This window comes from Pygocentrus nattereri, chromosome 10 (genome assembly GCF_015220715.1).
Source record: "Pygocentrus nattereri isolate fPygNat1 chromosome 10, fPygNat1.pri, whole genome shotgun sequence".
Lineage (NCBI taxonomy): Eukaryota > Metazoa > Chordata > Actinopteri > Characiformes > Serrasalmidae > Pygocentrus > Pygocentrus nattereri.
Genome location: NC_051220.1, coordinates 24913653 through 24985741, shown reverse-complemented (window position 1 = coordinate 24985741; position 72089 = coordinate 24913653). Strand labels below are relative to the sequence as shown.

General features: G+C 39.5%; 1 protein-coding gene across 3 annotated transcripts; it reads left to right on the top strand.

Moving 5' to 3' along the window:
- The first annotated feature begins 27092 nt into the window (after positions 1-27092).
- slc35f4 (solute carrier family 35 member F4) lies at positions 27093-61409 on the top strand. Of its 3 annotated transcripts, none has more exons than XM_017711818.2 (7): positions 27094-27479; positions 50963-51263; positions 52435-52654; positions 54460-54585; positions 54849-55041; positions 56099-56188; positions 60509-61409. In XM_017711818.2, the coding sequence occupies exons 1-7, from the start codon at positions 27260-27262 to the stop codon at positions 60748-60750; spliced, it is 1392 nt and encodes a 463-aa protein (XP_017567307.1). In that variant the 5' UTR covers positions 27094-27259; the 3' UTR covers positions 60751-61409. The 3 variants fall into 3 exon arrangements, with proteins under 3 accessions (XP_017567308.1, XP_017567307.1, XP_037397606.1); XM_037541709.1 differs by lacking the exon at positions 27094-27479 and adding an exon at positions 44365-44807; XM_017711819.2 differs by lacking the exon at positions 56099-56188 and having other exon boundaries at positions 27093-27479.
- Positions 61410-72089: the final 10680 nt, after the last annotated feature.

The following is a 72089-nucleotide window of genomic DNA, read 5'->3' as shown; positions in this document are numbered from 1 at the left end:
TGTGGACGTGTTTTTACCTCTTCTAAGACTCATACAAGCTTTAATCTCTAAAGCCCTATGGGCCTGTATGTGAGCCCACACTTCAATTCCTAAAAGTGATAACTTGCATATTAGTTGCTGAATAATTCATAGTAATTACAGAATAACAAATCTTATGATTAATAGCTGCATAATCATCTTAGGCCACAAATGCCTGGGAGAAAATATAACCACTGCTATGAAATAACTAATGCCTGCATAATGCATACTTAAAAAAAAAAGTTATAGCTGAACACTCCCTCAATGTTTGTATTTAAAGGAGATTTCCCCCGATTTTCAAAATGTCTGTATGATTCATTTCAGTCTTTTAGAATGATTTGATAAGAAATGGTGCATTGTAGAGAAACGTACTGATTCTGATTTCTTTACAGTCATTATGATAAGAACCATGGGTCATGATGTCTACAACACAAATATAGCCATTTTATTTACTTTCAAAAAACCACCAGTGAACCTACACATCTTCTAAGTTATATTATGTAGTGTTGATGGCGGTATCACAGTGTCAAAACCCCAAAAATATGTTTTTGGGCTACTGTATTGCCTTTCAATACCCTGCATCTACCTCTCCATCATGAATGCATTTTAAAAACATATTTTAGGGCAAAGTTTAATCTCAAAACTACTGTACAATAATATATCAAGCATTAGGCAACATTCATAACCATTTTGTGTAATAGCTACAGTACTGTGCAAAAGTTCTAGGCATGTAAGCAAATTTACCTCAGCAGTGAGTTTATTACAATATACATTAGAATAAGGTCATATTCATAATTCAAATAAACATAAAAACAATAAAAAATAACAATAATTTCTTGGGCCCATATTTTTCCTTGACACCTTCATAGCCACCACAGAGACTTGTAAATATCATCAATCATGAGCACAATTTAATGAAATTTAATGAAGCACTGATTGGTCAAACCAGGAGTTGCTTTTTAATTACATATAATACTGGGCTTCTTCGAGGAGAGGTTTGAAGAAAAAAAAAAAAGTATATATATATATATGTATATATATATATATATATATATATATATATATATATATATATATATATATAATCATTATTAATTAATATTCTATAAATTCTGTTTATTCAAATATTAACACTTTTCTCAGTAAACGAACACATACTACACAAATAAATAGATTCTGAGAATGTGTCTTGGGTGCCTAAGACTTTCGCACTGTACTGTATATGTGGATTTTTGGAGATATTCAACACTTTGGACATCTGGTTGCCATCGAGCAAAACTCTATAGTGTGATTCATGAGCTTAGCTCCTTTTTTGCCCTTGACAGTTCACTGTCGCTAGCCATGGGCCATAGTGTGTTCATTCCTGTTTCAGGCTAAGTGGAACAGTAAAAACAGCCAAAACAGTACAGATCTATCCTACTTCCAATATATTACAGGACCTGGATAAAAAGTCTTTATGTGTGGTTAGGCAAAATCCAGGCTTAACGACAAGGTCTGTATATGCTGACTCTACTCTATCTGACTGAATGGCAAAGTGTGATATAATCAGGTTTGGGATGTAACAGACAGAAATGAAAACAGCACTGAAAACCCTGCTGAAGTAAGACCACTGTTACTGTAGTCATCATTTACTTAGGTAAAACTATTAATAAAGGAAATTGCTCGAGTAAGAAAGTTATTTTTCAGAACAACATTTGGATATGTGCAATCACAATATGAAAATACTTCTTAATTGACTTGGTGATATCATTAGAAATAATCTGCAAAAGCAAAACTAAAAAACCATTGAGACTGAACAAGATATGCTGTACCAGTGTACAAGTGTACACAATAGATTTTAAGTTTATTAAATATCTGCCATTCTACTCTAAAACAACAATGTAAGATGAAAACGATAAAGACAGTACCTGTTTAGCTAAGAGTAGTTAGCCAGTCAGCTGCTCCCTTCACTGAGAGAAAAGCAGAGACATTAGCAGGTTTTGGGAGGTGGGTGTGGCAGCTGATCATTCTGTGTTCATTTGAAAATGAATGAAAATGACTGGGTGAAGTATTATCCTCATATGTGCTGATAAAGTTCTCCTCTTTCTTTAGCTATTAGAATCAACATTACTGTATACAATAAACTGGATTTCAGAACAGAATCTTTTAATTTTCTTCTGATTGGTTTATGAATTTAAATGTACATTTAGTTTTACTATGTAGCAGTTATTAAAACTTTAAGTTGTAAAGTAAAAGTGCTTCATTAGAAATGATCCAAGTAAAAATAAAGTAATATAGTGGTGTCAGCATAGAAGAAGATGCATAGATGCCCAGAAGAGTGGAATTTACTTTTAAAAAATGAGGAAATCAGTTGTAATGTCAAGTTGTCAACATGTCAAGTTGTCATACCTAAATGGCAAGTTAACATACTTTTTTTGTTTTTTGCTTTGCTCAGTAATTCCACTTATTATCTGGTGTTCAAGTAAATAAAATACTGACTTCTTATTCAATTTAATGTAAATATTAAGCTAATATTAATCATGGAAAAACAGATCCTTAACCCACCTAGCTAAACCCACACCCCAATACAATGTCACACAATAAACACATACATGCACCTTCAACCAACGAGCAACAACACAGCAACAACAACAACAGCAGTGGCAGCAGCAGCAAGTGTACCTTCAAGCAGGAGGAGGCAGAGCATTCAGCATAGTTTTGAACGCTACACCTCTAAAGGCCTTCAGATTATGGTAGCCGCCTCGATATTTTAATTCTACTCAAAAAGGTACTGTTACAGTGAAAACTGTAATTGAGTACTGTAATGGAAATACACTATATTTCCAACAGTATTCGCTTGTCTGCCTTCACACACATATGAACTTGAGTGACATCCCATTCTTAATCCTTAAGGTTTAATATGATGTCGTCCCACTCTTTGCACATAAAACAACTTCAACCTCTCTGGGAAGGCTTTTCACAAGGTTAAGGAGTGTGTTTATGGGAATTTTTGACCATTCAGGACTCAAGTGCAGGCCAGTCAAGTTCTTCCACACCAAACTCGCTCATCCATGTCTTTATGGATCTTGCTTTGTGCACTGGTGAGCAGTCATGTTGGAACAGGAAGGGACCGTCCCCAAACTGTTCCCACAAAGTTGGGAGCATGAAATTGTCCAAAATCTCTTGGTCTGCTCAAGCATTAAGAGTTAATTTCACTGGAACTAAGGGGCCGAGCCCAACTCCTGAAAAACATCCCCACACCATAACTTTACACTTTTGTTATCATGCAGTCAGACAAGTACTGTTCTCCTGGCAACCGCCAAAAACAGACTCATCCATGGGATTGCTAGACAGAGAAGCATGATTCATCACTCCAGAGAACATGTCTCCACTGCTCTAGAGTCCAGTGATGGCACTTTAAACCACTGCATTTAAACCAAGGCTTGGTTGCAGCTGCTCAGCCATGAAAACCCATTCCATGAAGCTCTCTACACTGTTCTTGAGCTAATCTGAAGACCACATGAGGTTTGGAGGTCTGTAGCAATTGACTCTGCAGAAAGTTGGCGATTGCTTGCACTTTGTTATAATACCACTGACAGTTGACTTTGGAATATTTAGTAGTGAGGAAATTTCACGACTGGACTTGTTGCACAGGTGTCATCCTATCATGGTACTATACCGGAATTCACTGAGCTCCTGAGACCTTTAGATTGAATCTAAAAATAAACTCAATAAATAGCTTCTTCACAAACACTGAAGTTCCTGCTAAAGCCTGAGTAGATTAATAAATCAATGTGATGATCTTTTTTTTTTTACTTCATTCAAACAACAAACATTTTTTCAGAAATACATTAACATAAGAATGTCATGCAGAAACTGCTGATTAGTAACAGTGAGGAACAGTTTTTATTCCATCAAGATGTATTCAAAATACATCAAAATGTGTACTGAACACGTTACATTTAAATCTGTTGTTATTGAACACATTACTGAATACATCTAGGACAGTCTATTCAGAATTCAGACATCACTAGTAAAACATCAAAGTAAAACAGCATCCACCACAGGCTCCACACTGCTGAGAGGAGCTTAGGGGTGTGGCTTTCAGGGGGAGCCATGCTCCTGGTTTTAAAAAAGCTGTGTTTTGTTGGTGTTCTTGCTGGTTATTAGAAGCGCACTTGTGTTGCTTGTTGAAATTGTGACAGAGCAGGGTGGGCTTTAAGTGTTGGAAATGTTTCCAACATTCATATGTTGTGTCCTCCTGTGTTTCCCCCTCCCCAGTTTTGTAGTGGGGGAGTGTGGGTTGGAAGTGAATGTTCAGTAAAGAGACTTTGCCTGTATGCACAATGTTTTCCACAGCTTTGTCTACAGTGACGCTACAGTATTACACCAAGCTACTGGATATAATGAAAATAAGTGTGTACAGTTCTGTATTGTTTTTAAGTGTAATAAGTTATTACCATATTATAGGGTGCTACACTTTGCAGACATCTTCGGGGACACAATCAGGTAGCTCCTGCTGCATGCTGTGCCCAGTGTGTCTGTGGGAATAAGAGGAGAAGGAATGCACAGTGTCAGTGACAAACAGGTTAAATTATCCCCACAGTGGATTGGAGAATTGCTGTGGGTTGCACTGAGACTTGCTCTGCTTGTGCAATAGGTGATCGATAATGTGAAGTAGTGGATTGGGCCAGATGAGGTTGTGTGGAGTGTGTAGGGTTCCATCAGTCCCTGTCCCATTCTCACACACTGCAAATAACATCAGAAGGTTCAAGTCATCTACTCAAACATCAAATCAGACAGAGAGGCAAATAAAATTCAATGTATAATTCATTTCAAAGGACAGTTATTTTGTATACATGTTAGGTTACAGTAATAAAATGGGTTTAGCTCCTGTCATGCAGTCTAAATGGTCTAGCATTAAAAATGTGTCAAATTCTATATCATTGTTTAACCATCCCAGTTTAAAGTAGCCACAGCAAAATAGTCTAGTTCTAGCAGGAGAAATTTTTAACATAGAAATTTTAAACAGACGCAACAAGTAGAAGAGTTTATTTTATTTATTGTTTTTATTTGATATTTGGATTTTTTTAGTTTATTTATTTTCTTTGTATTTTTGTTTTTGTATTTTATTGGGTGTAATAACTTTACAATACAATGCAGGGCCAAAGATTTGTTTCATTCTGCACCACCTTCTACCCCACCGCCTTGTTCTTCCCTCTATTCCCCTATTGCATATAAAATAAGATACATAGAAAAAGATTAAACAATAATAGTATTTTGATCAAAACTAAGTATCTCATTACGTTGAATGAGATTTTACACACTTACCATGAGCCTTCGCGTGAGGCTGTCTGCGTAGCCACACTTCGAGAGTCTCTCCGAGCCAGCTCCAGCCAGTAGTGGGTCACTACATAGCCCCCCTTTAAAGGTCAGCTGGTCCCTAGTGATCTACCAGCCTGAGCCAAGCCCCTGGGCATGCACACAGGTCCAGCAAGCACCAAACCATGGGCTTGTTGTGGTGCTCCTACGCTGAGGCCGTCAACAGTTTAACTTTCGTTAGCCTCTCTTTTGCACCACCGCTGTTGCCCCATTGACGGGCCATTCCACATTGTCTCCAGCTTACAGCTCTGCTATGTTGCACCGGCTTCTATTTGCCAGCCTTACATTGTGGCCTTGAAACAACATAGAGAACTTGCAAATGATGTGCCAATACTACTACTAAGTACTACAAATTTAACATTAAATTCTGAATAAGTACTCTTACATACCTGATATTTTTCATACAGTTACTGAGTATGTAAAGTACATACCAGAAAATTAGATGCAAGTACTTCATATTTACCTATTAAACTGTGGAGCTGTATGTACATGGTAGGTTTTATGTAAATTACTATGCATAAGTAAAATTATAAATAAATATCATATATTTACCTATTAAATACTAGTTGCATATTGTATTGTGTAATAAAGTGCTACTATATTCTTGTACGGCATCATTTCACTCTTTTAGAGTGCAGTGAATATGCTGTGAAACTGTAACCTAACATCTACTCAGATGTAATACTGAAAGAACAACAGTACATTGTTTTTCAGTGTCATACAAAACACACCAGAACTCCAAATATCTAGCACTGTTACCTTTTTGAGCGATGTTGTGACAACGTGTTCATGTTCCATCTGCAGCACAGAATGGACAAGTCTTGAGACATGGATAATCTCAGATATTTATCTTTTATCAGACTGCAAATGTTCTGCTGGATCCTTCTAATTAGTAGGCAGAGCTTCAGGTCTTAACATCTCACTTAAAACAACTGGAATGAATTCTAAAGTATGTGCAAGTGGTGCATAACCCATTTAAAGCTGTTAATTACATGTTTGACATTTAATTTCTCAATTACTTTGATAGGTTTAAAATAGGTTGTTTGGAGACTATCCATGAACCATGAAAATCTGGTACTCTAGTGAAATGGTTGTCTGGGCTTTTGATTGATTAATACTCATGGATTAAGCATGAGCTTTCTCATCACTGGAAAACCAGGAGAGGGAAGAAGGATTTAGAGCAATTGCCTCAAACTGGAATGGAATAAATGCTGTGGGAAAAAAAACATTACTATTTACATAGAAATATAAATTTATACATCTTTAAAATACTTTGTTAGCTGATTGATAAATGATTGTTCAGTTATTACTGACACGTTACACAATGCTGTGTATTTCAGCAGGTACTACCCAGCTTAAGCTCTCAGAGTTTTCTACCCTTCTACAGTCATACTTTCTCTTCTCATACTACAATAACATTTTTAAGGCATGGTTTCAACTTGCAAAATGCACATAAATTGGCGCGCCTATCATCCTGGTTCTTCAGCATACAAATTTTCAATAAATCACTTCAAGAAACTAAATTTTAATCGATTACTTTTTATATCAAGTAATTTAACCAATTATTAACCAATTAACCAAACCTTGGGTTTGTGAAAGGCGCTATATAAATGTAATTTATTATTATTTATTAATATTATTAATTATTGTGAGGGCTCTAATGCCTGGGCAACATTACTAAGTGCTTCGACTCACTTGAAGGAGAACAGTACTCAACAGTTAATGGTAGCGCCTGTCCTTAGTGTTTAAGTAGCGCCTGTCCTTAGTGTTACATCATTAAGAAATCCTAGAACTCTCTACACTCTTCTTCTTTCTCTCCTCTTCACTTTCCTCATTTACTCACCCTGACATGGTTTGCACTCTGATGCATGTATAACTGTATTGGGCAGAGACATGCAAGAATGGACATAGCACTAAGCATGAGTCTAGAGATGCTTATTCAAAGAGACACCATGACCAATGGGGCATTCTTGTTCAAGCGAGCATATCTATATTACCAAGGGCATGAGCAGTACCCACCGAGAGCAGTGCGTCCAGTAAAGCTAAGGAAAAAGAGTCACCCAAACTGACCTTATCACTGAAAAAGTTAAAACAACACTGTTAGAAGGGAATTCAACAGATTTTTTTTTAGCAATTTCTGTTAAATTAAATGGTTAAGATGTGAACAAAGCCATTCAGAGCAGTTTGATGCTAAATGCTCAATTTTAGAGAAACTTGCCAAGTCAGAACTTTTGACAATGGTGGTGATAGGAATCAGACATCTGAAGTGTTTAATGCCCGTAAAAGCTACCTCACAGAAAACGATTATGTGAAATAGTTTACAATTACATTTTACAATAGTTATCAGAGAAGATTTGAGCCTAAATCATGAAACACATTCTTGGTGGAGAGGTACTGTTACAGGTTACTGCAGTATTGTAAGGCAAAATAGTTCCCAAATCAAACTTATATTTTATCTATATTACCATTATCAACATTATATATGAAGCGTTTTTGGTAAATAACCTGGTTATATTTGTGTTGCAGATGTTGTGACCGCTGTTCCCTATAACTACCACTGTAAAGAAAATCAGAGTTAGGTTTCTTTGTCTAAAATGTTCTTCTCTACCCAGTCATGTGAGTTAGTTGCAAATTGCTCCTTCAACTGTTTTTCATTAGTACCACTTACTTTTCCAGCCTTTTGTTGCCACGTCCCGACTTTTCTGAAATGCATTTCTGCAAAGTTCTAAATGTGCTGTTTTTCATAGAATGGTCATAAAATATCTCACTTTCAACATCTGACATGTGTTCTAGGATCTACTGTGAATAAAATATGGATCAATGAGATTTGCAAATCATTGCATTCTTTTTTTATTTACATTTATTTACATTTTATACAGTACCAACTTTTTGGAATTGGGCTTGTACTTTCATTGCATCTCAATGATTAAATTACATTGATGTTTTGAAAAATCATTGGAATTCCCTTTTTAAATGTTACACAAAGCAGCAAAAAGATATTTGTGAAACAACCAATTTCAAAACCCTGCACGAAATGAGAAAAATCAAACAACACAGGAATGCTAGGACATCCTTTGTCCTCCCCTTAAAGGAATACCTCCTTTTAACACTTTGTTTGGCACAAATTAAGCCTAGTCTTGCACTAAATAACACAGCCAGTGGGGACCCTCCACTACCAATCCCTTTTAGCCAAGAGCAGATGTAATCTAAGCTTGGAAAAGCAGCTCTCAGTGCTTTTTTCATTAGTCCAAATGGGTGTGCACTTGAGAATCGACCCTATGTAGATGAGATTCCATTTTATAGATCCTCCACTAATGATCTGCACATACAATCACAAGAACTTCAGCTATTCCACAAATTATGACTCTGTATATCTGCCAAAGAGAGGACCAGGATCAATAAGCCTTATAAGCATATCAATACAGAAACAGAGCCTGTGTCAAGGTCAAACACAGGACTCCTGACTTAAACATGCATCTGCTTTTATTTATATTCTACTGTTACACAAATAAGACCAAACAATCAAACTATCTCTGGTAAGACATCATGACCATAATAACAGAGATGTTTACAAACCCAATCTATTATTAATTAAATCTATTATTTTGGCTACATTTTGACTGATGTCTTTCCAGTGAACACTCACCAAAACAAATTTCTTGTATGTGAAAACATACTTTGTTTGTAAACAATAAACTAAATTAAATTTAATAAAATAAATGACCAATTGTCGTTTTTTTTCCTATATTTTCTTGTTAGAATATGAATTGTATTTTCCAGACCTGAGAGAGTCACACCCATCACCTCAATGCTCATTTGGGCTCCTTTCACAAAATTAAACTGCACCTTTTTGCTGTTTTATTTTGTATATAATTGGGACCCGTTCTGCTATGATCGTAAGCCCACACTACGACATTATGCTATACATGTGAATGTTTTCCTTAGCTGTAATAATTCCAGTCTAACAGTACAGTACTGTAGTGAACATCTGGCACAGTGTGAATAATTGGAAAAAAATAATTTTATTAGAAATTGTATCATCTATAAATTGTATACATACACAGTACTTTGCAGGTTAGATACCACTCTCCATTTATTTAAATTCCAGTCAAAATGGCTATTAAGTTTAAAAAATAAAAAAAAGCACAAAATATATATTTAACTGAAAATTACACAGATGCCTCGACTCAACCAACAGAAGCCTCAACTCAACAACCATACAAGGTGATTATCTTCTCGGTAACCTCCTGAGAAACATCTGGAACTGACTAACCTTTAAGCCATCAGATGGTCTCTGACTTTTGCACAGCACTGTATAATGCATTATAATGCCAGTTATGTAATACATTACATAAATACAATTTACATAGCCTGCTTTGTCATATTTACATAATACACAATGTTTCGAATTTTTGAATGCATTCCTATGGTGCAATGTAAATTGATTGAAATGTAAATCATAACATATGAATTAAAAAGAACCTTCCTTACACTCTGACACGCCTTTCACATTCATTATAAATGCCCTTGTAACACAGTGAATGAGCAGAACAGAAGCACCCAAGGGCATGATAGGTGTCTAGCTCGTTTGTTCTCATAATGTAATCCTTTAAGTAGTGGTGCTGGACATTACTGGAAGAGGCTTACACTCTCATTATTTGTCTCACTATCAGAAGCTGTGGTAATGACAGGCTGATAAGATGGCAACCTTCCCAGAAGGGCTGTCATAAGGCGTGATTGGAAAAAGACCAGAATGGATTGCCCTGCTCTCAGCACCTGGGCTCTGTCTGCCTTTCTGGCACTCATATGATGGGGCAGTATTTGATGAATGTCCCTCCTGGGCAAGCGAGCAAGTGGACTCTTGAGAAAGAGCAAGTAGAAGCTAAATTATTGGTGACTGTTTTCAAACAGGTAGAGAGTAAAAGCTTTCACACAGGCCTGTGAACCCTCTGTTGAAGCTTAATATCCCATTCATGTGTGTCCTTTACAGTGAAGGCGATTGTAACACTTGTACATTCATAGTGGATTGATTCTGTATCCATTGCAATACAATTGGCTAATGTTTGCAGTTATTTTTTTCAGTGTATTTTCTGTCACTGAAATGTGTTATGAACATGTCTGTGTTCAACACTTGATACTTCATGCTGTAGTGACCAAAAGCCAAAAAAATAATCTACAATCATTTAATCAAAGGTTTCCATTATTATATTTTCTTTTACTTTCACTTCATCATAGCGGTATCATGTTTAATTTGATTACAAGTAGACTGAACTGCCACCATCTTGTGGTACGAAACCTATTAGTTGGCTTATTGGACTGGAGAGTCATTATATTGGCATGTTGTTATAGCTGCTATTGGTAAGTGTTGACAGATACAGTTGTTTAAATATGTATTTATTATTTCTCAAGATTAGTATGTGCTTTACATTCACAACATGATTAACAATCTAATTGCTCTGGGATCTTGTCACACTTCATTGACACACTGGCAACAACTTAATAGGAAGTGACCTAGCCAAGGGTGCAGCATCTATTTCTAACCATTTTTATAAATAGCTATTTGTTCATAGAGATTTTTTTAATTTATTTGACAGCAGTGTTTGAACCTAGTCCCAAGTCTAGTCATGTTGCATTTTGTGAAGATGACAGGATTTGGCATCACGTTCACATTAAAGGGGCATTGTGGCCTAAAATTGATCATGTTTTGCAGCATTTTGTTGTGCAGCACTGTATCCCTCAGCCTCACTGGTTTGGCAGAATTTACGATTTTATAGCATTATGTTTTTATTGATCAGAGTACATTGATGCAGCATGGATTATGTGTCATACAATCACGGGAATCCCTTTGGTGTCAACAAATACTGATACCAAACAAATACCAAACTGAAGTAAGGTCTCCAGTCAACTGCCTTGCTAACTTTATCTGTTAGCTTTCTGTCTACCAGCATAAAAAAAAGAAAAAAAAATCAAAGTATTCTTTCAGGATACATCAGCAGAAGGAGGGTTTCCCTGTCTTTGAAGCAGAAAGCCTTGCTCTAGACACCTCTGCTACAACAGATGTAGCAGTGGTTCCATTTTTCATATAAGCCAAAGTTTCCCTTTAAACTGAATGGTTAGCACTTGCCATTTTCTGAAAAAGGCCTTTATTCAATGCAGTAAATCTAGCTTCAGTAAGCCTCATTATGCCTTGTTCTTTGATATGCTGAAAGAGAATGACTAAGGTGTTTCATGAAACAAGATTGGCAAAGCAATTCTAAGCCTACATTAGGCCCAAAACTACTGTCTTCTCATAGCCATTACTCCTACGTGCCCACTTGTTTTAACTCTGTCTATTCCTGGATGGGCTTCTTCCACCTCCAGGACCCTCTCTGTAACACCTCTTCATCCATCACTCCAGCAGCAGGAGAGGCAGGGAGTGTTCAAATTCAATGTGACTCTTGAGGCCTATAAACATATCAGTATGGGCTCATAACTTCTCATGGCTTACAGTCATAGGTGAATTAAGCCAATGGCAGGATGCTACAACTACCTAAGTGATGACAGCAGGTGTTATGAGGAAGCTGATTTCAGAATTCAACCTCAGTGGTGCTTCATTTTTAAACTTTGAATTAAAAACCTAAGAAAAAGAATGACCTGGCAGCAGAGCAAATGGGCAGATGTCTCGCATCGTGCTTTTTTGGCCAACAAAGGTGTCTAGCTGCCGCCATCTACTAACCACTCCTACCACTTTTAGAGAATACTACTGTGTAAATTCAAACCTGTGTGCTAGCAAGTGACACGAGTCCACAGAATCACCACTAACGTTTTTTCAAGACACGAGGTAACTGAAGGTTTAAAAGCAGGGATGAAGTTATGGGACTTGAAATGTACTACCAGGTGATAAGTAGGATCTAATTTGAATTGAAGGTAGGCTATAATTGGTGCAGAGTTTTTTAAACTGTGTCACTTTTTCAGCTATCCACGCATGACATATGACAGCAGTTTCTGTCTCTCCAGAGTTGGGGTTTTTTTAGGGTCTGGCCATTGGGCTAAAGCCATAGGTCTTTTTCTGTAGCCACAGGTCTCTTTTTTTTATTTAATACATTAGCACATCCAACCACTGAATCTTTGTGGTAAACGTATCTTTGCCTCATCCCTGCTTAAGCCGCTAGGTTTAATGACTTCTAAGACCTTTTTTACATGGCATCTTCATTTCTAAAAAGCGATAAGTGACAAATCTCACAAGAAGGAAACCAAGAAATATAAATCTTTTATAGGACTATTGTAAGTCATTCCCATGCATGCTGACCATTTTCTTATCAAGTGTTCCACATTTTGCCATAGCTTCACTCACCATGGTGGGCTACAGTAGAATTTTATGACAGTTAGCAAAGTTACTTAATTAGTACCCAATTTTATCAGTCAGTCTTCACCATAGTTTATTACAGCACAGTTACTATGGTCAAAATACATGAAACTGACACTGGACCCCCTTTTTTATTTCATGGATAGCAACATGGGATATTTAAATGAAATTCTGACCATTTAAATGGAAATGTTCCCAGGTTTCATGTCAGAAATGTGGTCCCTTTTGAGGTGAGATACCAAGCGCATTACTGAACCCACACCACTCGCTGAAATGTGGCATTGCAATGTCAGTGGACAGAGGGCTGCAACTGCGTTAGCTAACATACTGTGTGGTGTCCATTAGAGCACATCCTTTAAAAAACAGCATATACAGAGCAAAAATAGTGCAGTTTGTCCCCACAGCAGAAGTCCAAAGATGCTGAGTCATGGAACACAAAATGACCTTTTTTTCAAAAGCTGTTGTCTTTTAGTGGAAGTGTTCATTTTGGTCCAGTAGAATGGAGGGGGTTCTGGCCCTCTCAAGGATTCCCATTAGAGAGCTGGTAAAAAGCTACAGCGGCTATTTCCCTTTCTCTGCACTTTAACATATGTTGCATTCTCAGTGTCTAGGGCACCACTTACCAGAGCAAAATAAACCTTGTGAGATCAAGTAATGGCTTTTTGAGCCTTTACAGCATCTTAGGAGGTCTTCTCAAAGAATTGCACTCTGCATTTAATGCAGTGAAAAAGCATAAAAAAGTACCCTTCCCAATGCACTCTGAATGTGGCTGCTGGGCCAAAGAGAGACATTACTCCGTACTTTGGCACAGTTAAAACACACTGTTTGCTATTGCTGAACTTTTTTTAGTAATTTGAAAACAAAACCTGCAATTTATATTGTGTAAACCCTTTAGAGAAGCCACCAATATAAAACCAAGTATTGGTATTGGGCTGATATCAACAGATAGATCAGAACAGTAATTAGAAAATAACAGCCTACTTTCAGACACTCATCTTAAGTGAAATGCTTTAATTAAAAATAGTTTTCAAAGATGTAAAATATTTGTATTTATTATTGTTATGCCCAAGAAAGTACTAAAATAGCATAGGAGAGTCCCTAAACCTTAACATTCATTAAGAATGCGTAGATCTATGAATATGATTATGCAAATTGTAAACACCCCTTGCCTCCCTGTTTCTAAACCCTGCTTCTGCCCTGCTACCCTATGTTTAGTTTATATGTATGTGTCTGAAAGTAAAACAGCTGTCTAGATGCCTTGCTGCCTGTGCCGTCTCATAAGTCAATGCCTTAGAAGGCAGCTTTGTGATGAAGGTATCTGCAACTGAATCACGTTCACCACATCGGGCAGGAGGCTTCGGTCCATTCGGACCAGAACCTCCCGCCACAGGAACAGTTTCTTCCCCTCTGCTATTGGACTCAAGAACAATATATAATCACGTCACTTACCTCTTTATAACCCTGCCTTGGTCACTTTACTTGAATTGCACTACTCCACCTGCACTGTTGTATATAGTACTGTTGTACATGGCTTTTGTATTTTTATTTTTATTCATTCTATCTATATATTTGCATAGAGTATTTATTTATGTGGACTTAATTTTGCATGCCTATTACTACTTGTTTTTATGTTGCACCTTCATGCCGAAGCAAATTCCTAGTCTGTGAATCCTGTTCATTGACAAAGGCAATAAAACTTCTTCTGATTCTGATTCTTCTGATTCTGATTCTGGTTTGAGATGTGCTTCCAAGGCAGAGATTCACTGCATCATTACAAGACACAACAACTCAATGCCTGCTGTTAGCATTAGACATTATAATTTTTTACTCAGAAAAAAACATAACTGATCAGTCTCCTCCAGTATGTCAGTCCAGTATGTCCAGTATGTTCTCTGCTACTTTTTCCTAAATACATCAGCACTGACACCCATGGGTTTGTTCTCACCCTGAGTCCTTGCCTAGATCTGGCCCTCGCACTGTAAAGTAAGTAGAACTAATGAATGTGGCCCAAATCTGGACCAACTACATTGTTGGCCCCCAACAGTCATGCCAAAATTGGCCCACAAATATAGACACAAGGCAAAACTGGATGCAGCTATATGACATCTGGCCATATTCTGGCCCACATTCCTAACATCTGCATGGTAGTCAACCAACACTCACATATGAAAGCCAGAATTGACCCAGAAATGTCTGCTATCTGGCCATGGTTGTGTGTAAGGCTATTCAAGCTTTCTCGCTAAGCTAAAGTTTCCAGTGCTAATGAGGATACTGAAGCAAAAGTGGCCTATAGTAACATTTCTACACATAAATACCCATATCCACTGAACTTGCAGCAAAGCTTCAGTTAGCTGGAATGAACCTGTTCTATTAGGTATAGCTGTAGCATGCTAAGCTACTGCAGTAGTATGCTACCTGCAACTACAACAGTTTTGCACCATATGTGACCATTTATTAGAAAGATGTGGAATATAAATTTGACATTGTCTTAATTTTAAATACCAATATCATTTACCTATTTTAGCAAACAACTTACTGCACAGTGCAAATATTTCAAAGAAGCTATATTAATGCAGGCATGTTCTGTATCTGTACACAATTAAGTTTCCTGCAGTGATGAGTAATCAACTCCAAAAGAACTTCACTGAACCTGGGAGTCAGGGTCAACTCTTGGTTAACGACTCTGAAAGTTGAAATGCTTGAATGCTTGGAGTTCAGTCTTCGACTCTGATAATCAACAGCACATTATTTGAAACATAACTTTATGATTAGCTCAAATAAAAAGGCATTTCAGCTCTAACAGTATGACAGCTCTAAAAAGCAGGTAAACTACATTTCAGTTCATTTTGCTACATCCATGTATCCGTGGCTCTGTAGTATTTTGGCTACAATTGAGTGCAGTTGACAAATCAAATCTATCGACTCCAGTGGCAGGAGTTGTGAGTCAAAGTTGACATCAGAAAACCTGGAGCTGTGCACTGCTAGTTAACAGTCTCATTACCATATCCTCACTGTAAAAAATAGTTAAAATCATTAATTGGTTCTTCATGGCCTAGCAACCATCACTATGCTCAGGATACCTCAGAAAAACTTTACAATGTGCTATATCTGCTCAATTTTCCAAGAGATTAGTTGCTTGTTACTTATTTCTCAAGGACAAAACAGGAGAGGTATAATATTTCAGTTAATGTGTTAACAAGCATATTACTAAACTAGAAAAGAGCATTTCCAGAAGAAAACTGTTAAACCAAACATCTTGTTACCACTGAAGCTAGCATCAGCACTGCTATGGCGAGTGAACAGCCAGCCGACGCTGGATTAGCTAGCCAACATGGGACCCCAAATACCAGAGGGCCTTTCACACACTGCTTGTTTTTCCATTCACTTGCATCAAAATTTTGGTTTTTGCCTGAAAGTTTTCTATTTTGGAGATATCAGTTTTTCTTTGGAAAGTGGCGATATCTTAGTATACCTGACTGTGACAGGTTCAAGGTTATTCATGTCATACAAGCTGACCCCACAAAGCATTTTTTGGGAAGCATTGAGAAGGTCTGTGTTTTCAATGGAAAAATGTGAACTCCATGGTAAAACATTTGACAAATATCAGACTATATAATCGTAATAAGCATAATAAGCCAAGAGGAGTTAAAAAATGTAAAAATATCTGCACAGTATTGGCCAAGATGACGTTGTGATTTCATGACAAATGGACTAATAGAAATTGCCCAAAATTAATTTGAATGAAAACTTAATCCACTAAAGTTCATAAAGGTTTTTCTCATATGAAGTTACTGTTTCATAAATGCAGGTTTTTGTTAGGACAGCATATTACACAGACCCCAGTATACTGAAGTTCCTGTCATGCAAAACTGCCATCATGTAAACAAAATCTCCTTTCATAAGTAAAACATTCAGAGTGTCTCACACTGGTTTGTGCTACAGAGGCTGCACATCAATGTTTCATGACTACGGATGGTGAGAGTGATTGGTTGGAACTATGAATATTATGGAGATTGGCCTTTCAGGAAGAAGGAGAGACGTGTCCTGGGGGAACTGTGAGACAACAGCTAAACCGCATGCCTCCTCGAGCACTTGTCTCCATGTACATAATTTAAACCAACCTTTCATGCTCTTTCAAAGCATGCTCAAACATATGAACTAAAACTGAGAAGGACTGAGGGAATTAGTACATGGATCCAGTGTGGCACAATGTATAGTAAAAGCGCTGACTAAGCAGAAATCCTGAGCAAATGTACAAATTAAAGCTACAACAATAAATCTTAGTCTAATTAAACTAAGATCGTCACATAATTGTGTAAAGGGCTCATATTCTCCTTTTTTGCAATTTTTCACCTGAGGTCTAAATATGATGTTTGTGAGGGTTTATATAACAAAGAGTAATAATTATGTGTTTTCCATTTTCCAACCTCCTTTTATCCTTTAAAAAAACAAACAAAAAAAAAAAAAAACAGACTGTTTCTTTGCATTTAAGACTGATATGTAAATGATCTTTGTTCTGACTGGCTACCCTATGTGTCTGGGCAGTCTACAGCAGTCTGGGCTAAAACACTCTTTACTTCACTGTGAATTTTGGGGGGCTAGACTGTTTTATAGGCTGAAGAGAAGGATATATGTAAATTAATACATTTGACAATGTTTACATTTTACAAAGGTTTCAATAACTGATTGATGTCATGCATAACTGACAACATCACTGGCAATAAATTGATTCAACAAATTGATTGGGGGGAAGAGGAAAAACATAGATGATGGAGACTACAGTACAGAGTTATGTACGACTAAAAGTAAAAAAAATACAGAGCACTTCAATTTAGGATCATCTAAAATGTTCACTTTTGATAGCAAAGTCATAGTCATGTGTGAGAAGCTGAAAAAAACTGCAGCAGGAAAAAAAAGCTCAGTATGGTGAGCAAACCACAGTAAAACTAGTAAAAAGTTAAAAACATTGTGTCATTCTATGCTTTTCAACTCTGGCTTTATTTAACAGAGTAAACACTGTTGGCTGAAGGTATGAGCTGGACACAGACCTGCTTATCCACATGAATACGGATATATTTTGAAAGCAAGCACTTTCTTTCTCTGCATTTTGACTTCTCTCTAGTATAAAATTTGTGTTTTAGGTTACTGAAAATGAGGCATTTGAAAAATGCTGTCCAAGGTGGAAAATTTAAAAGCTCAATTTTCTTCGTTTTCTTGTCAACAGATGTTCTTGAAAATGTTAACATCACATGCATTACTGCTGTTTCATGCAGTGGATGCCTGTCTGACATGGCTGTTAGCTAGACTGCTTCTGTGTGCTCGCTAGTATCAGGCTTGGTCACTTGATGTTACCATCTGAACAATAATGAACTGATTAATCAATTATGCAAATCATCATTTGTTGCAGCCCTACATAACGCACACACAAAAAAAACACACACACACATTCTGTCTCTATCTAGACACAACAGTGTGCTCAGTTGGTGGTGACACATTTTGGGTTACTTTTAACACAAATTTTGGTAAATCAGAAAACAATATGACACAGAAAATGTTAAAATGGGTAACACATGTTAGTGTATTGTTGTTGAACACATCACTTTTTTAAGTGCACATCAAATTCTTTCATTTCAAAAAGTGAGTAGTTTGGTTTTGCATGATATGGACCCTTTAAGAACAGGGGGTGTTAGCAGGAAAAGCAAAGCACATTATGGTACTGAAGGAAGTATTTTGGAAAAGAAACAGTGGGAGGATTGTAGTAGGAGAGCTTGAGATCACTTACAGTGTACAGGTCTTACATAACTTACAGAGTAATGAGGTTCAGTATATCTTGTGTTCTCTGAAAACCACTTTAGCAAGCATCTAACCAGTCACCTGAGAGAAAAACCATCAAGAGTGGGCAAGTTGTAAAGAGGCGAAGCACTGCATGAGCACTTTATCAGGGACAATATTTCTCCTTCCATGTTTGCTGATGCATACAGCACTGAAAGGTCAGACACGGCAGCAGTTAATTTGTGGGCTATCAACACACTACTGCAGATGATTCATACTTTCATTTGCTAACTTGTGGTGACGGCAGCACATTATTTCACTATGTATATCTACCCCCCTACACTAACAAAGAAAACTGACAGGGTAAACTGTGCACATTATCTTTTTCATTGACATGGTGTTACAACACGTATAAATAGCTACACTGCTGTTACATCATTTCCAAATGCAGATATGGCCTTGGCAGGCAGATCTCTAGCCACTGCCTCAGGCATGAATAACTCTTATCCTGAAGGATCAATACATCCAGTAACACCACCACCAGTCTTAGAGCCCACCTGGAGGCGTTAGCATGACATCTCTTTATATCACCCCCTTCAGCATGCCAAATTAAAGCCATACGTCACACCTTCCCGTGTGTCTAAGTAATCAAACCCATTAAATATTCACCAACCAATATTCCAGCTGCTGATTGACATAAAAAATGTACATCCCTGGATGCACCAGCAGCTGGCTGAGGCTAATTTTACCCACATAATCTTTGCCTAAAACCTTGGCCTTTCTCTCCACAGCAGCAAGTTATCTTTAGTGCACATGGAATATTTACAGGCCAGAGCCGCAAGGCTCAGACACCAATCGTTAAGGTGACCGATGGTGTCTGAGGGACAGAAGGAAGAGACTTCATGTTACTCGTCCCCTTGAAGTGTCCCTGTGCTTTTTTTGGTGCTTGCATTTGAGCCCCATTCCTAATATCTCACCTGTATCACAGTATTACGTTACGGCTGCATTTGAACAGCCCATGATCAATAAAGTGACAGCAGGCTCTTTCTATCTGTGTCTATTTCTAGGCATAAATATTTGAAGCATATCATGTGACTGATAATAATATTTGGGAGACTGGTGACAGCAAAGCACAGTCTAAAAGTGGCAGACATCGAATCTCTGATTCCTAAAAGTGATAGTTACACAGTTTTCTTCCTCACAGCAACTGTAGTTGGAGAGGCAAGATGTGTGGTATCTTAAGTTTGCTTCCTTTGTTTTGCACTGGAGCTAGCTGAAGCTTATACCCTTACAGCATGCACAGAGCAAACTGCATGCCTAAATCAACACACTTGCCTTAAACAGCACTGAGTTGTAAAGTAATCCTAAATAGACTTGCTAATCTTGTTTCTGACACTGTAAAACACACTGTTACTCATAAAGTGGACCAAAAAACAGACACAATAAAGGCTTCAAGATACACTGTGTGGCCAAAAGTATGTGGACACCTGAAAATTCCACCTTGTTGGACATCTCGTTACAAATCTATGGGTATTAATTTGGTGTTAGGCCCCTTTTTGCAGCTACAACAGCCTCAACTATTCTGAGAAGGATTTATACAAGTTGTTGGAAGGTATCTGATGGAAGAGTATTCGTGACGTCAGGCACTGCTATTGGGTTTGCACGTTCCAATCCAATCAAAAGGTGTTCAGTGAGGTTGTGGTTAGGGCTCTGCGCAGGCCACTGGAATTCCTCCACACCAAGCTCATCAATCCATGTCTTTATGGACCTCTCTTTGTGCACAGGGACAGAGTCATGCTGGAACCGGAAAGAACCATCCCCAAGCAGCTGCTAGCTGTCTAAAATGGCTTTGCATGCTCTAGCATTACTACATACTATCCTTCACTGGAACTAAGGACCTTAGCCCAAACCCTGAAAAACAGCCCAGACCATTATCCCTCCACCACCAAACTTTACTGTTGGCACCACGCATTTAAGTAGGTAGTGTTCTCCTGACATCTGCAAAACCCAGAATCGTCTGTCAGACTGCCAGATGTGAAGTGTGATTCTTCACTCCAGAGAAGCCTTTTCCACTGCTTCAGTGGCAGTAGGCTTTACACCACTGCAGCCGACCCCTAGCCTTGCACATAGTAATCTTAGGCCTCAGGCTCAGCAACAGAAACCCATTTTATGAAGCTTCTGATACACAGTTCTTGAGTTGATGTTCCTTCCAGGGCAGTTTGAAAGTCTGCAGTGAGTGGTCTACCACTTGATGGCTGAACTGTTGTTGCCCCTAGATGCTTCAATTTCAAAATAATAGCACTTACAGTGGACCAGGGCAGATCTAGCAGGGCAGAAATTTCACAAACTGACTTGTGGCAATAATGGCATCCTATGACAGTACAATGAATAAAGTCATTGAGCTCTTAAGTACGACCCATTTAAACACTGATATTTGTCTATGGAGATTGCATGGCTTGATTTTATATACCTGTTAAACTTCATAATTGCCTGATTTAAATCTCTGGACTCCAGACTTGTGGACTCTGATGCCAGGCACTTTGAACTTTGAACATTGTGAGACACTTATGTGTTCATTGTCATCATGTCGGATCTGCGAGGCATGGCTACAAGAGTACAGAAATATACTAATCAGATAGCACTTTTGTTCAACTCACTACTAACACCAAAATCTGTGAATTTGCACATGAATTGTGTGTTTTACTTACTTTTGAGACTTTGCTTGCTTGTCTTATTCCATTTTTATTTAATAAATTTCAAACTTCTCCTGTTTCGTACGTCATCATGTGTTTTAAATTGGCTATGGCTATGAATTCTGGGTAACTCCATGAGCAAAGTTTGCTGAAGCCTGCATCCCAAGCCCCTCTGAATATTCTAAGAAAGTCTACATTAATGGCAGAACTAGAGAGCCTTCAGCTGGACTTTCTTGTTAGCACGCATGATAGGTCTGCAAGTCCAGATAAGATCAGAGATTTAGATTGGGCAAATCTGTTACATGACGGCAACATTTTTTGCGGAAATACATTACAGAAGTGTTTTAAAGAGAAATATTAAAATCATATTAATTTTAATAAGTGGAAATGGCAACAAGCTATTTTGATATATGATTTAAAAGTCAAAGACACTAACTGGCTTAAACAACAACATACATTGATAGTTTTGGCTGGTTGGCATGTGTCTGACTGTCCACGAAAAGGGCACACAAGCTAAATTGCATACAAATGAATAAGAATTACACAACTATAATGTAGTACAAGTAGAATGTAGTAGTAGAAAGTGCTTTGAATTAAGCTCTGATTATATCCATTTGTTGCTTCATTCTTTGACATTTTGGCCTTTTACCAGTGTGCCAACCATCTCCATAACACACTGGGCCTGGTTGACAATGCACAATATGAATTTAGTCATGAATGCACTAATTCCAGGAAATATTTTCTAAGTTAAGGGGGGGAAAATGCCAAACAAATTCTTTACCTATTTATGCATCTGGTTCAGAAAGTCTAAGTATGCAGCCTGATGGCTAAATGGAACAATCTTTCTGGTTCTTAGGACAGAACTCGGACTCTATCCAAAATGATGACCCTGAGATTTCTAAATTTAGAAGCTTAACAGCCAGTCGCCTCATTTAGCACAATGGTGCAGACTAGAAAATGCATTATTGGTACCTTAAATCAATGAGCGGTGTGGTGTTTTAATCCACAGCGGTTGTAGCAGACCGCTCAAGCGGAAAACAGCATGAGGCTGCAGATGCTGATGGTCTGGAAACATTAGTCTTACTTTCAGCCACTCATCACAAAGAGATCATTAAAAATACTCTTGATGCAAAAATACAAACATTTGACCTGTTTAAAAGTGAACAGTGCAGCTGCAGATACTGTTAAAAAGCAATTATCAGCCTCCAATCTTGTACTATGTTTGCCCGAGAGAGACTCTTAGTAACAAAATCATCAGATTGGGAAAACATCTATCAGTGCCAGCCTGGCATGCGTTACACACTGCATGTGTCCACTTCCACCTATTCACACGTCCCTCAAACTGGATCAAGGTGCCGGTTTGAAGGAAAGAATCTTTTTTTATGTATTTTTGAAAACCAATGGTAAGATCTAGCAAATCTTTTTGCGAGACAGACTGTCGGGGGGATGTGACAGTGGCCACAGATGAGGAGAGAAAGGGTAAAGTAATGAGTGGTGAGGGTACTGACATCACTGTCAAAAAATGTTTTTTGTTGTATTATTGATCTGATCAAAAAAAAAAAAAACAACAGTGCACATCTGTTCAAGGTGTGCAAACTGGTTGCTGGAAGAAACAAAATCAAAATGAAAATATACAATCACTCCCTTCTCCCTTTTTTTTTCCTCTACTCCAGCCATCAGCCTAATTGATGCAATGTCACCCTGGCATCTCATTACACCCCTATCTCTCTCTCTCTCTCCTGTCTTTCAAATGAATGGCTAAACAGGCGAGGCAGCCAGACAGACATTCTGCAGCTCCAGCCACGCATTTAAACCCAGTCTGTTCGCTTTCTCATTATGGGTTTGTGTTTCACCCAGGCCGCTCCCAGCACGTTCTGCTGAGGGAGAGAATGGGTGAGACAGATTCTTCTAGGATTGAAATAGATGGAATACACTTTTACACCAGCAGAATAATTTATTGCCTGGAATGGATCATGGCACATGCCTCGGGTAGAGAGAGCAGGATGGTCTCTCAGGTCCAGCCTTTATTATCATGCAGAGGCCCTCCTCACCAAGGCAATCTGTCTAACACCCCGCTTACACGGCTGACAGCCAGGCTGCAACAACACGCCAATCCAGGGACAACGCAGTTCACCTCAGCTACAGATCTCTCTTTACATTTCAATGTGGCTGAGCAATCGTGGAAGTGTTATTATTTCTCCTGTATTTTGAGTATTAAGCTTCATGCGAGGCTAAATGCAACAAAATGTAAAAAAAAGTCCTAAGCATCAAAATGTAAAACAGAAGTAATACAAATGTATGATATAAACAAAGACTTTGTGTTGATTATCATTTCTTCTTCCTTATTAGCAAACCCAATAAATGCAATTGCTTTTTATTGCATCAGGTCGCAGGGCAATCTGAGGAAAAGAGGAGACTGGTTTTTGGATGACCATCAAAAGAAACAGCTTGCTCCGTTATATGAGGCAGAAGTTCTGGGCTTCAGTGCCATAAGTTGTTGTTTTGGCCCCAAAACAACCATCGCAGGCTAAAGAACAGAGCATGAGAGAAACGATAAGAGTCTGAGAGGAGAACAAAAGGGGGAAAACAATGGGGAGAGCTGATTGGTTTAGTGGGAGAGCGAGGGAAGGATAGTGGAGAGTCTGGCAGTGGAAAGGGGACGACGCGAAAACTCAGCATGTGTCCTTCACTCCAGGAAAAAATTCCCCCTCGGTCGCTAGAAATCAATTTGGCACAAAGTGCTGAGGACTCGAGCAGCGGCATGTTGGAGGCTCTGAAATACGACGGCTCGTGATATTGGATTTGCGTTGGCCTGTGCATCAGCACTTTTTTTTCGGGCAGCCTGCTTAAGCCGAAGCTGGGAGGAAAGCCCACAGCAAGCCTGCACTCAGCACAGGGAAAGAGATTGTTATGGGTTTTTCCTCTGGATTTAAAGTTATGTTACTTCTAATTGACAAGACAAAAATAAAAAAAAATAAAAACTTTATATGACTGGCTAATGGAATTTTGGTTAATGTTTGAAGTATATTGTCCTATTGTAGCTACCCATGAGTATAATGGGTGTAAAACTGTAAGTAGAAAGATAAGTGGTTCAATAAAAATGTTAGTGGGCCTGGTTGCTCCTGCACCACAGGCCCCAGTGTGATTGCCTGCCTGCACTGACAGCTTTATCTGTGTGCCACAGATTCAGAGACTAAATAGCCATAAATGTGACTTTTCACATTAATATTCTGATGATTTAATGAAGTACAGGTTTTTCTTCTGTGACAATATGCTAAACGATATGAATGGGTACATCATACATTTTCTCTGTGTTTTTACAGGTGGAGAGTGTGCTGTTTCCCAAGATTTAGTTTTGCAAAAGCACTGCAATGTAACATGAAAATTACATAGAAGCCCCAAAAGCTAAATATAATTTCTTTTTCAACATTTACTGTCCACACTTTGCCTTTATTACAGCTTTCATTCTCTTCAGAAGACTTGCTTTCATTTTTCCAAGAAATCCTCAGAGATATTTTTAACACCTCCAAAACTTCAGATGTTAGACGTTGGTTGCATTTTCTGCTTCTCACAATCCAGGTAATCTCAAACACATTAATGATGTTGAGGTCTGGACTCTGGAGTGTTCTGAGAACCCTAGCAGCTGCTTAGCTTGATAAATATGTTTTGATCTTTTCAGCAGTGTGCTTGGGCTTATTATCTTGAAGAATTAATTTCTTGATGATCCTCCACCTGATGGTTGCATACATCTTTGATTGAGCCATTCAGTGCCGTATGTACTGCCTTTGATTACCTTCCAAGATCTCCAATTTAGAGTAATCAGTTCATGAAATCTTAGTCCACAAGTCAATTATACTTGTGTAATTTCTCCTCTTTTTCCTCTATTTCATTGTCTCATTGATGACTTCTTGACAGATCCAAGTTTTTTCTGTGCTTTTTTCCTGATGCTGAAAAATGAATAACTTTACATTATACACTTCATGGCAGTTTTGACTGGAAATTAAATAAGCGAAGAGTGATCCCTGACAATGCCACAGCACTGTCTATCTTAAATCATACCAACAATTTGTGATTTCAGACCAAACCTTTAGGATAATGTGGTAGTATGAGGGAAAACTGTTAAGCGAGGGGAGAGAACTCAGAAAACTTGAGCCAGAGTTCTGGACAGCCTCTCCTTGGGGCCAGAAGGCCGGACACTGTCTTTTTAAATGTGCTAGGACTGAGGAACCAAGAGATGATGAGGTGGTTTTGGGGATTGAGAAAAACCTTGGCATGAGGCCCAGAAGGTAGACACTGGAATTTATATGGCAGGCGTGGTCCTTCCCCCAAATTTCAGATATTTTATAACTCAGTGGTCTCCAAATCTGATCCTCTGTTCTGAGTTACATTGCCTTTGGGAACTGGCAGCTTTTTGGTAAAATATACATTTGTACTTCCTCTAATCATCACAAAACTTTAGGGTGTTTACTGCGGCTCTTGCTTATAGAATCAATAGTCCAAATTCCTGACAGGAACATATAGCAATAATCACATCCATGTCAACATATTCCCAGTTTCTATTTCTCACAGAACGCTGCCTGCTTATTAATCTTTTGTTAGAAACGTTCTGTTGGACCCGTAACACTTTCTCTATCAAAGCTCAGTGAACACTGCACACTAGGCTACACAGCAAGCAGACATGCACCCAGAGGGAACGCCCTTAAGTATTAAAGCCTAACATATGCCGAAAATGGAGGACACACCCCGAGCATGGAACGGCCAAGTGAGAGTCTGTTCTGGCCGGTTATGTGACGAAGCCCTGACACAGAATTAGCCCACTTAAATGCTTCTGCGAGTTGGGTGTAGTTTCGCCTTTCTAATAACAGAATCAAAGGACACTTCAGCATTTTCCTCAAAGTAACTCATTTCACTCCCTTGGCCTTCGTCTATCAGCATGTTAACCAGCAATTATCTGCACTGGTTTCTCGTCTAGTTGTGGCAAATAAATAATAAACAGTGTGTTTCGTGTCTGTAAGACACGAACGGCAGAGAGCGGCCCATATGGCCTGTCACTGGCCTGCGGAGAGGAAACGGCATGAAGAACCATCATGAGGAGGAGAATCATTCCATGACGACGGAGTCACCGGGACCCACCTCCTTCTCCGCCTCCTTCGCCTCCTCCTTTAAAATCACTTTGGCGCATCAGGGCAGACAGCGTTGTTTTTTTCCTACCCGTATTCCGGTAAAGCCCACCTCCTGCACTAGAACTGGTCAGTGAGTGTCCCTCCGCCTACGATAGGATTGGGTGTAAGGACGTGCTCCCTGCAATAGGATTGGCTAAAGATATCCTGCCTCCTACGCTGATTGGCTACTTAATTCATGTAGCGTATTTTCCCTTAGCGACTTTGGGTGTGAGAAATCACTGTATAAAATGACTTTCTTCTTCTTATCATTATTATTATTATTAGTAGTAGTAGTATTAGTAGTATTATAAATAATTCCTGCGCTGTGATTAGCTAATAGTATCCCACCCTAATACCTCTATGTTGTAGGAGTATGCCTCTTCATTTTAAATAGCGCCTATTTCGTAGTGAAATTGACTATGAAGTTGACTATAATTTTATTCTTTATATTAAACTTCTCGTCTTCTTCTTCTTCTTCTTATTATTATTATTATAACGCTACAATTCCCTCCTCCTACGCTAGGTGTCGTCATCCCGCCTTGTTAGTCTGGAATTGGCTTGTTGTTAATACTCACAAATAGCCCGCCTATCGTGGCTCAGGAGGAGGTGCAGTATTAGCCAATCCCGCCACAGGAGGCGGGGGCTGTCGTAATACGGGTGGGTAAAAAAACCCGAAAGCCTGCAGCTATTCTGAATCCACGCTCACAGCGCTACGCTTGTTCGAGTACACCGCTGCGCCCTCTGGCGTACGATCGCGTGAAAAACGCCAGCCAAGTTTCAGTAGCGCGAGTCTCCCCGTGTGTATGGGAATGTGTGTGTCCTCCGCTGTTGGGTGATGCTCTCGACAGCGGGCTTCGTGGGGTTCTCGCTCGTTACCTAGAAGCTGGCCTTTAGCTTGTTTTGCCAGAATGGAGAGCGAGGGAGTGGAGCAGCTCGGAGTCCGCCTGGAGCCGCTCAGGAGCTCCCACCTCCCGGGCATAGCGTCCCCCAAATCCCCCAAAGCCGAGAACCACCCGACCTACAGGGAAGCACCCAAAGTGACGGCCAACGGGGTGCATGACATTGAGGACCGCATTTTGCGAATGACGGGCTATTATGGCTACTACCCTGGATATTCCAGCCATAGAAGTAAGTGGGGGTGTGGAGGGAGACGCGAAGCACCTGAGGGCTCAGAGCGCCAGAGAGAAGCATGTTTTTGTTGCTCGTTTCTCGTTTGTTTGTGTAACAAATCAGTGCTGAGTGGCATTTCTTAGCAGCACGTCCGTGTTCATGTAAAAGCTATCAAGACTAGCTGGTGTGGTGGAGCAATTAGAAATGGAGGAGTGCATTTAGAGTTGGTTGGGTTTTATGTGTGTTTAAGACTAATGTTATTTGCATAAACCTGGTGGGTGGTGTAGAAGCAGGTTTCCCCTCAAAGCTTAAAGCGAATAGATTCAAAATCAAGAGTACATCCCTCATGGTGTGGACTCATGTGGACAAGTTCCTGAGCAAACTTTGGACTCATTGTAAATGGTATGCTCTGGAATGAGCACAAAATAAGACAAAAGACCTTCTTTTATCCATTCTTGACCAAGGAACGGCACCATTTAGTTCATTATATTGTGGCACACTGTGTCACTCACTCTACAGAGTCAAATCACCACTTTTAAATTGAACTCCACTAGTGTGAAATGAACTGCAGTGTGCTCCACTATGTGTTCTTATGTGCTCTGCAGGAGTTAATTTAATGTTGCTGGCTCTCCTGTGTGGCTTTTGCTCTACTACTGGCTGCAGCAGATTCAACTAATTGAATAGAGCTGCTATTCTCCTAAGATTGCCTATTCTCCAAAGAGTTGACTAAGCAGTTATGTATGCACCAGCATGTAATGCTATTAGGCAATGACAAGCTGATAAAAAACTGCAGATGACTTGTTATGCATTGAGATTTGTAGACAATATGAAGTTTTAATGGCTTGAGTCTTGCTGTTCTATTATTAGATCCACTATGTTGTATAAAGGAGCTCCTAGGGCTGCACGATATAGGCAAAATACTAGTTTGAGATAATGTTGCTAAATATTGTGATTGCTATATGCCGTTCTATATATTGAAAAACAATAAATAATAGAAATACCCTTTTATAGCTGTAATCGATCAGGGTGCTAATAGCACACACATAAAAATAATAATTATATACAACCCTATGATATCAGCATTACAAAGGCCAGTATCATGATAACGAGTAGTAAACGATATCACTCAGCCCTAATTGCTTGCCGTGCAAACAGTTGTGGCTCAGTGCAAGATGTTGCTGTTAAGGTTTCATTGGGCAAGCAAGAATCTAATGGGTTGTGTGAATGTGGCTGAGTGCCGCTAATGAGATGATCTGGCTCTCTGCTCAGAAAGCACAGTTACAAAGCCCTGGCTGAAGAGCGGGTCTTCGTCGTCCCTGGTGTGTCATTATGGCACCAGCGCAGGACGTGCCTGCATGAATCATGTGTAATGAAGATCACAGTGTGTGTGTGTGTGTTTGCGTGTCATATTTATCAGCATCCCAGTGGATGGAGGCCTGTAACACTAAGACTGCTGCATGTTCCCTCACCCCACAAGCCGCATTACATAAGTGTGCCATGCATGAGGTGCTGCAACATGCACCGCAATTAAAACTCCAAACTGGCAAAGTGGCACAGGACCAAGAGCAGGATCACAATGTCCTTGCACAAGGGCAGCCTTCTGACCTCCCTATGAAAACCCTACTCCAACAGCTTTATAGAGGGAATGCACTGCATGTCTCTCACACGTTTTATATGTTCCTTGTGCATCATTATCTGGTGGCTGGCAAAGTGAGAACAGAGGTGGTACCAGGTTTACAAATACAACCCCATGTCCAAAAAAGTTGGGACGCTGAGCAAAATGTAAATAAAAACAAAATTGATGATGTGCAAATAATTTAAACCCTATATTTCATTGAAAATATTACAAAGACAACAAATGAATTGTTAAAACTGAGAAATTTTATTGTTTTTTTTTTTTTAATATATACCCATGTTGTATTTGTTGCCAACAACACAGTCCAAAAAAGTTGGGACGGGGGCGTGTTTACCACTGTGTTTCATCACCTCTTCTTTCAACAACACTGTAAGTCTTTGGAAAGTGAGGAGATCAGTTGTGGTAGTTTTGAAAGTGAAATGTTTTCTCATTTTTGCTTAACATAGGATTTTTAGCCACTCAACATTTTAGAGTCTCCTTTATCATATATTTCATTTTATAATGTGCTGAATGTTTTCAGTGGTGAGAGGTCTGGACTGTAGGCAGGTCAGTTTAGCATCCAGACTCTTTTAATATGGAGTCATGCTTTTGTAATATGTGCAGAATGTGGATATTGTCTGCTGAAATAAGCAAGGCATGCTGTAAAAAAGATGTTGTCTAGATGGCACTGTATGTCGCCAAAACATGTATATGTCGTTCAGCATTAATGCCTTCACAGATGTGCCAGTTACCCATGCCATGTGCACAAATGCACCCCATTACACAACTTTAACGGCCTTTTGTTGCCCCGTCCCAATTTTTTTTGGCACGTGTTGCTGGCATCAAGATGTGCATATATAATAATAATAATAATACATTGGATTTATAACGCACTTTTCATTTATAGTAAATCCCAAAGTGCTTACAGTGTACAACATTAATTAAAAGATAATAATCAAAAAAATAATACTAATAAAATATAATACTTTATTGTCCATATGTCCTCCTAAAAAGATATGTCTTTAGTCCCTTTTTAAAAGAATCAGTTGTCTGAGGCTTCCTCAGATGGTCAGGCAGGGCATTCCAAAGGCGTGGAGCTGCAGAACAAAAGGCACGGTCACCCATGGTACAAAGTTTTGTTCTGGTTGGAAGAAGATGGTGGAGATGCACAGAGCGAAGGGCTCGTAGATGTGTCTGTGGTACTAGCAGTTCTTTTAAGTAAGAGGGAGCCTGGCCATGAACACATTTGTGTGTAAGGAGGAGAACCTTGTATTCAATCCTCTTAGTCACAGGGAGCCAGTGAAGAGACTGAAGAACAGGTGTAATGTGCTCATTTTTGCGTACCTTCATCAGGACCCTGGCTGCACTGTTTTGAACATACTGTAGTCTCTGAATACTCTTACTAGGGAGCCCCAAGAGAAGAGCATTACAGTAGTCCAGTCTTGAGGACACAAAAGCATGGACCAGTCTTTCAGCATCAGACAGACTGAGGATAGGACGCAACTTGGCAATATTTCTGAGATGGTGGTAGGCAGTCTTACAAATATGTTTACTATGACTATCAAAAGTGAGTATTTAAAATATATTTTAAAAAAATTCTTAGTTTCAAAATTTGATATTATGTCTTTGAAGCATTTTCAATGAAATATAGGGTTTAAATGATTTGCACATCTTTGGGTTTTGTTTTTATTTACATTTTGCACAATGTCCCAACTTTTTTGGAAATGGGGTTGTATTTGTGAATCTAGTGCAGCACTATATTCATATCTTGATATATAAACTTCAATTCCAAAAAAGTTGAAACAGTATGTCTTTGAATTGAATGTCTTTGAATAGTATTTGAACAATAATAGTATTTGAACAGTATGTCTTTGAATTGAATTCAATGTCTTTGAATTGAAAACAGTACAAAAACATGATATTTGATGTTTTACATTTTGAACTTGATTGTTTTTTGCAAATATACACTAATTGCAAACTTTCACTTAATAATCATTTTGGGAATGAAGAAAGCAGATTTTTGCCAATTGTTTAACTGTGCAACTGTACAGGGCCTTCAATTTCGTATTTTGCACTTCATACTGGAGTCAAGCACAATGCAAAGCGTCAAATGCAGTTGTGTAAAGTGCCGCCACTGGACCCTAGAGCAGTGGAGACGTGTTCTCTGGAGTGACAAATCACGCTTCTCCATCTGGCAATCCGATGGAGAAGTCTGGGTTTGGCGGTTGCCAGGAGAACAGTACTTGTCTGACTGCATAGTGCCAAGTATAAAGTTTGGTGGAGAGGGGATTATGGTGTGGGGTTGTTTTTCAGGAGTTGGGTTCGGCCCCATAGTTCCAGTGAAAGGAATTCTTAATGCTTTAGCAGACCAAGAGATTTTGGGCAAATTCATGCTCCCAACTTTGTGGGCAGCAACATGACTGCTCACCAGTGCACAAATCATTTAAATACCTGTTGCCCTTTACATTGTGTGTAAATTTCATGATGAATAGCTCAAAAGAAATGACCCAAAATGACTTGAAAAAAGTCTGGTTCCATTGACTTACATTAAAAGTAAAGTAGGTCAGTGAAGTTGACAATTTAAAATATTAAATACCTTGTTTTTGTGATGTTTTTACTTAAATACAAATCAAAGTGGATTTACAAATCACTGCTTTCTCTTTTCATTTGCATTTCAAATATTGTACCCCCGTTTTTGGAATTGAGGTTTATGGTCATAATTTGAGGTTTTTCTAGCCTTCTGTAGTGAAGTCACACCCACTTATAGCTGTTGAAATCAGGCAGTGTGGAGTGCTGAGAGTGTTATGAGAGGACACAGAGAGACAGAGTTCAGGGAAATGTTCACACAGTCCTCTACATGCATTTTTCTATTGACACAAATCTCTAATAATTTATGAAGAATTTATGAATAATTTGTGTCTTAAAGCAAGCAAGCAAAGGAGTGACTGTTTAGAAAAATGTAAAACATACACTAACTGTCCTCCTTATTAGAAACACCTATTGTGTGTTTCCATTATGGATGTGCAATAATATCGGAATTTGACAAATGTTTAGATTCGACTGAATTGTGTTTCTAACTAGTGTTTGCTGATATATTTGCTGTACTCAGGAAGAGTAGAATATTTAAATGATGCTAGATTAAATAGAGTCGCATGCAAACGTTTTGGCACCCCTGGTCAAATGACGCTTTGTTTAGTGCAAATAAGACAATACATCCTCTACAGAGAACACACTTCTGCACATTTTAATGCACAAGTACTGTTTATTTGCTGAATTTATTAATATTTTGGTAATAATCTGTATTTGCAACCCTATACAAATAAATGTTGCATTTTCCCATAATGTTAACGCAGGTAGAGATTGTCCTAGTTATACAGTATACAGTGTACCATACACAATCTTTGTTAGGTTGACAGTTATCTGCCACTGAAAAAATACCTGTTACATATTAGCAGTATTAATCTGTTAAATGGTACAATTTGGAAATACACTACTTAGAAATCTCCATCATTAGCTGATCAATGATGCTTTAGATGCTGCTGAGTCTGAGCAGATAATGATGTACAACACTGTAGTGGAAATAATCAGCTAGAATCAGCACAGAAAGAGTTTCCGAGAGATTTTGTTCCTCGTAACATGATTAGAAAGAAATATATGCAGGTGTGATCAAAACATTTATCCTGCGTGCTGTGAGTGTAGAGTAGGCCTCATCATAGCACTCATATCTCTCCATCTCTCCCTACACATCTTCTCCTTTCCTAGCGAGCTATTTTTACCCACAAGCCTAATGGGACACTACACTTTTACTTAACCAGAGAGGCACTGTTAGCTGTGGACTCACTTGGGAATAGAGACACTTTAGAGCAAGCTGCTGACTTAAATAAATGCCCCCAACCCAACCGAGCTCAAACAGCTTGTGCTCGGACTTAGCTGTGAATTAGTGCTTAGACATTTGTTAGTAAAAACCAAAACCCAGTGGGGAAAAACAGACCACCTCACTCTCCTGCATCTGCTGGAAGTGGAGCAAATATAGAATTTCTTTTATTTCATTGGTGATTGAGAGTGAAGGTGAAGAGTGGAATTTTAGGGATCTATTATGTCATTATCAGCAGACAATTCATTTTAAACTTTGTCAGCATTGGACAGATGTTTAGATTTGACTGATATATCAGATTTAACCACAAAGTCAAAGAGCAAATACCAGTACAGTGAAATTGAAATATACTTGATTTTCATTACATTATCTTTAGCATTCTTTTGATTAATCTGTGCATAAACAAACTTCCAAAAGTGGACAGTTTAAAATGCACATGTGGGGATATGAGCACTGTTCATTTGGGAAGGCTGGCTCTACCATGTGGAGGCTGTACTTTAGCCTGGCTAGCTCTCACTGTGAGTTGTTTACAAACTCCAAAACAGTGCAATACTACAGCCAGGATGATTAAAATAATATAGATGTGAATTCTGCAACTTCAACACACAATTCAGTAAATGACAAATGCTCATGATAAAAAAGTTAATCTTCTGTATGAAAACAGTGAATATTGAGAAATATCATGCTATCATTTGTGAAAATGTGTTTACATGCACTTAATAATCTGATAACTGCAGAAAATCAGATTTTCTCAGTAATCTGATCAATGCATTTATGTATACTTGGGTAATCAGATAATGAAAAAACTATGGGTCTACATGAGTCAGACAGTAATCAAATTTCTGCTTTACAACCAGCCAGTAAAGTCACAGAAGAAGACATGGCGGAAACGTAATGTAAAACTCAAACTTCATGCTTTGTTTTTTTTTTAAACATCGCACCACTTTACCTGAAAAAATGAACATACATCTATTAGAAGATGAATATTTTAATCCTTCATTTCATTTAGAATGTAGTTGGTTTCAGCATCGCTCTAAAAGTGTTTTGCTGCCATCTCGTGGCAACGCCGCTTGCTTATTTCTGGTATAGCAGTCTGTAAAATTTGCTGACAATGTTGCTTACAGAAGACAAGAATGACAGAAAGTATGTTCTCTCTGAACCTGTTTAATCATATAAAATATCCATGTTACATTTTACCCTGTGTTAGTTTCTGCCCTGCTCTATTCCAGAAGAGCAGAAGGTTTAAACGATGATGGATTACTGTGCTACAGAGTCTGCATTTTGTTCATTTTACTGCATTTATAATATAGTAATAAATGCTGTATTTCTCAGTCCTGCTAATTCTGGTACAGGCAGTTCCAATTTCTACGTTTTATAAATGTTTATGTATTGGCATTGAGATCAGCACAAAATTTTCCCATGTCACATGATTTGGTATAAAAAGAGCTTTCCAAAGATGCTGACTCTTTTGGAAGTAAAGATGGTGAGGGGTTCACCACTCTGGGAAAAAATGAAAGACTAATGTTTCTCAGTATAAAATAGCAAAGAACTTTGGGTGTTTCATCATCAATGGTACAAAATATCATTAAAAGATTCAGAGAATCTGGAGAAATCCTTGTATGCATGGGGCAAGAGTCAGGGTGCTAAACTGGCCTGAATGCAGTCCAGACTTGTCACCCCTTGAAAACATTTGCAACGTTATGAACTGAAAGGTATTTCAAAGGAGATCCCAAACTGTTGAGCAGGTGAAATCCTATATCAAGCAAGAATGGGAAAACATTTCTCCTTCAAAACTACAGTAGTTGGTCTCCTGAGTTCCCAAACGCTTACAGAGGGCTGTTAAAAGAAGAGGTAATGCAACACAATGTTCTGTCCCACCTTTTTGGAAATGTGTTTCTGGCATTAAATTCAAATTTGGCATATACATCTTCTTCTTCTAAGCCGCTTCGCCCTCAGGGTTGCGGGGGCTACTGGAGCCTATCCCAGCTGTCATCAGGCAGAAGGCAGGATACACCCTGGACAGGTCGCCAGTCCATCGCAGGGCAGACAGACAGACAAACACATTCCCTCACACACTCACACCTAGGGGCAATTTAGCATGTCCAGTTGGCCTGAGTGCATGTCTTTGGACTGTGGGAGGAAACTGGAGAACCCAGAGGAAACCCACGCAGACACAGGGAGAACATGCAAACTCCACACAGGAAGGACCTTGGTCACCCGGCAGGGGAATCGAACCCAGGCCCTTCTTGCCGTGAGGCGACAGCGCTACCCACCACGCCACTGTGCCAAAATTGGGCATATATTTTTCAGAAACTATATCGTTTCTCAGTCTTGACATTTTATATTTTGTCTTTGTGCTATTTTCAGTTAAATATAAGATTTACATGGTTTTGACATCATTGCATGCTGTAATTATTTACATTTTGCACAGCATCACAACTTTTTTGAAAACAGGATTGTAAACTGATTGTGAGTGACTAGAGGAACAAAAACAATAGAGTTAGTGTTTTAAGTTTAAATAATATTAGTTTAGCCAAGAAATGAATGTATGCTTTATTAAATATCATTAGAATTGATTATAATTTTTTAACACTACAGCATTGGTACAATTCAGATCAGATGATGCATTGTTGGATTTTACACTTCTATGCATGAGGTATGTAAGTGTAACGAGTACATACCTTTTCTCCTCCCTGACTGGTTGTAACGAAGTGTGTTAGTAGGAAGAGGGCCTATTATGTTTAAAACTAAATACAGCGCCTCAGGAAAAAGAAAAATTACTTAGAAAGTAATGTTTGCCTATGCAATTCTATTCATTTTTGATGAATTAAACTAGGACAGAGTGACATAAATATAGGCATTTTATAGTGCCCCCATCTGGTCATTTAACATTACTGCCAGCATCCTGTCACTGAGTGGAGTGGGGGAGCGTAAAGTGTAGTGAAGGATGGCTTCATGACCGCAGACCTACTTACTCTGATTACTAATCCAATAACAGCAGTCACATCTGGACACTCAGACATTTAGTCATTGAGCTCACCGGATAAATTCATGAGCTTGTTATAGTAAATCAAAGAGGGAGGTGATGCAAGAACCACCAGGAACTGGGCATTTTAAAGCTTATAATAGTGTTACAGCTTACAGATATAGACTAATCTGTGTTTGTTTTCAAATATTACTAATTTAACAGTTCATACAAATTGTGAAGAAAACATGAATCATGCCAAAGTGTAGATAAGTATGTGAACAATGTTGACAATAAATGATTGAAAATACATGTTGCTTAAGAACAGTCAATTAAAATAAATTATAATCAGAGTTTAGAAATTGGTGTGGTGAGGAGGAGGGTAAATGTATGCAGCAGAGCTGTAACACTGTGTCTTGTCCACTAGATGGCACCATCTTCATTTTTGGTGTATTCCATAAAGCCATGTTCAAAATGTTGCTGCTTCTTCAACTTTGAGACCTTTAGCTAACTCTAATTTTCTTTAATAACAGGCATTTGTGAAAAAGTCAGATGTTTCTAGATGAGAAATGTAAATGTAATTTCCAGGTTGGCAATGGCTGGTGAGACTGTGGTAAAAAGATGCCACTGAATATGCATGTAAATCATTCATATCCTCCACACATTTAAGAGGTCTTAGTTAAGTAAGTGGATATGAAGTGTGCAGAACGCTTTTAGTGTGTGGGTGTTCTCTCCATCTTTCTCTCTTTTTCTGTCTCTCTGCACTCTCTCATGTCTCCTAGAGCGCTGCTTAATAGAGACGTATAAAAGGCAGGGCACGGTGTGTAGACAATAGTGGAGGAACATGTCACTGATCTAAATGACAAAGGCTGTGAATGGGTCGATGGCAGTAGACCATCATGGAAGAATGCCAGGGCCTGGCCGTTGCCATGGAGGGGAATTGGGCAGGGGGTTGGGGGGGGGGGGGGGGGGGGGGGGGGGCTGTTTAGAATCATACTCCATGACGTGACAACAGGTCTCTGTAGGCAATGCCCCTGTTTGGGAGGATGAGTTTCAAGTAGGGATACACAATATATCCCAGCAGCGCAGTGAATTTTTTCTTAGTGCACTCTGAACATTATGACCAATCACAGATGCTACTTGGATGTCAAGGTATTAACATAAACCAACAAACATATAAAGTGTTTGTCAAAATAAAGCAGGCCAGATATGATATCATGAAAAAAATCATAATAAGGTCCCATTTGACTTATAAATGGGCACTGAGCAACAGTGTGTGTCCCAGCTGATGGTGTTAACCACAGTTAATAATAATAAAAGGCGTAATGTGTTTATAATATAATCAGTGTGTGAAATACCCCCTGGTATTCAGGGGTCCCATGTCGGCTGGCTACTCCAGCACTGACTGGCTGATAACTCACTTGCCATAGCAGCACTGATGCTAACTACAATGGCAGCAAGATTCTTCTTCTGGAAATGCTCTTTTTTAGTTTGCTAATCTTCTACATATTACCTAAGATCTCATACCTCTCCTCTTTGTCTTTGGCTTGAGAAATTAGTAACAATTAATTCTTTCTCTCAGTCTCTTGTGAAACCGAGCAAGTCTTTAGATTTACAGATACGCTGTGGCATATTGTAACATTTTTCGGAGGTGTCCCAGGTGTAGTTACAGTTGTTAGGCTATGAAGGACCAACTAGGTGAACAAGTTTGCCATAGCACCACCCTGAAGCAGGAGGAGTGCTGTATATCTAGATAGTTAAGAACATTAAAGACAGAAGCTCGCTGATTGTGGATGAATTCCTTTCCCTGAATTTGTATTTGTCTGAATTTGAATGTCTATTTTTCTCTATTTTTATGGACAGCATCAGGATATGTTTATTTTCAGGGACCCCCCAGAATTTAGATTTTGAGGCATTCAGGGGGTCCAAAAAGTTTAGGGTGTCTCGGACCCCCTAGGATCACCTGTATTTCATATCCTCAGTATAATTGATGTTGTACTTACATCACAGTATGAAGCAATATAGTTGAAATGTGCTGTTTCCATACATATCGTGCAGCCCTTAGCAGATTGTAGTAATACCGCCTTAATGCCTCTAAATGTACCTTTTTCATTATGGACCAGCAGTGATATCAGAGTAATTTGTAACTCTATACCTGCAGCTGTTTATGGCTGTGAGCTTCACAGTTTTCTATGATGCAAATTCAGGTTTAATCAGTTTCCACATTTTATAAGTTTTTATTGACTGACATCGACATCAGCACATATGTTCATGAAAGATATCAGATATTGGCCCACAATTATCGGTGCATCCCTCCTTTTTACCTTTGCTAGAGTAATAATTAGCTCCACTTAGTATAGAGTATCTGGACACATTCATGACTCCTTTTTATTTTTCAAATATCACAGTATTTATCACAAAATTCTATTGTTTAGCCATAGTTCCAAGCATTTTTCTGAAGCTTACTGCTTGTACAGAGATTCTGTGCCCAGAACACATGCGTGTCTGTGTGTCTATGTTTGTATGTGTGAGTGAAATCATTAAAACTCTAACATTACTTCTTAAAGCATCACACACTTTTATTCCATTTTATCACTTTGGCTGGATTAAGTGATGCCTCTTTCATTTTTTCCCAGGTAACTTATAAAAAGGCACTTGACTTATGTCATTACAGTGTTCACACATTAAACTGCCCTCAAGCTTAAATGTGTTTGTATATGCAGTACTGTGCAAAAGCCAGAGACCGCCTTCTACTTATTTAATTTCCAGTCAAAACTGCTACTAAGGTCCAGCTATTTGTTTTTCAGCATCAGGAAAAAAGCTGCAAAATATTTAACAGAAAATTACACAGAATCCTCAATGACAATGTAATTTCAGATTTGTCAGCATTTATTGTGTCCACTCTTTGCATTTATTACTGCTTCCTTTCTTTTTGAGAGACTTGCTTTTATTTTTTCAAAGACATCTGCAGTGATATTTCTCCACACTTTTAAACTTAATTCAGGTATTTCCTAACACATTCAGTCATGTTGAGGTCTGGACTCTGGGGTGGACAGTACATTTTTCTGAGAGCACCAGCAATGTTTTGTTTGAATTTGCAAATTTTCTTCTTTTTGTCTATTTCTTTTCTCAGTAGTGGCTTCTTGACAGCTACACATCCTTTCAGACCCACAGTGTTGAATTGTATTCTCACAGTAGAAGGATGGATGGAGACACCTTTTCAGATCTGAAGCAAGAATGAAGCTTGATTTTTCTCAGTACAGTTTATCTCATGACTACCAGGTCTTGCGTGGTTGTTAGGAGTTTCATTTTCTCTCTATTTCTGTCCTGTTTTTTTACACTTATTTTTCTGTCTGATTATCTCATATACATTCTCTTCAAATATCTCCCAAAAAAATTATAAATAGTACTTTTTGGCTGTTCTGACTAGAAATTGAATAATTATGGGGTGGTCTCTGACATTTGCACACTATGTTATCAATTTTCATGGCTGTCATCAGTATTTCTAGAGCACTGGCTGCATGTGTGCTAAAATACTAATCTATAAACTATACATTATTATTTATTTATTTTTTACCAGTGATTAGATTTTCCTATCTGTTTCTTCTTTGTTTTTGAAATCAATCAACTCATTTTTTTAAAATTATTTTTAAAAAAGTGACGATATCTTTGGCGAACACCTTTTATTGTCTGCCACAGAAGAGTACAGATACAATCTGTAGTCATATTATCTGTGTTTATCTAAATCCTGTTGGCAGATCCTACTAATGAGTGTATCAGTGTATGGTTGCAACTGAGATATTAAAGTCTAAAAAAAGAGTGTAAAACGGCTCTATGAGGTCGTTGGAGAATACTTGATGTTCTTGTGGAGGCGGATTAAGGAGGACTTACTGTGACTCTGATACAGTGGTTGTTAGGGTTGTAGCAGTACATCATGACAGTAGCGTTGCAATGCATAAATGTGACAGTGCACATCATGGAAATATCAGTTACATTCTGTTAAGGATGTAAAAATATATATATTTTAAGTTTCAATTTCTGAAGGCCAGATTTTTTTTTCATTTTATATATTTTAAATGTTTTTTTTTTTCTGCAGTGCTCTAATTGCATACTGCACAGATTGTTTTGGCTCTAATATGTTCCCAACTCTAAGAGCACATTTAGACAGCACCTTTTCTCTCACAGCATGCACTGCTGCATAAAAGAACTCCATTAGCCTGTGCCATGTGCATATTAAATCACATGTTTCAGTTGAAAAACTGTCAACTTTTCTGCTGGCCATCCAAGAAAAGCAGCATATGTCATCACACTTGACCAGTCAATACTGAGGATGCCTTTTCTCTAGTCCATCTAGTCATCCAACATAGAGGAAAAGCTAGTTTTGGCTGTATTCAGTCCAAATTGTTGTTTTTTTCTGTTTTGTTATAGAAATACTATAAATGTATTCTGTCTGTTAATCTATATATCCGTTTTTAAAACTTTATCAGTCGTTCGTTCAAATCAATGTCTCATGTTTACTTACTTGTGCTAACTCACTCAGACCCGGATCATCAAGTTATTGGCCCCTGAAAAATCTGGTGGGCCCCTACCTGGCTTTCTTTTTTTGGGTTGTCAGTGAATCAGGTTAGGGGCTATGAAGTACCATGATGGCAGCATACTAGCTGCAAGGTTGGGCATGTTGCCACTAAAAGCACAATTTTATTTTCCGATCGAGACAAAACTGTAGCAAGATTATCCACACATTAACAGGTTAACATAAACCAAACAACTAATACACTGTAAAGCATGTATCTGCTCTTCTCAAGTACATTTACCATAATAAAGGTGATGTAAATTAAAATCATTCAGCTAAAATATACATAAAGACAGAAAAAATCTGTAAACTTAAAAACCAAATCGTCAAGCATCTTTGGCAAAGCACAAATAAAAAAGTTATTTTTTTCCCTTTTGTATTTTACTTCTGATAATGCAGATGAACATTTTAATGGTTTATATTTTCACATGGTCTGGCTTTGGAAACAGGTATCATCTACCCTGTTGAGGAATCAGATCTCATTTTCACAGATTCCCAGGACATCTTTTAAATACCAGGAGCTTCTAATTCAAGGTGCATTCACAGGAACCCTCACTTAGTGCTGGAAATTTGAAAGCTTGCCTGAGGTAATGGCAGATAGTGTAACAGTTGCTAAGCAGTGACTGGAGGAGGAAATGGGCAGACATTCAGGAAAGACATGGAGAGCATCAGGATAGTGATCAGCCTTAACACGATGGCAAATTAGTTCATTTTTCCTGCTGAGCCCACCATAAGTCATAAAAGCTGTTTATATTGTCTCATAATTGCTTGTGGGGACCACAAGTGTGGGCACCCACCTATAAAACTCTGTGTGAATACTCCATAGTTTTTTCAGTGCCTGCCACGACAGACAAAAAATCCACTAAGTGCCTTCAGAAAAAAGGATGGCTATGTGAATTTGGGAGTGTGCTAAGCATAAGCTCTTCCCCTCTCCCCACCCACTTCACTGTCATAGGATGCACCCAGGCACCTATATTTGTAATAAAATAAACAGTGGTTTTCACAAGAGGACTGGAAGAGATTGAAAGCTGTATCAGCAACACAGTTTTGAATTTCAATACACTGTTTTTTCTGATACCGTATTAAAATCAGTAAACTCTTACACGCTTTGAATTATGCCTCTGTTGTGCAGTTGCATTATTTGAGCACCAAATGTTATTCACACCAGCACGCTGATACTTTTTTTTTCTTCTGTTTTCTTCTTGCATATTTTGACAACTTGACTAACCATCATTGGTCAGCAATTAACCATTAACGAGCTATGACATTTTAATGTGTTACTTGACCAAAAACTAAAAAGTTGACTAAATTACTGGAATATATAATGATGGGCTACTGAATGTTCTATATTCCAAACTTCTGAAATTATATTTACCTCTCATTACTAAGTGGTGACAGGTGCTAGCTTTGGCTCAGTGTACGTCAGTAGCTCTTATTTGTGAATCTGCACACACATGATTTTGTCACTTGACCATGCACCACACTTTCTCTCTGAGAATATTGATAATTATCTGTCATCACTTCCTGGTGTTTGTTTTCTGTTAAAAAACGTTTCTTTTATTGTAACTTTATTGTTACAATTGTTTGTCAGTTAATGGTTAGTCGGTTAAACAATTCTGAAACCAGCAAAAATGAACCGAATCAAATCAAATCATGAGCTGAGTGTATCCTCTAGTGGTAGACTTCCTGGCACAGTATAATGATGACTTCACTGCTCCCTGACATGCTTTTGGCACACACTCACTAACCTGTCTGCCTCTCTGTTTAAAACAAGCCAAAATCTGCCGGTGTTTGTGGAACATGTATTCCATGCCCAGGCTGTCTTGTTATCATGGCTGAGGTGAGATCGTACCCATTTCAGAGAGAAAGTGTAGTGTGTACACACAGTTAGAGACATTGTGAGGGGAAAATGAATGTTTACAGGAGAAAATGTGTTTATGCTCAAGCATATGTCAGTAATATCGCACTCTGTGGCTGTGTAGTCTGAAGGGAAACAGCAGAAGTAGCTAGTGTGTGTACTAGTGTGTCAGAGGAAGAATGTGTGGATGGGTGTTTAGAGAATCAGGTGTGTGACCAGTGTGAATGTGTGTGAAATAAGTGAGGTCCAATAAAGACATGATCTTGAAGACCACAGATAGCACGGCAAACCTCAGTCCAGGAGGTGCTGTGTAAATGGACTCCCTTGAACAGACAGGTCAGTTTTGGGCCTGATTATTGACCACAGACTGCAAGACCCACTTCATTTCATTTCAGCAACTGCACATCTAAGCTGTTCCATGCTAGCTACATTAACCTTCAAACCAAACCATCAGCAACAACAAGGTAGCCAGTGGAAATGTAGCTTGCTCATAAAATAGCCTGGAAGTTAAATCGGTGATTCAACCAAAAATAAAATTTACACTCTATTCCTTTTAGAACATGTGTAGCCAAGACATAACTGGTGTCTGAAGCTGGCTTCTTTAGGTTTGCATTGGAGCTACAAAACTAATGTGGCTAATAAATAATGGAAGCTTATAGCAAATGCAAACCTAAATCACACAGTTGTCTCAAACCATGTCAAGTTGTTACATCATCTTACATAGACTTGCTCATGAGGTTTCTGACACTGCTTTTGCAGTTACAACACAACCACAACTAACTGGCAATCTGTATCATTACATTTAGTGTTAAAGCTTCAAGCCAGAAATAATGGCCTGGACCTTTGATTTCTAGAAAATAATCACAATTTAAAGCACAATGACAATATTTGTCAGAAAAATGGCAAGTAGACATTTTCTCCAAATTGTTCATCCTTACTTCTGTCTATAAAATGGACAAAAGTACAGGCAAAATTCAAGCCAGGATGGTTGCTACTACTGATTTTTTATCAGTATCAGTTTTATTGCTTATTAGCTTTGTAGCTTGAGTGCAAAACTAAAGAAGCAACCTTTGGACAGTTGAAATGTCTTGGCTGACTGACTTCATAAGAGGTAAGGTGAAAATTGTATACATTTTTGGGCTGAACCATTGCTTTTATATGTATGCTAGGGGTGGACTTCTCAAAGTTCTTAGGCAATTTAGCTTAGCAGCCATGTGTGACCACTTTGCAGAGGGTGAGAGAGGCAGAGTTTCCCACTGAAATTACCTGAGAGCTGTGGGAACTGTGAAATTAATGAATAAGAGAAGTTAATGTCACATTAGCAGCAGCACTAGTTATTTTAGGCTCTTAGAAGTTGCTTAACTGCAGCTGAATTTCAAAACAAGTCAGTTCTGCGTATGTAAAATGTATACTCTAAAAAAAATGCTATAACCCGCCCACCCAGATCTCAAACAGTTCCACTTATAAATCTCCTGCCTTGTTGACACTTGGAGAGCAAAACAGGCCACCCTGCCTGAGCTAATCTGAGAAAGAGCACAATGGTACTGTGGAAAAAATAAAAGGCTTTTCAGAGAGGAGTCCCTGAGGCCATGCGTTTGGTGAGCAAGACGCTGCAGCAGCTCAGATATGAGGACAAGACCTTGATCAGACGTCAGGCTGGAGAGCTTTTGAGTAAAGGACAAGAGCTGCTAAAGGGTGGAGAGAGTGATTGGGGAAGGAAAGATGAAGGGAAAGAGAGCCGAGTTGTTGTGTTTTTAAACTATTAGTTTACCTGTGCTTTCCTTTATTGAGCCACGGGATGGTGTGGGCAAGAGAAAGAGGGGTAGAGGGGCTAACACAGCATAATTAGCCTGAGCTGCTTGGTTACCTTCCAAACAAAGCAGAGGATCCACTGAGAGGGTAGGGAGGCGGGGAGAGAGAGAGAGAGAGAGAGAGAGAGCAAGAGAGAGAGATCGAGAGAGTGTGTGTTTAGAGGGAGAGAGCAAGAGACAGACAGAGAGAGAGATGAAGAGAGAATGATTGCACACTTCCATATGCACTTGAAGCCCAGTCTCCCTAGGAGACACAGGATAACAGAATGACAGTGCAACTGCAATGCTAGTACAGTTATATACGTAGAGAAAGAGAGAGAGGGAGAGCGAGAGGCATAGGGAGAGAGTTTGAGAAAACAAGGTGGAAGTGATTTGACAGTTGGAGGAGGAGACAGCACAGTGGGGAAAAGTGAAAAATAGAAAAATACAGAAGAAAGAGAACCTGAGAGAGAGAGGGAAGGAGTGGGAGTTGCAGCAGAGATGTGTGCGGGGACGAAGACGATCTGTCAGAAGAGTTGAGCTGTGTAGCTCCCACACACATACACATACAGGCGGTACAGGGACGGATGGGAGAATGAAGAAACATTCCGCTAGAGTGGCTCCTCTTAGCTCTTACAGCACACAGGTCCTCACCTGCCCCATCTCCGAAGGTAAACAGTCTTATGTACGTATGTATGGCTTTGTTTTGAATAAAGCGAGAGAGAGAGAGAGAGAGAGAAGGAGGTACAGAGAGAGTGAGAGATAAATCCTTCATCAAAGACAGTGTGATATATAATATTCATGGTGCACATGTTTTCGCATGTGTTTGTGCATGTCTTTTTCCTTAAGGAGATGTGTGCATAGGAAATGTGAGCATGGCCAGTTTGTATGTTCATTTAGATCTGTTTGTTACTTTGTGCAGTATTTTATTGGTGGAGTGGACATATACAATACTATGCAGAAGTCAGAGAATACCCTTCAGAATGGTTCTGAAGAGCAAGTTATTCATTTTTCAGGAGGTTAGATAATCTACTTGCATAAGGAAAGGCAAAGTCAAAGGATAGTAAGTGAAAAAAAGAAGTTCAAAACAATTATTAAAAGATGAAGAGAAAATGGAACTGTGCAAGACATGGTAGACCACTAAAACTGTCACCATCAGATAAACAGTACTTAATGCTTTCATATTCGCAAGAAGATCAAGCTCCATTCTTGCTTCAGATCTGGAAAAATTCACAGGTGTTTCTGTCCATCCTTCTCCTGTGAGAAGACAACTCAGTATGGGTCAGGATGTGTAGCTCTCAAGATGTTATTGTGAAAAGGAAAACAATAAAAAAATGAAGAAATACTGCTGTTGAACCCTGAAAGCGAACATTAGAGATGTGAACTAAGACAATATGGTGTATTTGTAATTGTGATTGCTAGGATCATAAGAAAATCCAACCAAGTTCTAAGACTGAACTTTGGAAGTGTGAAAAAAATATCCCTGCAGATTTCTTTAAAAAACGGACTCTCTTGAAAAGAATGGAAGCTGAAATAAAGGCAAAGTGGACACTTTACTGAAAAATGTTGATATATTTAGTTGAATGGGCTTCTAACGAACTTTCTGTTTTGACCGGAATTTAAGTAAATGAAGGGAGCTTCATTTACTTTACATTTGCACAATACTGTAGTTTTAGAGGCATTTAGGATACTCATTCTCAGTGCATTTAGCTTGACACAGTGCTCTTCCAAGCTGCTTTCAGACCTGATATAAGCAGCAGAAAGTGATCAGAATATGTTCACTGGCAGTGTAACCATCCAGACTTTAGTGCGAAGATGCTTCATCAATAAATAAATAACACTATCTGATGTAAAGCGTAAATGAAAGCATCTTTGGCTCCTGTGACTAAACAAGTGCTGCATTTTATCCTCGTGTTACTTGTGCTGTGAGCAAATACGAGTGACATTTTCAAGCCCTACTAGCATACCTGTTTGTTTCTTCATACACATAATTAGGATAAAGCCACTTAATAACTGACTCGGGTGGTGTTAATGTAGAAGAGTAAATATGCTAGGAAGCTGGGTGGTCTCTGGGGACTAATTTTGAGAAACCTGATAATTAGTCAAATAATTTATATTAATAATAAATAAGTACGGTTAACAGTCAACTAATGAAGATGACCATATAGTTGTAAATGTATGGTTTTACAGAAGTGTCGAAGCTTGTCTATATTAACCACATACTAATTCTCAGAATGTTGGGATGAGGGAGATGAGGGAGAGGTACAGTGATTCACTCTTTTACACTTGTAAAGCTCATCTATATTTCAAGGCAAATTGGTTTTGGAGGAGCAGAGAATGAAGGCAGTTTGTGCTTCTCAGTCCAACATTTCACATATTTTGTTGCTCTACAGAAGTGTACTCAAAATCTAATTTGGCTTCTATTGTCCATATATTCATATTTGTGTTTGTAGTTTGTGGTGGAACAGTATATTATTTGTTATTTATTGTTGCGGTAATGGGTTTGTCAATACAGATGTTGGAGAAGTGTGCTGCAAAAGGTCATTATTATGGTTATTATGTGATCGTTGCCCATGTCATATTATTGATATCCCAAAGCATGTTTAATATTGGAAAGTGAAACACAACTGCAATATAATCACAATACTGGCATTCTGTTTATATCATATGGATACAGGGCATTCAGTAGTGTTTATTTTTCTATTTGACTTGTTTGGCAGCCTTTTTGATGTGTGTGGTGTACATAAATAAGCTTATTTATGAATGGGTTATACATGTCAACTGCTTTAAGCACCAAATCAGTGTATTCAGTCACTTCCTCACAACAGCTAGAAGTTCATCACAAAGTTGGATGATCAGCTTTGCAACTTCAGTTTACACTGCAGTAATTACTGGAGTTTTAGAGTTTTGTGGGAGATCTGTCACAGCAAAGAATGAATTAAGTCAGAACTGGTTGAATGGATCATCCGTCATCATCAGTGAAGATATGTTACAATAATGGACCTGCATTAGATGTCTTGTAAGCATTAGACAGTGTTAGAGAAAGCTCAGAATGTGAAAGCCATTTTGTTGCAAGTAGTTACATTTCTGCAGGTTACTCTGCTCTATTGTAATATTTCAGAAAGGTTATATAAAGGAGGCTTGTGTGGGTGCACATGTAATCCCTTCTCAGTGTGAAATATGTCAAAAATGTCAGATGTTCTTTGAGGGAAATTCCACCATTATATCTAGTAGCTCAGTTGCAGCTGTATTACAAATCATATTGGAAACTCCTCCTATGGTCCTAAAGGGAAATTGTACAGATTTCAGAAACTATAATATCATATACCCAAAATGTGAAGCTGTGTAAAATGGGAAAAATAATTTGCATGCTTTTAAAATATAGTCAAATATGTATTTTAGGGCCATCATCCATTTACCATAGTCATAAAATAAAACATAAAATCAGAATGCAGTGATGTGCGAATCTTTTAAACCCTTTTAAACTCTTGTAATTGAAAATAGTACAAATATAACATATCAAATGTTGAAACCAAAATTTTTTATTGTTTTTCGAAAAATATGTGCCCATTTTGAATTTGATGCCAGCAACATGTTTCAGAAAAGTCAGGATGGGGCAACAACAGACTGGTAAGGTTGTGTTATGCAAAAAAAAAAAAAAAAAAAACACAACTAAAAAAGAGCATCCCAGAGAGGCTGAAATTTCAAAAATAAAGATGATGAGGGGTTCACCACTCTGTGAAAGACTGTTCCAGCAAATTGTGCAACAGTGCAGGAATAATGTTTCTCAATATGAAATAGCAAATAACTTAGGGATTTCATCATTTATGGTACATAATATCATAAAAAGATTCAGAGAAAACTTGTAAGTTCTACAAATGTCTAACTTTTGAATTTATAAGCTTAAATGCTTTAATTGTATAGATACATAATCAATTAGTAATTAAGTCAACATAAGTAGTACTCAAAAAACATGGATAAATTGATTACTCAATGAGAAACGGTTTCAAAATGACCAGAATCGCCCATTTCAGAGGATTCCTTTGGTTTGTTGTGCTTGGCCAAAATTAGTTCTTTACCACAAAACAACAGACTGACCTGGTAAACTAGAACATAATTACCATTATGGCAAATATAATACACCTGTAAATACTTCCCAACCTAACCTTTGGCATAAAGATAACATGTTATAAACCAAAATTTATATATTTGAAATAACTGATAAATAACAGAAACCAACTAAATGGCATAGAATGCTAGGAAGCTATGCATTATGTATTAAATCAAAACTCTACTAATCAAAAGTTACTTAATTTTAAAAAGGAAGAAATTGTTGAACACATTCATTAACATCAGTTAATGAATTTCACCTATGGGGTTGTATGTATGAAATTTCAATACGAAGTAGTCAGTCTTGTTGGCATCCGTGAGCCAATAAGCATGCTTGTTCCAAAATCTAGACCAGTGATTGGCTTTTTAAATCGGCTGTTTAAATTACATTCTATATGCATGTTACTAACATCAGTGCTTCTTGATCAGTCTGAAGTATAAATACACTTACTTCCAGTGCCTCACACTCAAAAAGGTATCAGGAAAAAGCATTGTTCAGGAATTGGTTTTGAAGTCAAGGTATCAGTATTGGTATCAGTAGTCACAATGTGAGATTATGCTTTTATCACAAAGAGGTTTTATCAGAATGCAACATAAAACAAGATCTAAAATGTCAAAGTATAAATCTAAAGTAGAGACACAGCCTCCCACCCCCTGCCAAAATTTTAATATTTTAAACTCAGTTGAAAGTCACATGGTCTGCATGCGCAAGGTCAGCCTCTGCCTTATGTGTTAGGACTCAAGGACATGAATCCTCTGAATAGTGAAGAGAGAAAGCCACTCAGTGTTAGCAACTGTTTTCTTTACAGTCATAGCATACAAGATTCCCCTTCGTGTACTGAGAGCGAGCTGCTTTAGAATAGCGATAATACAGCCCTGTTACATTAGTCATGATTGGCATCTGCATACAGAGCATATAAATGAATAATGATGTCTATATTTTGAGAGATCGGATGGTAAAGACTGTAAAAAACTAAGACTGACCTGACACTGACCTTACAAAAGTTTTACAAGCTCCCAGTCTTTGCTTCAATTAGTAGAGAGCGAAAAGCACCAACATTGTGTGTGTGCTCAACTATGTGTGTGTGCATGCTGACCAAGCGCACTGCAGGTTAGCGGTGATGGGCTAGCGCATGTCATCTTTTATTCCTGGCCTAGTGTAAATTGATCGCTCTGTGTCTACTGCATAACGGATCTTGGCTCTCTGATACTAGCACTCTTCCCCTCTGTTCAATCTCTTGTCACCTCTGAAGCCCTGCTGCCACAGTTTTTGCTTTATTCTTTGGGGACACATCGCAGAACTCAAATGCTAGACACCTAAATCCAGACATTTTCAAAAGCAAAGTTCACTGAGGTTAAGTGGAAAAGGGGTTTGATATGAGCTAAAGCTGGTTTTCTTACATTCTCACTATCCACAGCGGTTTTCATTTTAGAAAAATGCATTTGCGATGCTATTCAGCAATATTTCTTGCCATTGGCTTTTTTCAAAAGACAATTATTTGATTCAGTTCTCTGCCATAAGCAAAAACAAGAAGTGCCAATTTACTCAGGTTTTAGTTTTACTTGGAATATTTGTTGGTCATTTGTTAGGTCCATAGGAGTTACACCCAGGAGACTTAGGCCTTGTTTTGGTCTTTCTGTGGGGTCAGTTTTGATCACAGACTCTCAGCATTCTGGATATGATGCCCCAGTAGTGTGAATGCACTGATGAACATGAAGGAAGTTATGACTTGCAGGAAATGGACTGATTAACCTGACAATTATGTCTCCATTAAATAGAGCACAGGTAGCTGTGGTGTTAGATTTCTGTGCATGTCTGACTATGTATGCCATGTCGATATGGCGGCTCGGCTGCTCCATGACCCTCTGGAGCTATTTTTGACATAAGCCTGGACTGTGCAATGTAGGCTGTTTTTTTTAATGATAGCTGCCATTAGTGCTTTACCTGCAAGTAACTGACACTACGAGCTACTGATCAATACATCCTTCCCTCAGGGACACACACAGAAGATCAGAAACAGGTCTTGACTAGTGGAAATGCTTCTTAGAGTGGCTGATTTGGTACAATAAAAAGTATTAATATCAAGAGGCACAATATGTCAATAACTTATTCAAGGCGCAAAATTTTAAAATAAACATGAAATGGAATCACCATTAAAGTGTATAAGTTTGAAATCGAGCTAGAAAGTTTTTTTATGTGTGTAGAATAGTGAACAAAGCTGTAAATAAAACTGAGAATGTTGTATTACACTGAGTAAAAACATAGATAATATCCAGAATGTGTTATTAAACATTGAACAGAAATAATTATAAATATATAATTACAGTATGTCTTCACTATGTAAGTTATCATTGTATATGTTATATTCTATTGTGTATTGTATATTATATTATATATTGTATGTTAACTGTTCTGAAGGATAATAAGTTATACCATCGAATCAGGGAATGTAAATTATATTTTTATGTAAATATTAGTTCACAATTTCTATTTATTTGTTGTTTAATGCATTGCCATAACTTTAGCACAGGCCACATTTCATGGTTATTTTCCCCAATATGTTAAATTAATCAAATAAACCATATTTGTATATGTGCAGAGGTGTGTTCTCTGTAGAGGATGTGCCGCACTACTGAACAATGTAGTTGCTTAAATATCAGAGAATGGGGGCCAGTAATGAGGTTCTATTCATTTTTATTGCATAATCTGTTGTAGGAGATGAAGGCTCAGACTCACATGCTGAGACTCCAGCCAGCGAGGCCAGCAGAGAGCGAAGCTCCTATCAGATGTGCGCCAATGTAGTTCTGAAGGTGCTGGGTGGCCTGCTGGTGGTCCTTTGTGTGTCCTCGTCCTGGGTAGGAACTACTCAGGTGGTCCAGCGCACCTTTAAGTCCTTCTCCTGCCCTTTCTTCATCTCCTGGTTCAGTACCAATTGGAACATCCTCTTCTTTCCTCTCTACTACTCCGGCCATGTGGCCATCACCAGGGAGAAGCAGACACCCATTCAGAAATTCAGGTGAGTGTAGGCAGAATTGCAAAGAGCAGAGGGGCTTTTTAGACCTTTAGAGAGGGTCTCATGATTTCTAGGAGCCAATAAAAATGCTCCTAAGTTTGTGTTTATTTATAACTGTTATAACCACCTCTTCAAGTATAGTACAAATACATTTCCATCCATCCATCCATTTTCTAAGCCGCTTCTCCGTCAGGGTCGCGGTGGGGTGCTGGAGCCTATCCCAGCAGTCTTCGGGCGGAAGGCAGGATACACCCTGGACAGGTCGCCAGTCCATCGCAGGGCAGACAGACAGACACAGACAGTCACTCACACACTCACACCTAGGGGCAACTTTAGCATGTCCAATTGGCCTGACTGCATGTCTTTGGACCGTGGGAGGAACCGGAGAACCCGGAGGAAACCCACGCAGACACGGGGAGAACATGCAAACTCCACACAGAGAGGACCCCGGTCTTATGCGCTAGCATAAATTAGCAATATAATAGAATTGTTCTTTTTTCTCACTTTTTTGACCAGGTTTTGACATTTGTGGTCCTAATTGAAGGCCTGGCTGTAATGGGGAGCTAAATAAAAAACTGCTGCGATTTTATGTAATTCAACGAAATTTGACTTGGAGTGCACCTATATAGAATTTCTATGACTGCTGATAATTTACAACTTGTTGTGGCCAATACAAATACTAATAACTTTGTATTTAAGACATGTAAACAAGTTCACACTGTAATCCGTATGAAGTATGGTGAACACTAGACAGGTTAAAAATGTAAAAATCACTGATTAATTCTGTATAGCTAAATCAAACAATTACTGTAAACATTCACAACTACTAGTATCAGTAATGGGTGAACGTTGCATTAGAAGACTTGCAGAACACAATCTTATTGACATAGCAGTGTCTTTCTGACTTACACTCTCTTAAATGTGTGGGGATGTAGTTATCTACTGGACTAGTCATTTCAGTGAATTTGAGAAAGAAATGCCCAGCAATTTGTCATTTTCAATGTCTACAGCAGCATAAATAGGGCATCGATTCCATTTTTGGAACAGCGATGTTAGTTCAATTTTCAGATTTATTGTGAAGGACATACTAGCTGCCGATATATCTCACACCCTTGGTGGATATTGTAAAAACTGAGGAAACCACACTTTGTCTCCCCTGTGTTTCTCTGTGTAGGGAGTGCAGTCGACTGTTTGGGGAAGAAGGGATGACTCTGAAGCTGTTTCTGAAAAGAACAGCACCTTTCTCCATTTTATGGACGTTGACTAACTATCTGTACCTGTTGGCATTGAGGAAACTCACAGCCACAGATGTTTCAGCACTCTACTGCTGCCACAAGGCTTTTGTCTTCCTGCTGTCCTGGATTGTCCTCAAAGATCGCTTCATGGGTGTGCGGGTCTGTATCTTTAATGTGTCTAATGCCCAATCTAATCTAATACATTTAATGTATTCTACTATTGTGAAATGGAAAGGAGCAACAACAGCTCAGCCATAAAGTGCTAATGTAATGCCGGGGAGCGAGGAGGCGGACGCATATGCTGAGATAAGCGACTTTTATTGTGGGAAAATCCAAAGTCAGGGTCAAGACAGTCCAGGGTCCAGTAATCAAGATCGAGAGCAGGGTGGACAGACATGACAAACACAAAATCCAAACAGCAAACAATCAAGCAAACATCTAACGACAAACACCACAATCAGAACAACAATTTCAACAAACACCAGCAACCAGACAGGGGAAAACACAGAGCTTAAATACATAAGGGTAAACGAGGGACAGGTGGAAACACAGGTGCAGACAATAAGGGGTGGAGTCACAAAACAAGGGGCCGGACTAAAAACCAAAACAAAGAAGCACATGGACAGGACTGGGAAGTAAACACCACGAGCAAATGGACAGGACTGGGAGGGGCCAATCGTGACAGCTAGACTGCCAGAGCTGCCAAGTGCTGAAGTGTGTAGAGCATAAAACTCACCTATTCTCTGTTGCATTACTTACTCCAACCGAACCAAAATCAGCGCAAGACCTGTGTTGCGAGCTTCATGAAATGGGTTTCTAGGGTCAAACAGCTGCACACAAACTTAATATCACTATGCGTGATGCTGAGCATCACATGGATAAATCTGGGTTTGGCGAATACTAGGAGAACACAACCTACCAGAATGCATAGTGCCAACAGTAAAGTTTGGTGGAGGAGGGATAATGGTCTGGGGCTAATTTTCTAGGTTTGGGCTTAGCCCCTTAGTTCCAGTGGAGGGTAATGTTAATGCTACAGCATCTTAAGACATGTCAACTCCTTATGTATTGAGTTATTATAGCTGTAAATGGGGGTCAACTCCATATTAAAGGCCATTGCTTTGCAATAGGAATTCCAACAAGCTCCTATAGGTGCTAAGATCAGGTATCCACATACTTTTGGCCAAATAGTGTAAGTGGGTCATTAGGGTTCTTGACTCTGCAAAATTTAACAAGCATATTATATTCCAAGTGGGGGCACTTTTGCAACAAGCCACTGTTTCTCTATTAATCTACATTAGGCTTAGCATCTGCACTTAGACCAGTGTTTATTAATCCTGCTCCTGGGGAACCCCTACTCTGCACTGATTGAACTGATCTGCCTCAACACACCTGATCCAGCACATGAAATTTGATAAACAGGATCAGCTGGCTCCAGTGGGAAGAATTGAAAGAGGGTCACCTGTTTCTGAGGACATTACATGTAGCATTGCTTATGTTTTAAATATATTATAAACATGATAAATTTATGAAATCAAGGTGCTTTTAAACTGGTGCCTAGAATGGGGGCAGTCGTGGGCTGGAGGTTAGGGAACCAGCCCTGTGACTGGAAGGTTGTTGGTACGATCCCCTTGGCTGACAATCCATGACTAAAGTGCCCTTGAGCAAGGCACCTAACCCCCAATTGCTCCTCGGGCACCATGGATAGGGCTGCCCACTGCTCCAGGCTAGTGTGCTCACTGCCTCCCTAGTGAGTGTGTTCACTAGTGTGCACATATGTGGGTGTTTCACTGCACGGATGGGTTAAATGCTGAGGTCTAATTTCATTGTGTGCAAATACAGTGATAAGTGGTTCTAAATTCTATTCTAATGAAACATGACTTTTTCCATAATGAGTATTTCAGATTGCTCCCCATACATAACTTTCCTGAGCACTTTCCTCATCTATGCCTGTTTTTATTCCTTAGATTGTAGCCGCCATAATGGCCATCACAGGCATCGTCATGATGGCCTATGCTGATGGTTTCCATGGAGACTCCATCATAGGTGTGGCTTTAGCAGTAGGCTCAGCCTCCACCTCTGCACTCTACAAGGTTAGTGTAGCTAGCCTCCCTGCACTTTACACATGACTGTTTGGAAAACATCTCCTTTTTTGTTTTCTCATGTTACTGATATTTGGATTTAGTCACATTCCTGTTAACTATTGTCTGAAAGTTCAGTTTTACAGAAAGTTCAGTTTTGCAGACTTTAGATTCCTGTTACCTGTTGTCAAAAAGTTCAGTATTGCAGAAGTTAAATTTTAGATAGTTTCCTGTTACCTATTGCCTGAGAGTAACAACAGCATCTGTCCTTCCAGGTGCTGTTTAAGATGTTCCTGGGGAGTGCCAACCTAGGAGAGGTTGCCCACTTCTTCTCCACCATGGGCTTCTTCAACCTGATCTTCATCTCCTGCGTACCCCTCATCCTCTACTTTACTAAGGTGGAGCACTGGGGTTCCCTCTCCTCTCTGCCTTGGGGCTATTTATGCGGAGTGGCCGGCTTGTGGCTTGGTGAGTGCACTGGCTACATTCAGCATCCAAACACTGTGGCGAATCCATGCATATTAACATCAACAGATTTGAGGTGTAAAGCTTTATCACTGGCCCACATATTGCATTACCTGCAGATACACACTGGAGTAAACTTTGAAGAGTGCTGACAAAGGCACTTAATGCTTAGTAAGAGAGAGATTTTGGGTTTTAATCATCAGATTACACTCTGAAGTAGCATTTCATCACCTCAGCTATCCTATATGCTATGTGTCAGCAGGCATAAACCCTGATAGTAAGAGATCCACTTTGTCTTATAAAGCTAAAGCAGAGCACTAAAGGCAGTGTCTATTACATTAGGATATTAGCTTATATACTCTACCATTTAAAAACTGAGAATGATTTGCCAAGTTAATCATTTTAAGAATTTATACAGTGCAGATTAAAATATTACAGATTACTCACCAAGTGGTGATGTTAGATGTTTATTCAATATATTAAGAGTTCTGTGAACAACAAAGAAATAAAATGATAAATATACTATAATGATCTATTACCATACATACTGATCAAGTTGTCTGTCTTGAGATTAGATCACCACTTTTGAATGAATACATTAGCAAATATTTGTTTGAAATACTGGTGAAATCAAAACATCTGTCCATTGCCAATATTTATATTTCAACCAAAAATTCTTCTGATACCAATATGATTTTGATACCATCAGTGCCACATGGTAGATAGATCCCTCATCGCCCTGGGTGTAAGTTGGGATTGTAATATTTTGAGGCTGGACAGGTGTTTTCATTCAGCTGGAGAAGTTTGGTAAAGAGGTAAAAAGGTGCTAGGTGCTAATGCTAAGTTTGGCTTCTTTTGATTTGCAGAAAATCACAAATACAGAGCAGCACAATCAAATTTTGGTTTATTCTGTTATTACTGAAAACCATTTCAAACTGTTGAAGAGTGAGTTCCAATTTTGAACACTAGTATTTGATGTAATATTAGGTATAGTAAGATTATATACAATTTTGAGTAATTTACACTTTGTCTCTCTCTCTCTCTCTCTGTTATTCCAAAGTGTTCAACATTCTGGTAAATGTAGGTGTGGTTCTCACCTACCCAATCCTCATATCTATTGGGACCTTACTCAGCGTTCCAGGCAATGCAGGTGTGTGAGCTTACTAGTTCCTGCACAGAAATGCGGACTGATCTCTGTCATCACAACACATACCCATATCAATCAACACACATTACGGTGTAGCAGTCCATCACCTTTTTATCCAAATTACTATTCAGCTTTATCAGACACTCACAGTATATTCTCTTGCTTCTCTGGCTCTCTTTCGCTCACACACACTCTCACCCTCCTGAGCAAAATGTCTGAAGTGATCAGCATTTTTATGCTCCATTCCCCCCTAACCCCCTCTACTGCTAAAAGCATCAGTGCCATTACACAGCAAATTTGCCAGCCTTGCCCAGCATGTCTTCCCCCTTAAGACATCCAGAAGAAACCTGATCATTTGCATGTATCCACATTTGCAGCAATACCTCTCTCTTAAAAGAGAAGATCACGTTGCCAAGGCGACACTAAATGCTGGCTGAAGGTACTTGTCTTTAAAAGCAGTCTGCCAAGGTCAGTAGGTTAATTCAAGCTTGGCTTTTCAGACAGCTAGCACGAGCCCCTGAGTCACTTGTGCGTGGGCGGGGGGGGCGCAGAGCACACTAAAGTACTTACTGCTAAGGTGCATCACAGTGCTTTATGAGCATGAAGTGGCACTCGTGACTTTTTATGTTCTTTTGCTGCACTTTTACTGTTTGACTTTTCTTTGGCAGCAGGAGCCAGTGGAGCTGAAATTCATCTTTAAGGACTTAATTTACTGCAATCATTAGCCGCCTGATGATAGAAGCTATCATGATCCAGGCACTACTCAAGTTACTAGAATTGCATACGCTAATCATTTCAACAATTGCTAATCTGAACTGACCCATCCATACTTAGCTCATAAATGCATTCTTTAGCAGCTGTTGCAAGGTTGGATAAGCTAATGAGACATTGCAGTCCATTACGTTCTTACTGTAATGCCTACATTTCAAGTGTGTTGTTGATTTCACATGATATTTACAGTCAGTTAATTATTAACAGTGGGGTTCAGGTCAGACTGGCATGCCTATGTCAAAGGTTTGAATCTGTGGTCATTGAGCCATTTTCACTTAGTCAAGATTAGTCTTTGGATCGCTATCCTGTTGGAATCACTTTGGATCACTATCCAACCATGACTCACTTTCAGCTTTTTGGTGGAGGCAGATAGATTTTTATTTAAAATCTCCAAGTACTTGATGTTATTTATCCTGACTGTTCACCTTTGAAGGAAAATACACCCCCAAGACATCACAGATCTTCCACCAGACTTAACAGTGTGGATGAATTTCTTTTCTGTATTACCATCCAAATCCCCGCTGAGTGTTAATTGTCAAAAACTATATATGCTCATCTGACTATAGAACTGAGTTCCAGTCAAAGTTATACTGGCATCTAGCGAACTCTGAGTGCTTATGTTTGTGTTTAGATGAAAGAGAAGGCATTCCTTTGGCACGTCTTCCAAATACTTTGTTGGCATGGAGGTGGCATCTAATTGTACCTTTCGATACCCAAAATGTCACAGTCTAATGCAAATCTATAACTGTTCCTTTTACCTCTCCTCTAACCATCCTCCTCACTATGCATGGGGGTAATATACAGTCATGGCCAAAAGTTTTGAGAATGACACAAATATTATATTTTCACATGATCTGCTGCCGTCTGGTTTTTATGTGTGTTTGTCAGATGTTTTTATCACATACAGAAATATAATTGCAATCATATTATGAGTAACAAAAGCTTTTATTGACAGTTAGAATGAGTTAATGCAGCAAGTCAATATTTGCAGTGTTGACCCTTCTTATTCAGGACCTCTGCAATTCTCCCTGGCATGCTCTCAGTCAACGTCTGGACCAAATCCTGACTGATAGCAGTCCATTCTTGCACAATCAATGCTTGCATTTTGTCAGAATTTGTAGGTTTTTGTTTGTCCACCCGTCTCTTGATGATTGACCACAAGTTCTCAATGGGACTTGAGAACTTGGGATCTGGGGAGTTTCCAGGCCATGGACCCAAAGTCTCTATGTTTTGTTCCCTGAGCCATTTAGTTATCACCTTTGCTTTATGGCAAGGTGCTCCATCATGCTGGAAAAGGCATTGTTGATCACCAAACTGCTCTTGGACGGTTGGGAGAAGTTGCTCTCAGAGGACATTCTGGTACCATTCTTTATTCATGGCTGTGTTTTTAGGCAAGACTGCGAGAGAGCCGATTCCCTTGGCTGAGAAGCAACCCCACACATGAATGGTTTCAGGATGCTTTACAGTTGGCATGAGACAAGACTGGTGGTAGCGCTCACCTCGTCTTCTCCGAACAAGCTGTTTTCCAGATGTCCCAAACAATCGGAAAGGGGATTCATCAGAGAAAATGACTTTACCCCAGTCCTCAGCAGTCCACTCCCTGTACCTTTTGCAGAATATCAGTCTGTCCCTGATGTTTTTTCTGGAGAGAAGTGGCTTCTTTGCTGCCCTCCTTGAGACCAGGCCTTGCTCCAAGAGTCTCCGCCTCACAGTGCATGCAGATGCACTCACACCTGCCTGCTGCCATTCCTGAGCAAGCTCTGCACTGCTGGTAGCCCGATCCTGTAGCTGAAACACTTTTAAGAGACCGTCCTGGTGCTTGCTGGTCTTTCTTGGGCGCCCTGGAGCCTTTTTGGCAACAATGGAACCTCTCTCCTTGAAGTTCTTGATGATGCGATAGATTGTTGACTGAGGTACAATCTTTCTAGCTGCGATACTCTTCCCTGTTAGGCCATTTTTGTGCAGTGCAATGATGACTGCACGTGTTTCTTTAGAGATAACCATGGTTAACAGAAGAGAAACAATGATGCCAAGCACCAGCCTCCTTTTAAAGTGTCCAGTGGTGTCATTCTTACTTAATCATGACAGATTGATCTCCAGCCCTGTCCTCATCAACACCCACACCTGTGTTAATGGAGCAATCACTGAAACGATGTTACCTGATCCTTTTAAGGCAGGGCTGCAATGAAGTTGAAATGTGTTTTGGGGATAAAGTTCATTTTCTAGGCAAATATTGACTTTGCAATTAATTGCTGTTAAGCTGATCACTCTTTATAACATTCTGGAGTATATGCAAATTGCCATTATAAAAACTGAAGCAGTAGACTTTGTAAAAATTTATATTTGTATCATTCTCAAAACTTTTGGCCATGACTGTACACTATTAGGCAGGTTCACTACAGCTCCATTTGTTTTAAACCTCTTAATTATTGGTACAACAGTGGATATAAAAGTTTTCATAGTCTTTGCTTGATTTGTGAAGGTCATCACATTTTTGTCTCATTTCATCTGATTCTCTAATCTTCCCCATGTCAGTAACTGATAATGAAGACTAAGGGAGTTTGGCTTTGTTGTCACTCCTGTGAAATAAAAAATCATGGATGACCGCTTAAGAGTGCAATATTAATTCTCCTGTTGCATTTTGTTCATGAATTTCTAGGACTGGCAATAATTATGACACGCAATTTTGTTAACAAAATTTACTTTAATTAAAGCTTAGATTTTTCTCCCATTATCAGTTTGAGACTGAGCTAATTCACCACAAAGACATCCTTTTATGACTTTTTATCCATCTGAATTTGACTTTATTCTGTGTGCATTTGAAAGGACAGACTACATGTATTTTTGTGAAACTAAGCTAAAATAAGCACAATGGCAAATGTGCTGCCATTTCCAACCTGGCTAGGCCCAGCTTGATAGCCTGCCATTTTAAACTGGAAAGTCAACTTTATGTAACAAAACTCCAACCTAAATGAATTGGGTGGAATGGGATTTTTGCCAACATTCTATAAAGCTTGTCCAATCTTGTAATAGTTGCTAAGTTAAACATATTTGTAGGCAGGGCATGGATGTTCAGTTGATATTCTCAAATTCTATGTCTTTCTATGTCTTTCAATTTCATTAGCTCCTTTGTAGCAAATTCTGAAGAGGCAACTGAATTTGACTAAAAGTTACTGAATAACTAAAAAGTTGGTCTTCATCAAGGTCAGTGGTTATACCTAGTCATGGCAGTCAGCTTTGGAAAAAGAGAGACTTTAATTACTGAGAATCCTTTGCTGCAGTCTGACAAATTTCTTCAGGCAATTAAAAGGACTTATGTATTTCTGAACTAATGCAGGAAGGCAATTGATGTTACCACAGCCATCCTAAGTATGGGTTTATTTATTTATTATTTATATTAATTATACCCAGTTGGCAGAAAGTCCTAACACATTTATGAAAACATTCTATCAGAAGCAGGCTAGTTATTTCCTAATCTATGTTTACAAAGACTCCACTGTGATTTTTCACATACCAATTTTCCCTCTTTGTTCTTCTTCTACTTCTCCTCAGCTATTGATGTGCTGAAACATGAGGTGATCTTTAGTGTGGTGCGTCTGGCTGCTACCTGCATCATCTGTGTGGGCTTCCTGCTCCTGCTGCTGCCTGAAGAGTGGGATACGGTCACTTTACGCTTCCTGGCCGCCCTCGCTGACAAGAAGTCTGAAGAGCATGGAGAGGAACTCACAGAGTCCAGCATCCACACGCGTAGCCGAAGCAGAGCCAATGGAGCTGTTTCCATCCCCATGGCATGACCTTCAGCCTCTACACCATCTCTGACCTGAAGAAGACGTGCTAGAGCTGAAGAAGCGCCATGAAGGCCGTGTCTGGGTCATGGCTACTTTTAGGATGTTCCGGAGGTGTCTAGTAGATGAGTGGGGAGTCATGGCGAAATTAACAGCCACAATACCAACTGTGAGAAAATCGGTGCGAAATAGAGATCCATTCTGTTACTTCTTTGACATTTAAATGAAACAACACTAGGGCATTTTTCAGACTGGACAGAGAGAAACAAAATCTCCCTTTCATAACAGAAAGATTTTTATTTGCAGTATTTATTTTTCAGCTGAGATTTCATATTTGCAATTTCTGTGGGGAGAAAGACTTTCATGATTAATACAAGCAAATAGCCTTTCCTTTTGCACGCCCCTAATCCCCGCCCCCCCTCCCTTCATGTTGCCTGTTGAACCCTGAAGCACCCCACATGGACTGTATTCTGTGAATATAGACTCAATCAGGGCCAATTTGGCTCATTGTAAAATGAATGCATTCAGAGATAACTATAATACAGAGATAATTAAATTGTATTTAAAGGAATTATACTGTATATATGGAGGGGAAGTGTATTATGCCATATATAAATAAGGCTTTTTTCTTTTTACAATGAAAGGAAAAATAAAGATTTGCTTCAGAATCTTCTGGGCATGATTCTATTGTTGGGAAATGGTAAAAACTGCTAAATGGTATAAGCCAATGTATAAGACATTTAGGCTCTCACCATCCTCAGTGGAGTCAGCAGAACGGTCTGTCACTTCCTTTGCTCTCACATTAGACAGTTACAGGCATTTGGAAATGGTTTCCAGCCAAAAGCACAAAATGCAGTGAACCACAGCAGCATCACAAAGGCAGTGTATCTTTTTCCTTTCTAATACATAAATTTCCATTGTTTGGCAACTCAATACTGTCAGCAAAAATCCATAAAAAATTGCCCTCTTCCTGCAAATACTTAGGATTTAGCTCATTACCTGATGTACATTTTTACAGAATTATTTTTGTAATGTTAAATTGTATTTTACAGAAAGAATAACTTCTATATAACAGCACCTTTTCCTGTGATGTTCTAGTGATGGTAAAATGTTATGATGCTTCAACAGCACATTAATGTAGTTATTGCTTTTGACTGTTACATACAATACTGTGCAATGGTCAGAGACTACTGTTCATTTGTTTTTTGCAAAATGTCAAGAAAAAAAGCAAAAGAAAATTATATATATATATATATATATATATATATATATATATATATATATATATATATATATATATATACACACTTATATCTTATGTATAATCTCTTCAGAAATATCTCCTGAAAAATAAATAACTGGTACGTAATGGCTGAAAATTAAATAATTGAATGTTGGTCTTTGACTTTTGCACAATACTGCAAACACAGTGGTTTCACATTTTCTGCATACACATACTTTTTCTACATATACACTGAGAGACTGCTGAGACTGTTACTCATGCCATGCCTCTGCTACACAGGAAAAAGCTCACATCCTAGCTCTGACTGCAGTGTTTGTCACTAGTGCATTGTCTCACTGATATATGCCCTCTAATGAGAAATTTGCCTAGTGGATGTATTCCTCTTCTCTAGACTGTTGTGGATGCTCCATTAAATCAAATGAGGCAGAGAATAGGGGTTTAGCAGAGGAAGTGGGGAAGAGTGTACACATTGCTGAAGAACCGTTTAAATCCACATTAGGGTCTTATTATGGCAAATAGCACGGACTCCCTGGCAAATAGAGATAGCACACTATAAGCCCACCAAATGCAAAGAGCAATGACTTATGAACATTTGTAAAGCCACAGGGGTGTGTGACAGGCCAGTACACTGCATGTATTCCAAGGAAAGCAGAACAAATATTTCTTGAAACTATGAAACTGAGGGGTTCCAAGTATGCCTTAAGTTACCAAAGGGTAGCTAATTTTAAACCCAGACTTAGGAGTTGTAAAGAATATGCCCTAGGAAAGCTGAAATTACAGCATTGTTATTGCAATTTTTGCCTCTGTACCAAGAGATGGAACAATACCACTTTTCTTGTCAGATGACAATACCAATATTGAAACCTATAAGCTGACTCTAGTACTGATTCGTTTTTTTTTTTTGTTTTTTTTTAAAGCACTAAGCTTTAAAATGTTTGTAATTGAAGCATTTCACTTAATATGAGCATCTAAAAGTAGGGCATCATGCTTAAGCTATTCAAGCACTCTACTACCCCACACGATGTGAGCGTATAGTATAGGCTTCAGGCTAGGTCTGATACAGGATTGGATCGGAATCATTATTTTTTTCTGATAGCCGATCCAGCATTTACTATAGTGGTAAAAATGCTGCTCCACTTGATACATTGTATAAGCACAACATACATGCCATTATCATATTAGTGTCACCACTGTGGTAAGACATAAATAATATCTGGTCAGTGGTAGGGGGTCTTATAGTAATCTCTTTTCATTAATACCAGATTGCAGAGTGGCTGACAAATTGTGGATAGCAACAGATGGGCTGCAGATCGTAAGTGTGTGTGAGTATCCAAACACTATATATTAAACACTATATATGTTTAGATTACATGAGAGTAAATCAAGTAAATGCTGCAAAAATGTCATGTAAACTGCACCTGATGTCGTTATAAAAGATGTTGCCAGTGGTTGAGTAGCAGTCATGATGAAGGCGAAGGAGCTTCCTTATGTTCTCAGGGGACAACATTGTTAAACAACACTCAAATGGAAAAAACTCCAGAGCAATAGTAAAAAGCTTAAACATCCAGGAAAAGCCAGGTGCACCATGCAATGTTCAATGATAAGCAAGGTAGGAGAAAAGCCTGCAGTCACTCGAAAGAAGTTGCAGGACAACCTGAAAGCAGCAGGAACAACAGCTGCACAGAGAACAATAAACATTAAACTGCACCATTATCATCTTTGTTCCATCACCCCATCCTAAACTCCTCTGCTAAAAAGAAATACAGAGATGTGCATCTAAAATCAGAGCTCTTTTGGAACAATGTACTCTTTGGTGATAATTCAGCTCATCATGTTTGAAGAAAGAAGGGTTGCGCATATGATCCCAAGAACACCATACCTATAGTGAAGTACAGGGGTGAGTGCATCATGATTTGGAGCTGCTTATTTGCAAATGGTACTGAGGCATCATACATGTAGTGGAAGTGGAAATTTGCACTAGAAGTATGTTAACAAAATCCAAAGTATCTGAATAGGTGTCTGTAGTTTCCTCCCATAGTATGAGGTAAGTGTACCTGATAAACTGGCCAGTGAGTATAGGTACAAGGAATGTGTACCTATTAAACTTCATTAAACTGGCAACTTGGTGTATAAGCCTCAGTTAGGAATTACTGGAACTGTAAGGCAATTTTTAGATGGAGAGGCCCAAAAAACAACAATATTGTAATTTTAGCACACTCTAGCTGTAGTCAGAAATTGTATGCCTACAAAGTGCACCTACATGTTGACAAAATGGCCAAAAACCAGAGGAAGGCAAAATATTAGAGAAAGGCCAATTCCAATGTGCAGATGTTGTTTGAAGTAAAACAAGTACAAAATAGTTTTAAAAAGCAGAATTGTCACAGATCCTGTCAATCATCAAGCCTGGCTCCCTGAGCTGTGGCATGCCTATCCAGGCAAGCAGCAGACGGGCCCCTCGCCACCACTCAAGCATTTCCACTCAGTTACAGAGTAACCCATGGGGGGAGTCGTCATGGAAACCTACCTCATTACGACAAAATCTGAGAAATATAAAGCGAGGAGAGGGGCAACCACCTGCCAGTTCGTAACAGAAGTTTGCCATAGTTTTCGCAGAATTCCTATAAAAGTTCAAGATGTCCAAGTGTCTCAGGTCTTAACATAATCCTTGCAGAAGCAAATGGACGACTGCTGTGAAACACAGACAAAGTGGATTTCAGACTCATAGGCTTAATCAAGAAAAAAGGGAGAATGGACATGAAGATGACTCTGGACTTTGGAGGTGAAAGCGATATGGGCCAAAGGCTTGGGGCCTTGGATTGCATCCTGGAATGGTAACTGTCATGCTTGGCTTTGTTCCACTCTAAGGATCATTTCACACTAATCAAGCCCACTGGGCTTTTAGTCTACCATTAAAAAAATTGAAATTCCTGCATGTACTTCTTTGTCACATTGCAGCAGATTTTTATGACTATTTTCTCAGACACTCTCTGGAGATATCAAGGACATTCTGAAGTGACTTTAAAATGGGAAACAGCAACTCTAGACCAAAGATTTCCCAAGTTGCACCATCTCAGAGTCTTCTTGAGGAGGAAGAACCATCCTGTCAACCAGCCTCACCATGGATGATCACTGCTGCACAAGGTCAACCAGAGTACCAATATGGTATTGTGGGCCACCAGCACACCAGTCAACTGCCACCACTAAAGCAGCATGCGCCTCAAATTGTTCATTCACTACCAGGTCAGTGCATTTTCACTGGATATGAAGGTGTTACATTTGTTCTGTCATTGACTTTCTCAGCCTTTATCTCGTCTGTCTTGTCACTTCAAAAGTAAATGCTCCTTTTTGTAGCCTCAACTAGTGGCCCAGTTTTCTAGTTTGTTATTGTTAAGCTATTAGGCTGTATGAATGCCTTTCAAGTGCATACAAAAGGACTGTATGTTTTCTTAGTTGAAATTGCATTGCTGCATAAATGTTCAGTCCAACTGCCATTTGCTCATCTTTTGATTTGAACTTTGTGTGGATGAGTGTGATTTGGGAACTGTTATTTACAGGCTTCCAGAATCTGCATGCAGAAACGGGCCACAGCATTATAAAGTTTCATCCACCACAACGAGCAAAGGTCTGAAGTCTTAGTATGTGCTTCAGTATGGATGTACAAGAACAGAGTATTCAAAGTATTTTGGTATTGGCACTGACCATAAATATTTTCCTGCAATCACAGGCATAGCAACCAAAAGCACTTCTTATGGAGCCCTCCATGGCTTCTGATGAACAAGCTTTCATGGTACACACATATATTCCCAACTGTCTAACTTTTGTGATATTTCCCCCTGTTTAGAGCAGTGAAGGCTGGTGAAGTGTGACAGCAAACAAAAGAGGCACAATTTGAGGAAAAGGTGTGTGTGTAATATGTTCAGGAGTTATTTAATAAAAGAAATTCTTTTTAGGCCAAAGGATGGAGAGATGGGGTTGCCCACTGGTATTCCAACCCCAGTTGGGGAGGGCGCCGTGGCACAGACTGCAGTTGTCAGGTATAGAGCTACTATAACAGTGTGTATATATATATATATATATATATATATATATATATGAATGTATCTGTGGTATATGACAACTTTGGCTGTGTTCACAATAACATACAGTGTACTACAGTGGAAAGCTGTGAGTATTGGTGCTAAGCCTTCAGTTCAGGCCATAATTGTCAAAACTCAAAAACATGGGTGGGAAAAAACCCTATGCTAATTTCTGCTAATGCCCCTATGGGATTTAAGCAGAATTTTAGTGCTAATAGAACTGTTTTATGTATATCTTGTAACAGAGATTGACTGTGAACTCATATATTCACAGTCAACCAGAGATTAATAATTAAATTAGACTTACTACAATATTTGCAGAGTTTATATACAACAAACACAATGATTATATTGAATAAAATGAACTAAAAATTATGGAAATTTTCTTATACAATATCTCTGATAGGCCTTCTCCCTGGCCCTGAGGGTTCCTCACTGGTGCACTGTATATTAAATACTGCACATTATTTGTCTTGAAATGAATGTGTTGCATGATTAGTTGCAGTATCTCATAAAGATAGCTCTATATGCAGGCTGGAAGCTTTGTAAAAGTAATACATCCTCCAGGAATATTTAGCATGATAAAGAACTTCATGCTACTACTTCCTAAACAACTTACTTCCTTTGGGCACAATCAGTATATAAGCAGTATGTAGTACACAATTTGAGCAAAGCCCACGTCTCTCCTTATAGAAGGCAAAACATCCTCAACATTTGTTAAATAGGGATATATACTACAATGTTTTATTGTACCCTGATGTTTCTGTGAGTGTATGTAAAAACAGTCATACATGACCACTGTGCTTTAACTAGTATATTTAAATAACCTCTGTCCTGATTGCCTGCCCTGTGTCATGCCTTATTAAAAAAGCAGTAGAGGCAGACATGCTCCATTACTTCAAAGTGAATAGGGTGTGTTAACTGCAGGTTGAACAGGTGAATATCTGTAAATGAGTGAATTCAAAATAGACTGTTTTTTTAGCTTATATGTATGGACCATATGGAATTTATTTAATTTATTAAAATAATAGGCATTTTTCCATGATATAGGCCTTTTGATGACTTAAGATACTCAAGTTCAAATGATTTTGGACTGTTTTAATGGTCCATTTAGGTTGAAACATTTAGAAAATAAAAATGGCAGCTAATGTTTTTTTGGCAAATGAGATATGGAGAATTTTCTGAAAATGAAAGATTCTATATCAATGAAAGTCTTTTTTCTCCTAGAACTGTATGTCCAGCCAAGAACTATTTAGGAACCTTTATTTTAACGAGCATATGTTGAGAGGGTACTATGGAACGTTCTTTGCTATTATAGATCATCACACCACCATTTATTCACCCAAACTTACAAAACCTGCTTGTTCCTTCTGATGTTCCATAATATATATTTTTAAAACTGGTCAACCTTCTTATTTTAAGATTTGATGTGATACTGATCTGTCAGTATAGTAAGTCAAATACAGCTCAGAAATTGAAATATTTGTGAGAAGTGATGTTTAGTAGCTCATAAGATGAGGATAAAGAGGGAGGCAGAAGCAGACAGCTGGTGAGCAGTGAGCCTTGCCCTGGTGGTCCCACTGGGTCTGATTATGGTGCTGCTGGAATGGAAAGTGGGCTGGGCTGTAGCCACAGTGCTTCCTCAATGGGATCCACTTTCAGGGTACAGGGAGCAGGAGGAGAGCTCCTCCCTCCCCTCAGGAATCTCCAACACAATCAAGAGTTAATGATATCTCTTCTGACACAGCATCAGGAATCAGCATCTGAAATGAGTTACCCAAGCACATGTTCTCTTTGGCATCATAAAGATTCTGAGAGTTCTCTGTTAATCATAAACAGTAGGATTTGACAAATTAAACTGTTTCAGCTGTGATAGGGTATAATCTTTAAAAAAGATGCTTTCTCAAGGGTTTTTATAAAGACAATGGTTCTATACAGTACCATGAACATTCAAAAAACAATTTGCATGCTTAAAGGCTTCTTTACATTGTGAAATGGTTCTTCAGATTAATGCAGGATGTCCATCCATCCATCCATCCATCCATCATCTTCCGCTTCTCCGGGGTTCGGGTCGCGGGGGCAGCATCCTGAGCAATGAAGCCCAGACCTCCCTTTCCCCAGCCACTTCCACTAGCTCCCTGGGAGGGATTCCGAGGCGCTCCCAGGCCAGCTGGGCGATATAGTCACGCCAGCGTGTCCTGGGTCTTCCCCGGGGTCTCCTCCCCGGTGGACTTGCCTGTGACACCTCCCAAGGGAGGCGTCCCGGAGGCATCCTAACAAGATGCCCGAACCACCTCAACTGGCTCCTCTCGACGTGAAGAAGCAGCGGCTCTACTCCGAGTCCCTCCCGGATGACCGAACTTCTCACCCTATCTCTAAGGGAGAGTCCAGCCACCCTGCGGAGGAAACTCATTTCAGCCGCTTGTATTCGCAATCTCGTTCTTTCGGTCATTACCCAAAGCTCATGACCATAGGTGAGGGTGGGAACGTAGATCGACCAGTAAATCGAGAGCCTTGCCTTATGGCTCAGCTCTTTCTTTACCACAACAGACCGGTAAAGAGCCCGCATCACTGCTGACCCAGCACCAATCCGCCTGTCAATCTCCCGCTCCCTTGTACCATCACTCGTGAACAAGACCCCGAGATACTTAAACTCCTCCACTTGAGGCAAGAGCTCATCCCCGACCCAGAGAGGGCTCTCCACCCTTTCCCGCGTGAGAACCATGGCCTCGGATTTGGAGGTACTGATCCTCATCCCGGCCGCTTCACACTCGGCTGCAAACCGATCCAGTGAAAGCTGAAGTTCACGGCCTGATGTCCCCAATAGGACCACATCATCTGCAAACAGCAGCGATGTGACCCTGAGGTCACCAAACCGGACACCCTCCATCCCCTGACTGCGCCTAGAAATTCTATCCATAAAAATTATGAATAGAATCGGTGACAAAGGGCAGCCCTGACGGAGTCCAACTCTCACTGGGAAAAAGTCTGACTTACTGCCGGCCATGCGAACCAAGCTCCTGCTTTGTTTGTACAGGGCCTGAATGGCTCGTAGCAAAGAGCCATGTACCCCGTACTCCCGAAGCACCTCCCACAGAATACCCCGGGGAACACAGTCGAATGCCTTCTCCAAATCCACAAAGCACATGTGGACTGGTTGGGCAAACTCCCATGAACCCTCAAGAATCCTGGAGAGGGTAAAGAGTTGGTCCAGTGTTCCACGACCAGGGCGGAACCCGCACTGCTCCTCCTGAATCCGAGGTTCGACTATAAGCCGGACTCTCTTCTCCAGTACCCTTGCATAGACCTTACCAGGGAGGCTGAGGAGTGTGATTCCCCTGTAGTTGGAACACACCCTCCGGTCCCCCTTTTTAAAAAGAGGCACCACCACCCCAGTCTGCCAATCCAGTGGCACCACCCCCGATGTCCACGCAATGTTGAAAAGGCGTGTCAGCCAAGACAGCCCCACAACATCCAGAGCCTTGAGGAACTCGGGACGGATCTCATCCACCCCTGCAGCCCTGCCGCCAAGGAGCTTTTTAACTACCTTAGCGACTTCGGCCTCAGTAATGGACAAGCCTATTCCCGTGTCCCCAGACTCTGCCTCCTCACTGGAGAACGTGTTGGTGGGATTGAGAAGGTCCTCAAAGTATTCCTTCCACCGCCCAATGACGTCTTCAGTCGAAGTCAGCAGCACACCATCTCCACTATATACAGTGCTAGTGGCACACTGCTTTCCCCTTCTGAGTCGCCTGACAGTTTGCCAGAATCTTTTCGGAGCCGACTTAAAGTCACTTTCCAAGGCCTCACCGAACTCTTCCCACACCCGGGTTTTTGCCTTGGCAACGACTGAAGCCGCAGATCGCTTGGCCTGTCGATACCTGCCAGCTGCCTCTGGTGTCCTACAGGCCAACCATGTCCGGTAGGACTCCTTCTTCAGCTTGACGGCATCTCTCACCTGGGGTGTCCACCACCGGGTTCGAGGATTACCGCCCCGACAGGCACCAACTACCTTGCGACCACAGCTACAGTCAGCCGCTTCAACAATGGAGGAGCGGAACATGGCCCATTCTGAGTCAATGTCCCCCACCTCCCCCGATATCTGGTCAAAGTTCTGACGGAGGTGTGAGTTGAAGATCAATCTGACAGGTTCTTCTGCCAGACGTTCCCAGCAAACCCTCACTATACGTTTGGGTTTGCCTGGTCTGACTGGCATCTTCCCCCACCACCTGATCCAACTCACCACCAGGTGGTGATCAGTTGACAGCTCAGCTCCTCTCTTTACCCGAGTGTCTAGTACACATGGCCGCAAGTCCGCTGACACGACTACAAAGTCAATCATTGAACTGTGGCCTAGGGTGTCCTGGTGCCATCTGCACTTATGGACATCCTTGTGTTCAAACATGGTGTTCGTTATGGACAAACTGTGGTTTGCACAGAAGTCCAAAAACTGAACACCACTCGGGTTCAGATCAGAGAGGCCATTCCTCCCAATCACACCCTTCCAGGTCTTACTGTCGTTGCCCACGTGAGCGTTGAAGTCCCCCAGTAGGACAATCGAGTCTCCAGGAGGAGCACTTTCAAGCACCCCTTCCAAGGACTCTATGAAGGCTGGGTATTCTGAACTGCTGTTTGGTGCATAAGCACAGACAACAGTCAGGACCCGTTCCCCAACCCGAAGGCGTAGGGAAGCTACCCTCTCGTCCACCGGGGAAAACCCCAACATACAGGCGCCGAGTCGAGGGGCTATGAGAAAGCCCACACCTGCCCGCCGCCTCTCACCATGGGCAACTCCAGAAAAGAAAAAAGTCCAGCCCCTCTCAAGGAGATTGGACCCAGAGCCCAAGCTGTGTGTTGAGGTGAGCCCGACTATATCTAGCCGGTATCTCTCGACCTCGCGCACCAACTCAGGCTCCTTCCCCGCCAGTGAGGTAACGTTCCAAGTTCCAAAAGCCAGTTTCAGCAACCGAGGATCAGAACGCCAAGGCCCACGCCTTCGGACACTGCCCGATCCACAATGCACCGCACCCCTACTACTGCCCCTCCCATCGGTGGTGCGTCGATGGGAGGGGTAATGCAGGATGTGTTGTACATAATTCTATGTAGACCCTTTTTAAAAATGGGTCTATATAGCACCAAAAAGGGTTATTTTATTGCTATGTTGTCAAGCTCCTAACAATAGAAAACCCATTTTTGGTGCTATGCATGCAAATGTTTCTTCAGTGTTCCCCTAGTACTATACAAACCACAGTCTTTACTAAAGAGTGTTTGAAGAAACATTTTCTTTAGGAGTGTACTGAACTGATGCCACTTAAAATGTGTCACCAAACAAACTGCAGTTTTCAAATGGCTGAGTCAGAGATTTACACTGTATGGGTTTCACAGAGAAACACGGGAGGATTCCTTCCAGCGCAGACAGTCCTGACTCACCAAATAAACGAAGCGTCAAGCGCAGCAGAGGAACTTTAGGGAGAGGCGAGCAAAACAACAAAGAGTTTACACTTCCAGTGGTGAGTATAAAGAATCATAACATTCAGCTTAAACAGGAGTACCCAACCACCTTGTGGTCTACCACCCTGGAGAGTTCTGCTCTGACATTTCTAGCTCTTATGTTAAGATGCTCCTGAAAGCCTTGATTAAATCCATCAGGTGTGTTGTATTTGGGTTGGAACTCCACAAGACAGTAGATCTCCAAGAACAGAGTTTGGGACCCTAGCTTAAATACATAATATGTATTGGTAGAGTTATGTGGTTTTATAAAGCTGAGCCATATTGGTACTGGTAACATACTACAATTTATTATAATGATAATTAAAAAATAATTTATTGCCTGTCTAAGCAGAGGTGCTATTGCCAATGCCACAGCCATCTGTAGCCTGGAGTCCAAGAGGGCATAATCAGAGTGTCTAGATGTAGGACATATTTCTCAACCTAATCATAATAGAAGTATGGACTTACCGCCCCCCGAAAATGATAAAGCTTACCGCCCCCGAACCCTAACCAGTGCCTGGCCCCCCCCCGAACCCTAT

Excerpts from the sequence above, each read along its gene's own strand:
- slc35f4 (XM_017711818.2), top strand. The coding sequence starts at position 27,260 with ATGGAGAGCGAGGGAGTGGAGCAGCTCGGAGTCCGCCTGGAGCCGCTC. Across the intron at positions 27,480-50,962 it reads TGGATATTCCAGCCATAGAA|GAGATGAAGGCTCAGACTCA; the intron begins GTAAGTGGGGGT and ends AATCTGTTGTAG. Across the intron at positions 52,655-54,459 it reads ATCGCTTCATGGGTGTGCGG|ATTGTAGCCGCCATAATGGC; the intron begins GTCTGTATCTTT and ends TTTATTCCTTAG.